Genomic DNA, 72,089 nt, shown 5'->3' with positions numbered 1-72,089 from the left:
TGTTTGTTTGTTTTCAACAGTAACCATTGTCTATTGCAATAGATACCAGTGGTAAATATTCCAGAGATACTTGTTGTTTGGTACTTGGAATTATGTGTATGGGTCAAGGACAACACCTATTGTGGTTTGAATGTGACATCACACACAGAATAATTAAACACACCCATTAAATGCAATTGTTACTGTAGCATGAGAGATAATTTTACATTCTCCTGTGTTGTATTTCAGGAAAGAATCAGAACACCTGTTGCATTCCTGAGGGTCTTTTCCAGGAAAGACTGCTTTTAATTCACTTTGGAAAATTTCTCCTCCAAACACTTTCATTACACTTATTACAAGGACAATGGTGATCGATGGATGGGTTAATATTACTTGAAGGTACATAGTTTAATAAATAGAAAATATATTTTCACCACATTATTTAGTCAGTAACGTTGTACTAAGAAATATGGTGCAACAAGAAGGATCACAGATGGATTCCCCCCCTCATGCATAGCAGAGTTGAAAATATTGATCTTTACAAGGTCATGCTAAACATAAGACAATATGAAAAACTTCGTATTGATCAAAAAGACTTCTATGACACTCAAATATGAAGGTACTCATTCAATTTCATATTTTATTTTAAAATTGATTTTGTATTATTGCACACACTAATCAGTCAAATAATATGATTTAATATCCTGTTAATTAATCAGACATGCTTACTGCATATATGGCATGTGATGCATTAATAATCATTCAACCATATTTATTTAACAACCTTATTTAATGTTAAAGAGCTGTAAACAATATTTTAAACTGATACGCTGAATCTTGATATGGGATCTGAATGTCTATGAAGAATATATATTTGTTGGAGAAAGTTTCTGTGATTTGTTGGTATACTCACCCTCCCACAGATCTACCGTCTGAAACATGTCGGTTTTGATGACGCCGTATCTCTCCGCAGCATTGAGGAACTGTGACACTTGCTCCATCTGTTTGAAAGCCATACTGGAGCTCTGGATCTTCTTTATGGGCTTTTCCTTACACAGACTATTGATGAGCTCACACAAAACCTGAGAACGGGCAAAGAAAACAAGATTACACTCTACATTACACTCTACATTTCCCATGAATGTGATCATAATTATGAAAGACATTATAACAACACTGAGTGACCAGGTTACTCATCCAGATAACTAATGTGGTTTGATTATGTATCACTCAAGATGAATTTGATTTTGGCGTGTCCTATCAATCCTTGTGTAAACTTTAGTGTCTCTTTTTCAATCCCTGTTCATTTTACCTCTTGAATAACCTAGATTGTTCCCTTTCGAAGAGGAGCTCAACACTGTGTCTAGGATCAACGCTATGGGGAACACATCAGCGTGACCAGTGTCTGAAGTACGTGTAAACACACAATGATTTAATTGGCTGGCGACAGCCCGTTATGTCATAAGCGCCCATAGTACACGTCATCAACCTTTTTGTCTTCAGGAGATGCTTGTTTGCTACCGGTGGAACGCGTTCGACTCCTTGAGGAAGCTGGATGTGCTCATTATGATGCATTCGAGAAACTGCTGACGGAATTTTTCCCTCTTTTCCACCTAGCTTTTAAATCACTTATGAATGTTATCTGTTCTAACTGAACTAGATTATTTTTATTACTATAAAAAATCTAAATTATGGTGGGGGCGGTGCCAGGGTGGGCAAGTGATGTATTTGGTGTGTGGCTTATCACCGGTAACAGAGCAAGCCTATTCCCTTTAAAAAAACAAAAAACAAAAAAACCCAGGGTTTGAGCTGTCTCCCCCAGACTTCAGCGGTCTTTGAGTAAAGTTTGGCAAGCTGCCCTTTTGAGCCTTAGGGCTGAGGGAGGTGTTTCCTCCCAGACCAGTTTGAGTATTAAAGTAGGGATCCATGCCTCCTTCTTAAAGCCCCAGTTATCCTTACACTTAATCTTTGAATAAAGTAGTGCGAGCAAATCTACCTGGATTCTGGGAAGAATGACTGGAAGGGTGTGAGGACTCCTGTTATTTGCTTAGGGTAACTGAACAGAGCTGCAGCTCCACTGCGGCTGCCTGGGGATTAGTTCATTACAAGAATCTGTGTGATTAAGTGATTGCTATTCTTGTATTACAGCCTTTTCTGTGAGTAGTGGAATTCCAGGGTCTCTTGTGTACGTCTTTTTAGGACACAGCCTGGGTTTGACGCTCTGACTCTGGCTAATAGTCAAGCTATGCTATGCCCACTCTGTTTGTGCATACTCTCACCTAGTGACGCAGGCATCCCCACGGCATGGCGGAGGGGGTATTTTTTCCCCATAGCGTTTATCCAAGAGGCAGTGTTGAGTTCTACTTCGAAATGGAACGTCTCAGGTTATGATTGTAATCATGGTTCCCTGAGAACGGGGAACAAGACACTATATGGGGACCGCCTCAGCGTGACTGGTCTCTGAAGCAACTGTCAAATCACAGCAATCGTATTGGCCCGCGACAAAAAGGCAGTAACCAGCTCACACTGAATAAAGAGACGGGCATCATAGTGCTTTCCAAACCCTTACAAGCGAGGGGAGTTACTCTGCTCGACCCTGGACCTACAGAGTGCTGTCCTACAGAGAAGTACCTCTAACTCTTCTACAGGATGACCCTCTTGAACGAGGGAGCACCTAACAGCCTAATAAACACTGATCTACCAGGGAGGTCTCATGATAGTCCTTCAATCTTCTGACCAGACTCCGGAAGCGGAGTAGTCTACAGAACTACTTGATAGCAAATCGATTTCTATTAGAGATAGCCACCAGAGGTCTGCTTGTCTTGGGATACTCATTCACATTGCCAACACAAGCAATGTACACAGCTTAGCGCCTTTTACCCTTTAAGAAAGGGGAGCATAGATGTCATGCAACCAGACTATCGAGGAGGCCCCTTAATGTAGGGCCTACTACTCCAGAATAACACGACATGAGCTCTAGGCAAGTGTTTGAGCTCTAAGGGAGCGTACTCAACGCCATCCTGGATAGGAGGCTTCAGGGCTCTGGGAGCGAAGTGTTCTTATATCAGCTTCACCCGAGATAAAAACTCAAGGGTGGAGACCTGAACAATTAATTGACTCCAGCTTCAAGACGGGTTGCTTTCTGAGCTTAGCTCTGGAGGAGTAGAGGCCTCAGCAGGAAGAAATTCCTTGGAAGAGGCCTAACCACTCAACCCCATGAATTGATGGTCAAAATCAAGGAGCTTTCACAGGAGAGTCTATTCTAAAGGCCAAAGGTTAGATGATGCTACTACCAAAGCTCTAGAGAGCGGCGGCTTCAGCACAGTGCTTGTCACTCTCTAAGCGAGAGAAAGCCTGACAACGCCCAGGTGACAACCACAGAGGAGGCTTTCAGAAGAAATAGCCAGCAATACCTGGCTATTTGTCTTTGCCAAACACTGCTAAGGAACTAGAGGAGTCAGCTCAAACTAAGCAGTTAGACGAGGCCACAGGGTCTGCAACTCGCATTATTAGCGTAATGCAGAAGGTGTGGCCCGGCAGGGCGACTCTCACAGTGAGAGGAGGCGTACCAGGATCACTAGCTGCCAGTCTTGGGCTGGAGATGCTCTCCTTTAGAAGTAGTCTACTCTGAGCTACGGCAGGCTAGGAGGCGGAGATGCTACAGCAAAAACCACCCTATCTAAGAGACGCATTCCTAAAGTACTAAGCCTAGGATATCAGGGCAGCCCAAAAAACTGAGGGCCGATCACACATGCATTCATGACCTTCCTGGAGCTCAGTGGAGCGGTGGCTTCAGCATAACAACTCTCTTGCCAACTTCACTCACCACAGGGAAATCATCAAGGTGGCCTTACCACCACTTGAAAACATCATCTACTCGGAACTCAGTGGACTGGGGGCTTCAACATACTGATTCTCTAAATTTATGTGTAGCCTACACAGAAGAAAGCTCTGTCTAGGCTCTGCCCCGGACCGGTACGGTTTGTGTCGAGCCATTTATTAGTCTGGCTGTTTGAGATTAAATATAGTTGCAATAAACTCTATAATAATAACAATAAGAATAAGAACTGATGACAGCACGGCTTGATCTTTGGTTGACCAATCAGTGGAAATGTCAAGGATAATACATTTTTTTTTCCTGATCTTTGTTATTAGAAATTAGATTTTATTTCCATTATTTGTCTAAGAAATCAAATACACTGCTGAACAAAACCAATAATTTGTATTCACAAATATTTTTCCTATATTTTCCTGATGACAATTTGATGATTGTTTTATGTACTACAAACACTTGTGCATTAAGTCATCATATATTTATGGTTTTATGTAAAAAAAAAAAAAGATTAAAAAAAAAGATTAAAAAAAAAAAGATCAAAGAATAAGGCAGAAAATAGGCTATTTCTTTTTCTATAAGTACACGGACTAGAGGTCCGAAACAAAAGTTTGTACACATTTTTAAGAAAAAAAAGAAAAAAAAAAGATCAAAGAATAAGGAAGAAAATAGGCTATTTTTTTTTCCTTTCTTAAAAATGTGTACAAACTTTTGCTTTCATGATTGCCAAAATTACCTGAGAATAACAGGCATGCCTTACTTACACATCCATCTTTGAGCCAGGTCTGGAAACCCAGTTTTCCTGCCTCTGGCTTTCCCACCGCAGGCCCACACTGGGTCATAATCCACTCCACCAAACGCGCCTCCAGTTCAGTGTCATACTTCTGCTCAATTTTATCCTGCACTTGGCGGCTCATCCCATAAGATGGACCCTTGTTTGCCATAGTTGAAGCTCCCTGCTTAGATGAGAAGAGGAGACTGTCAATAGTGTAGGACCTGACGTATGTTCAGTGTGTACTAATCTTTGGAGTAACTACCAAATCATGACACATTTAATATATGCTATTCCATGTCACTTTTATTATAATTTTGTATTGTTTTTTGCTCCAGTGTAGTGTTGTAGTTTGTCTGAAAATGACCTTTATCAAATTTTATTAGACATTTTCAATCGTTTGTTTGTTCAATAGCTTCTTAGCTTGTTTTATGGACAAAATATAAAACAGGAACAAGTTTGTGGTTTGTGCCATTTACCTCCCCAGAAAATCCTCTTCTCCTAAAACTTTAATTACATTTCAATTTAAAATTAATTTCATCTAAAACATCAGCAGCATAAAGTGGAAAAAGACAATGGTGCAGTTAAAAGCAGCCACAAAGCCATCAAATGAACTTACAAATCATGCGTAGCCTATAGATGTTGTGCAGCGTAAACAGTCCAACATGTTTCCAACGGCAAACAGTTCAGCTCAATTTTTATGTTGTCAAATGGATTTCTTGAGCTAAACTGTTATACAAAAAGCAACCATAAAGGCACAGGTTCACATGTTCACGTAGTCCTTGAGTGAATGGGGGCTCTTGGAAGAATTATCACTGGAGTCAGATAAGCAGCCATAATGTTTATGACAGGATTAGATGAACATGTTCCTCCAGAGCGTTTGTTTAGAAACACCATTAATTCTGACATTTCTCAGCAAAGCACACACACACACACACACACACACAGAGCAGCAGTCACCTGTGCTGCCATTCTGCGGTTTAGGACACCACCTGTGAAGTTCCAACCTTAAATAATGAGTTTCAAGACATTCACCCTATGAGCATTACAGCAAAAATGTGCACTTTCTTAATGTTTTTATTTTAATGAAATATGACTCACTATAAGTAACTTTGCAACTATTTGTCAATTAACTTTATTAGTATTATTAGACTGTCTGATTAATATCTGCTAACACTTTATTGTGATGCTCCTCCAACAGACATTCTACTGACTATAAGTAACTTTGCAACTACTGTACATGTCAATATATTCTACCAACCCGAACCCTAACCAAACAGTCTACTAATACTCTAATGAAAGTTAGTTGACGTAGTTGCAATAGTTAGTAGAATGTCTAAAGTGGGACATTGAAATAAAGTGAAACCAAATGACTTTCTAGATAACAATTCATTTAAAAAAATGGGTCAGAAAAGTGTAGTTCTGAGTAGTTCTAACACTTGCTTCAATATTTTCTAATGCAATGACATTTACACTTTTGTAAGTGTCACGAAAGTGTCCATTTACTTTTGTTTTTTATAATTATAATTTAGGTAAGCTTAATTATGTCTTCTTTTCTCACCCCAGTCTGAGTGGCCAAGTATTGGTCTGGATAAAAGATCATAGGACATTTATAAAAATAGACTGGCTCTGCATTAGTTGTTAGCGAAGAAAGATATGTGGTTGATAATCGTTACACACTTTAAAATTCAGGTAAATTCACACTTTAAAAGGTCATAACAAAGAAGCTAATGCAACATATCAAAAGTTCAAATAATACTGAAACACTGAAATTAACTTAGTAATAAGCTAGTTTATCAGGTCTGAACATTTTTTCTTTTTTTAACTGTCGTACGTAGATTGTGCATGAGATGTATTGGTTTACTTCATGTCATTCACAAGGCACAATAATCAGCAAAATAACTGACTGAAAGGTCTTTGATAGCATATGAAAAACATACTTACTCTAGTAAAAATGAAGATGACCTTGTCCTTGGTGCAGTCACCAGTCAACCTGGAGCAATGGATTTAGTGTGAGAGTGTCTAGATACAAGAGTTCAGCAGTCGTCCCTGCTGCTGTTTCAGGAGTAAATGTCTTTACCATTAGAGAAATAAAAAAACAAGGCATTCAGTGAGGGGGCAGAGAAAAGGAAATTGCCACCTTAAAAGGACATAGTCTTTTTCTCAAACCCTCCTCTCCACTCAGCACTTACGGTTTATAGTTCGGCCCTTTGTTAAAGCAAAGCCTTATTTGGGAAGAGGCCTGGGTGAGGACAGGATCCAAGCCAAGAGTCTTTAGTTTGGTCAGAGACCAGAATTCTCCAAATACCACATCACTGCATCAGCAGAGAGGAAAAGAGAGGCTGTGCTAATGCCTGCTGGAAGGTAGGGGACGAAGCTAGGGAACTAAGTAGAGGGCTTCAAGTTTAGACAGGGACATAAATGGAATAGTTTGACAGATGTTCTGTGTAGTTTTTATACATCAGAGAAATCTGTCAGCAGTTTGGTATATTTGTTCTGGGATGTAGATGTAAAAGCACTGGCCGTAAGGAAATAAGAGCAGTATGAGTGCTTTGGCTGAGATTATGCAAAATGATTTACTGACACTTTGGAAGCAACCATCAACAAGGCCTTCTATGTACAAAATACTCCCTAGTGTGCCTTCAATATTACAGCATCTAATGAGAATGTTATAGCTAATGCTGAAAACATGCAATGCTATATTGATATTTTTTACTGACCATTCAATCTACCTTTATTTTTTAAATCAACAATTTAATATCATTTAAAATTTGCCACATGTTTGTTCTTAAAATAAATAAATAAATAAATAAATAAAAAAAACTCAGCTTTACTTCTGGGTTATTTTTTGATTTGTAATGATAGAATGATAAAACTGGTATCATCTGAATAATCAGACTCTCTTTATCCCCATTTACTTCTACTGGACCCACAAACACTGCATAAAATGGGACAGTGTATTAGTTGATATGACTTTGAAATGTTGGGTTTCCATGTTTTATAGGGACTTTCCATAAACATAATGGAGCACTTTCTGCATTGTTACAATTCCAAAAAACTTCACAGAGTGATTAATAATTGTTTTGCTCAAAGGGAACCAAAAATGTCCCAACTAGGTTGAAAAATCTGATATTGCTATCCTTGTGATGATAGGACCACACACACACACACACACACACACACACACACACAGTAATGTTGTTACATCTACAGTGAATATAAAAAGTCTATACACCCTGTTAAAAAATGCTGGTTTTTGTGATGTAAAAAATGAGACAAAGATTAGTCATATCAGAACTTTTGCACCTTCAATGTAAAATTGAAAACCAAAATGACATATTTCAGAAAAACCTTAAAATCGAGCATGACCTAATCATCAAGCTCATGTGAAATAGTACACAGCTGTCTTCACCTGATGTGACTCTGGTTAACTCCAAATAAATCTCAGCAGTTCTTTTTTTTTCTGACATCTTGGTTGCATGCTACTACAAGAACAACGGACCACAAAGAGCTTACAAATCATCAATGGGATCTCATTGGTAAAAGGTATCGCATGCGCTTAGGTTAGTGTTACAAAAACATTTCAAAGCATTAGATATACCAGGGAACACAGTGAAGACAATCATTAACAAGTAGAGAAAGTAGGGCACAACTGTGACACAGGGTGTCTCTCCCAAACTGATGAGATAACAAAGTGAGACTTCCGCTTACGCCTGCATGGAGTGAGCAGCAAAGAAGGGAGCTCCTCCAATAAGTAAGTGATCATTGCCCCGGCACACATCTTCACATCTTCCCTGTGAGTCCAGAGTTTGCATGGACTTTGTGTGGCATTCAACCCAGTGAAGGCAAAGCTACAAGCTGCCGGGATAAACTATAGTTTGTTCTATCCACCCAAACTGGCAATCACCGTAGTTGGAATCAGGTACAAGTTCAAACACATGCAAGTAATTTATAGAGAAGAAAACGTCTCGGTTACTATCGTAACCTCGGTTCCCTTTCGAGAGGTCTCTCGTAATACGTAAGGCTAGCTTACGCTATGGGAAAACTCCTTTTCTCGAGAATATTGAAGCCAAATTTTTAAAACGCAGTGCAGCTGCACAGCAAGGCAAGGCAAGGCAAGGCAAGTTTATTTATATAGCACATTTCATACACAGTGGCAATTCAAAGTGCTTTACATAGAAGAAATTAAAATAATAAAAAGAAATAAGAATAATTAAAACAGTTTAGAAAAATAAAAAATAAAATACAGTACAGTACAAACAGTCGGACGAACATTGGCACAGTGCTCATTCATTAAATGCATAGCTAAACAGATGTGTTTTGAGTCTGGATTTGAATGTGACTACTGTAGGAGCACATCTGATCTCCTCTGGAAGCTGGTTCCAGCTGCGGCTGGCATAATAGCTAAAAGCGGACTCGCCATGCTTAGAGTGAACCCTTGGTATTTCTAGCTGATATGATCCTAGTGATCTGAGTGATCTGTTGGGTTTATATTCAGTGAGCATATCTGCAATGTATTGAGGTCCAAGGCCATTAAATGATTTATATACCAGTAATAATACTTTAAAATCAATCCTAAATTTAACTGGGAGCCAGTGTAAAGACCTGAGGACTGGTGTGATATGTTCATATTTTCTGGTTCTGCTCAGAATCCTGGCGGCAGCGTTCTGTGTGAGCTGCAACTGTCTTATGGTCTTTTTGGGAAGGCCAGTGAGGAGTCCATTACAATAATCCACCCTGCTGGTGATGAAAGCATGAACAAGTTTCTCTAAGTCTTGTCTGGAAACAAAGTATCTAATTCTTGCAATATTTTTTAGATGATAGTATGCTGATTTAGTTATTGCTTTGACATGACTACTGAAACTAAGGTCTGACTCTAGTGTCACACCAAGATTCCTGACTTGATGTTTAGTTGTTTGACCCCTAGAGTGAAGGTATGCGTTCACCTTGAGAACTTCATCTTTGTTTCCAAATGCAATGACTTCAGTTTTGTCTTTGTTTAACTGAAGAAAGTTTTGACACATCCAACTGTTGACTTCGTCAATGCATTGGCACAGGGAGTCAATGGGGCTGTAATCGTTAGGCGATAGGGCTAAGTAGAGCTGTGTGTCGTCTGCATAGCTGTGGTAAGCAATTTGGTTCTTTCTCATTATTTGGCTCATTGGGAGCATATACAGGTTGAACAGGAGTGGCGCAAGAATTGAGCCTTGAGGAACAGATATCTTTAATAGGTATTCCACTTGACCAAGCCCAAGACGAGGCCATACCTCTCATGGAATGAGCTCTGACGCCTAAGGGGCAATGAAGGCCCTTAGACTCATAAGCCAGCGCAATAGCATCAACTATCCAGCGTGATAATCTCTGCTTTGATACGGCGAGCCCCTTGGTGCGGCCATAGCCCGAAGCGGCTCAAATGGGGCATACTTCATTGCTTCCAGGACCGTGCAGAGGTCCCAGATAGGCACAGAGGGGGGTCGTGGAGAGTTTAGCCTCCTTGCGCATGATGAGGTCATTTCTTCCTAGTGATTGTCCGGCCACAAGAGGGTGAGATGCTGTTATGGCCGCCACATATACTTTGAGCATGGAGGGGGTGCGACCCGCGTCCAAGAGCTCTTGTTAAAAGGCGAGTACACTTGGCACTTCGCACGAGTAGGGGTCCAGGCTCCATGCTGCACACCAGCCAGGGAACACCGCACATTTCTGAGCGTCTGAGGTGCCTTGCTTCAGTGATGGTTTTTAGCACCCTATCCGGGAGACACCCGGATACCCGTTGAGGGGCCATACATGAAGGGCCCACAAGTCGGGACGGGGATGCCAGATTTTCCCATTTGCCTGCGTGAGGAGATCTCTCCTCAGTGGTATTGGCCATGGGGCTGTTTCCAGCAGTTGTGCCAACTCTGAGAATCATAACTGGGTCTTCCAGAGAGGGATTATTAGCAGCACTGCACACTTGCTTTCCCTGATCCGTTCAATGACCTGTGGTAGCATTGCGACCGGAGGAAATGCATATAGTGGACGGCGCAGCCAGTCGTGGGCTTGCGCGTCCTTGCTCTTTGAGAAAAATGTTAGGCAATGAGCATTGTCTTCTGAGGCGAAGAGGTCGACCTCTGCCTCGCTGAAGATGCTCCATATCAGCTGAACCATCTGCGGGTGAAGAGACTATTCCCCTGGGGGAACATTGTCTCTGGATAGCATAGCCGCACCCTGGTTCAGAACGCCTGGCACTGAGCGCAGGTTGTGCTGAGCCCATAGAATGAGACTCCTGGCCATGGCGTGCAGGTTGTATGACCTGAGACCGCCCTGGCGATTTATGTAGGACAACACTGCCATGTTGTCCATTCGGACCAGGACATGGTGGCCTTTTAGATATGGAAGAAAAGCTTTCAGTGATTGAGCAATCACTCTCATCTCTAGACAGTTTATATGTAGGCGCTTCTCCGGGCTTGACCATAGGCCAGAGACGGGCCTGCCCTCATAAAGGGCACCCCAACCTAGGTTGGAGGCGTCTGTCGAGATCGCTTTTCTCCTTGAAACCACACTCATACTCACGCCTGACTGATACCAGTTGGCTGCTTTCCAGGGAGCCAGGGCTTTGATACAGCCGTGGTTCGCTCTGATTTGTAAGTGGCCAAATCGCCACGTGTGAGCCGGTACTCTGGGTTTCAGCCAGCACTGAAGAGGACACGTGCAGTAGTCCAAGCTGGAGTACTGGTGATGCTGAGGCCATGAGACCCAACATCCTCTGAAATCCCTTGAGAGGCGCGCAAGCGCCTGCTTTGAAAGATGCCGCTAGGCATTGAATGGTGAGTGCGCGCTCTGATGTAAGGTGTGCTTTAATTTGTATTGAGTCTATCACTGTACCAGGGAAAGAGATACTCTGGGTGGGAGACAGTGTGCTCTTGGAAGCATTGATTCTCAGACCCAGGCATTTTAAATGGCTATGGAGCCAGGAACTGTGAGTTATCAACACTCGCACTCCCCGCTGTCGGGGGGGGGGGGGAGAGTGCTGCGTCCATGCACTTTGTAAATGTACGAGGTGCCAGTGATAGGCCGAACAGTAGTACTGTGTACTGGTAAGCCTGCCCCCTCGAAGGCGAATCTCAGGAATGGTCTGTGATGGGGCGATATTTGGATGTGAAAATAAGCATCTTTCAGATCCAATGAGAAAAAACAATGCGAGCAAACTGTAGTGAGTAGCCTCAATTTATTATGTTCAACACCCATACTAATATACTGGGGATGGCCTCCCAGGCCTTGGCCCGCATAGCTAGGGGTTGAATGAAAACTGTGGACGGGCCGCTCTGTGACAGGCACCCGGCCGCCCAGCCATCTTGTAGTGCTGTGTGAACAGCGCATATGTGCAGGGGCGCTGCATTACAGTGGGCACACCTTTCATCACATTTCCAGCGTGAGCTGGAGGGAGAACTGAAACTGTGGGAACAGTTTTCATGTGTAGGGGTGCGTACTTAATAGTGGGCACACAGCCTACATTTATTACATCTCCCGCACGAGCTGGGGGGAGAATTGGTACTGTGGTGGCAGTGCTTGTGTGCAGGGGTGCGTACAACATTTATGTGTGCAGGGGTGCGTGCACATGACCTACATTTATTGCATACCCAGTGTGAACTGGAGGAGAGGTTAATACTGTGGGAACAGCGCTTGTGTGTAGGGGTGCGTACTTTGTTGTGGGCATGTTACCTACATATGACAGAAATGAGCTCTTTAATGTGTCGCTGTAAAAACGGTTTGATTGCAGGTGTGTGTGTTTTATAACAGACCCATTTACTGCAACATTGGTAGACCACTGTAGAGTGGTCTGGCCTCGGGGGGACTCAAACTCTCTGTCTTTCTTCCTAAGGCTAGAAAGGCTTACGAGGCTCGGGGTCCAACACAATCTTGGGTCGGGGTCCCCATCTCTCAGGGAACTGCTGGCGCTTTGCAAAGCGAGAGCGGTGACGGACTTCAGCCGCTGGGCGGAGCTGGGAGACCGGAAGCACTGATTTTACCTGCTGAGGTGGTGGTGCCTTCTTTTGGCGGCTTGAAGCAGAGCTGGAGCGTTTCGGGAGAAAGTAACGCATAGCTTGCGACGCTTTCTGAGCCTCAGTGTAGCGCTCCGCAAACCCTTTGAGTGCTGGGCCGAACAGACCGGTGGTGAAGATAGGGGAGTCCAGAAAAGCTGTCCTATCTGTGTCCTTCATGTCAGTCAAATTAAGCCATAGGTGCCGCTCAAGCACCGTCAAGCTGGCCATGCTTCGTCCAATCGTCTGGGCTGTCAACTTTGTGGCTCGCAGGGCCAGGTCTTTGGCGCTGCGCAGATCCCTGAAAGCTTCCGGTTCAGGTCCAGACTCGTCCAAAGAGCGGAGAAGTTTGGCCTGAAAAACTTGAAGGACAGCCATGGTGTGAAGCGCCGAAGCAGCTTGGCCAGCGGCAGCGTATGCCTTGCTGAGCACGCGGAGAAGCTCTGCATCGATGCTTGTTCTCGCGCTGGCTTGTGATGACAGAGCGGAGCCTGAAAAAAAAGAAAGAACCCTTTCTTTTTTTTGATTGGCTGATAAGTGGCAGGCTCAACTAAGAACTCCAGGGGAGATGCGCTTGATTCCTGCCGGTTCCATAGTGAGAGCGGCGCGGCCAGAGAAATTTTGGGCGCTGCGGCATATTAAATATATTATAAATAGTTTTTCCGTGTGAGAAATACAATGTGTGGCGGGAGTGCATGAAAAAGACCGAAATGAGTGACTGTCACGCTCAATGCGTGACACTTGAGAGCCCTCTATATAGTGGCTGAGAAACGGAGCATTTCCGTTGTGTTGTTGGTTTTCTGTTGTGTTGTGCACTACTGGGCCACCATAAGCGAAGCTTGGAATTTGATTGATCACTTTATTAAATTATACAAGGATAATTAAAACATTTAGTCAACACAGTAATTTTTACACAAGATCTTAAAAAACACAAACAAAATAAACAAATCCACCAGTAAAATAAATAACCAAAAGAGAGAGATGGGAGCCCTTTGTGATTTTCACCACACTCAATACACGCACACTTCTGAAAGCAATATAAATTGTTATGCACAGAACTCCGTGTGGACACACCAAATAACTTCTTGTAAAATAAAACAAAACAGAACAATTGTTATGTATTCATCACAAGAAAGTGTATTCCTCTTAGTAAACTTTTAATAACGATTATCAACCAACAGGATAACATGCACACACATGCACAGCATTCTCTCTAACTCTTCTTCCCTTTACTTCACACGTGAATCTAACTCAAGAAGCTTGAGTGCCATCTAGTGGTGCATTAATGTAAGGACATCACATATTCATCTCCAAGTTAAAGGAATTCTTTCTGTTGCCAACAACTGACATGAAATAGAAATAAAGAACATCAAATCAGTAATGTATCAACAATTTCACATATATATGAAGTATACACTAAGCAACACATCAAATGAATGCAACGGAACATTTGAACAAAACAATATGAACAAAACTAATCAACCATTGTTCAGTACTTTTATGTTCATGTGAGTTCATAAGTGTGTTAACTATAATCCATAGAAAACCTGAGATGCATCTACTGTATGCATCCTGTTGTTTTCGAGTGATGAAACAGTGATGCCGCTGTGAACTTTGTTTCCATTACTATACACTGAAAAAAGGTAAAATATTAAAGGGGACCTATTATGGTCCCTTTTACAAGATGTAATGTCAGTTTCTGTCAGACTAATAGACATTTAGACAACTTGGCTCACATCTTTGACATTTCTCCTGTGGACAAGTATCAGAACCACTGCATTTCCAGACAATGAAACATGAGATGAATCAAGTTTTCAGCATTGGTGGTGGTCAGTCCATTATCCAGTGCATTAGTCGGCACGGGTGCGAGACACGATGCATGCCACTTCTATCCATCATCCAAGAGGTAGGTGTAAGGGCCAACTTTTTCCTAACCTCAACTGGATGAGTGAATTTTGGATGGGCTTTTGGTACATGTATTGACTTTAAGTGCACTTTATCCCTTTTTTGGAAAGAAGAATGACACACTCGATGCTTGTGGTCAAAGCGAGATTTCACAACACGCTTCTGCAGTTGTTTAGGCTCATGACCAGAATGTGAGGGTTTCAGGACATTGAGGCGGGTACACATTTTCCTTCCATGAAGTAATTTGAAAGGGGAACACCTGTCACAGCATGAGGTGCAGCATGATAGATATGAAGGAAGTCCGTCACTGTTGCTTTCCATGGTGCTGATTGAAGAATTGCTGACTGAATTGTACTTTTAAGAACTCTGTTTAAGTGTTCAATAGCTCCATTTGCAGCAGGATAATTTACTGATGTGTGAATGTGCTTAATGTCTCTCTCTTTCAGGAACACAGTGAACTCTGGTGAAGTGAACTGAGGCCCATTATCAGTCACCGGAGTGAAGTGAACTGAGGCCCATTATCACTACCCAGAGTGGTCGGGTTGCCGTATCTATTGAAGACAGAAGTAAGAAATGCAGTCACCTGTTTTGTTGCAACAGATGCAGTAAAGGCTATCTCGGGCCATTTACTACAATAGTCAGTGAGTGTCAGAGCATATTGACAGTCCAAAACAGCAGTCTCAAAAGGGCCCACAAAGTCTATCACCAGTTTTTCCCAAGGTGCAGAGAGCTAAGGAACAGACTGGAGTGGCACAGCAGAGGGTTTCACAGTTTTATCCAAAGAAAGGCATAACTGACAGGCAGTCATTTTTTCTTCTACAAGTGTGTCCATTTTGGGCCACCAATACATTTTACGCAGGCGTTGCTTTGTTCTCACAATCCCCTGATGGCCTTCATTTGCAATGCGGACCACAGCATCCGGTGAAGCAGGTGCATCGATTATTGCAGAGAGATGTTCCTGATCCAGTGACGCCACCATGTGTCCTAAAAACTTCAAGCTATGCTTTCTAAATTGACACTTTTGAAATGCAGATGGAGCAGATGCCAAGCCATAAGGTACCCTGTAGAACCTGAAGAGGCCCTTGTTTGTAATGAATGCAGTGAGGTCCCGGCTGTCGTCATGAAGAGGTAACTGATGATATGCTCTTTCCAAGTCTATAGTTGCACCTTCCAGTGATGTCATCTCCTCCATGTGTGGCAACAGGTAGCTGTCTACTATATCTGCCTTGTTGGGCCCTTGCAGACCCACACATGCCGATCCCCCTCCGCTTTCTTTTGGACCACAACAATCGGAGAAACCCATGGAGAGTTAAAATCTTTCAACTACACCTGCATGCAAGAGTCGTTCCAGTTCTGTGGAAACAGCATCTCTCACAGAGAAAGGTAAGTGATGCAATTTGTGTCTGACAGGAGGTACGGAGTCAGAAATGTTTACCTTTTGTGTAAATTTTTTAACACAGCCCAATGCAGTACGCTGTGATGGAGGGGATGAGGAGTGCTCACACCATTGTTTTGGCAGAATGGACACTGATGAACCAGAGTCCACTGTGAGTTGAAGAGACACTGGTGTAGCATTTATGGTCACATCGCACATCAAACGTGCTGAGTTGATACAGATACAGACCTCTGGTAATTGAATGGAATACACTGAACGAGTAGGAGCAGAACGGCAGACACGTGCAAATATCCAGTCTTATTGCAATTCTTACATTTAGCAGAAGTAGCGGGGCAGCGGAAGCATGTCCGAGCTGATGAAGCAGAAGCAGAGGGTTTTGATGAGGTACGTGCTTTGAATTTGGCCTTAGGATGCACATCTGTTGTCCGGTCGCAGGAGTTGCATGTACGGCTTGTACTGGAGCATATTGCTTATAGCAAAAGATTTTTCCTGTGCATCAGCGGCCTCTAGCTGTATGGCAATGTAATTGCAGTCTCCAGTGTCAATTTAGATTCCACTAACAATCTTTTGTGAATGCGAGGGTTAGCAATGTTCTCTACTAACTGGTCATGCAGCATATCATCATTGTCATTACAGTTTTTTTCAGTCGCTAACAAGCGTTTGTCCAACCAGTTGTCACATTTTCAAAACTCTAAACACAATTAGCACAGCATCGGTCTTTTGTGGCCATACCATTCACACATTTCTTGTCGTTTTCACACAATATGCAGTCAGTGAACACATTTCCATAATGCTTACATTTTCTTAACAGACAAGCTATACCTCCCAACAAAATTATGGATTGTTTTTGTAGTATTTACAAATGTTAACACACAACATCCCACAATAGCAAAAACAATATTCCAAACCTTAGATACAGTATGGACTGCATTTATTTATTTACCATTTACATGAAACTTTTACCATTTTTGTAAATTTCATGATTTTAGCAAAATGTGATTTTGATTGCTAGCAAAATGTGTTGCTTTTGAACAATGTCATGAAGAAACAAGCTTTTCGAGTCCATATGCATCTTCCTGGAGTAATGATGCTGAAAATTCAGCTTTTCATCACAGAAATAAATTACATTTTAAACAATTTATTACATGACATACATATTTTTAAACAGAAATCAGTTATTTCAAATTGTACTAATATTTTACAATATGAAAGTTTATAAAAACCTCTGCTTCTGCAATGATATTAGGCGGCGAGCTACATAGGCCTACCGTGCACCCCCCCCCACCTCCCAACAAAACCATACTTTTTTGAAAGGTCTGGATGTGTAGAATATGAATCTGAATGTTAACATTGAAAATTTTGGGTTGCACTACCTGTTTTAGCCCTGTGAATAGGGAAACCCTAAAAAACGAGCTTTTAGGTGATCCAATACACACTCAAACTTAACATATGGAGACTTAGGTCAAATATGCTGCTTATTGGTAGGTGTCTAAAATTAACATAGGTAAGGCTTTATGTTGATATAATGAGCCCATTTCATGTATAGGCCATGACCTAGATTCGCCTATCATGCACCCCAACCCCGTCCCCTGACAAAATCATGCTTTTCTGAAAGGTCTGGATGTGTAGAATATGAATCTGAATGTTAACATTGACATTTTTGGGATACACTACCTGTTTTAGCCCTGTGAATAGGGAAACCCTAAAAAACGATTTTAAGCGATTTTAACATGTCGAGATTGGCCTAGTCAATCAGAACAGCTTTTAGGTGACTCAATACTCTTACTACACTAAATTGATAATTACTTTAAATAGTTGTTTTTAATTATTTTTTATTTAATATAGTTAAGGCCTTGTATGGATATAATCGATCAAGGACCTTTTCCATAGCATCAGTTAATATGCTAATGTGCTAACATTCCAACATGTAAAAGCTGACTACGAAATTATTCACAGCTCCTCCTCACCCTCCCCATCTTTATTTTAATATAATTGACTCCTCTTACTACACTACATTGATAGTTACTTTAAATAGTTGTTTTTAATTATTTTTAATTTAATATAGTCAAGGCCTTGTATGGATATTATCGATCAAGGACCATTTCCAAACCTGTCTGGGTTGTTCATCCAATGACAAAATAAGATATTTTTTGAATTTTCATTAACAGTTTCCTCTGTGTCAGACAGGTATATAAAGACTGTCCTGAAAGACTGTTCTTACTCACACAGACAGATCCTCCAAGTCTGCATCCTCTGCCTATACAGCAAGAAATTTGTTTCACTGAATTGCTCGATGTTTGATATTTTAGTTTACAATTTAATATAATTGACCCCTCTTACTACACTACATTGATGCTTACTTTAAATATTTGTTTTTAATTATTTTAAATGACATTTGATAGATTGATAGATATATACTTTATTCATCCATAAGGGAAATTTTAGACGTCCAGTAGCTTATACATACACACACACACACACACACATATCTCACACACATAGATAATCTAGTCGGTTATGTAGTTGGTTTCTTCAACATAGTTGAACTGCTCAGTTATGTCTGAGTCAAGACATGAGTCAGTGGGCCTAGTGACTGCAGGTCCTTCAAGGCATAGGGGATGTCATGGGACAAAACCAAAGTCCAGATGCATTGTGCATGTCCCTGGTCTTGTATATGGACCACTCGTGCAATTATGGGCAAACGCAGATTCTGATGCAAGATTAGCCAGAATGAAAGAAATACGTGACAAGAGATTAGCTGAACCACTGGAATCTGCTCACAGAATGACTGTAACATGTGAACTTATACCAGACACCATTACAGAAGGTGATGGATATCACAGAGAATGCTACCAAAGATTCACCATGAATCTCAAAAGACTCGACCAGAAGCCTGAACTATAAGCAGCAAGTTCATGCTGTCAAGACATGCTGTCTGGAACAGCTGCAGAAACCAAGCATCATGAGCTTCGTCCAGCTGAGATGTTGAAGAGTGAAAAGTTGGTGAGGAGAACAATTGAGGCAGTGGAGAGCTTCCTTATTAGATGGAATTACAATGTTCATGCTTACAAGATCCTGGGCAGAGGGTGGCCATCTCAACTCATCAGCTTTTGCAAAGCTTTCCAGAATCTCCTCATGTAGATAATGGCCAGTCTCCTGGATCATGTCTTTGGAACCAAGTTCATATGCACACTGCACTAGGTTTGTAATGTCACTTTGTGAGTTGTACACAATGTATGTCGAGAAACAGCCTTTTTTGTTTAGCTTGCAGAATGGCACCTTTTCCTTGTATTGTCCATGTGTTTCTAGCTTAGCTTTGAGCTTTTCCCCACGAAATTTGGGATTGGGGAAGTTTGCATTCCAGATGAGCTATGTAGATTTTGGTCAGACCAGTCAATTTCATCATTTTGTTGCTGCCGATGATTTCCTTGTCAATTACTCGAGATACAGCACCAAATGCCTCACCATGAGCTTCTACTAGTTGGATTTGTTTGGCCTTGTTTTCTGTGCTTGCACTTCTCCATTTTTTTTGTGTGTGTATACTGGACTCTACAGGATTTGTGGTATTTAGCTTCTGTAGCAAATCCTTTCCTCTAATTCTGAGAAGCAAATTTTTGTTCTGCAACTTTGAGGACTGTTCTCCACCCATCACACTCAAACTTTCTTAACCCCTCAGTCGTCCATATCCCTTTATTTTTGACCTTCTTCCGTGTAATTGAGTTGCAGAATATACAGTCAGGTGTGAAGAGCACCTTGTCACCAGTTGAGGCCCTATGACTTTGCCTTGAACTTGCTGCTAATAGTTCAGGCTTCTGGTCGAGTCTTTTGAGATTCATGGTGAATCTTTGGTAGCATTCTCTGTGATATCCATCACCTTCTGTAATGGTGTCTGGTATAAGTTCACATGTTACAGTCATTCTGTGAGCAGATTCCAGTGGTTCAGCTAATCTCTTGTCACGTATTTCTTTCATTTTGGCTAATCTTGCATCAGAATCTGCGTTTGCCCATAATTGCACAAGTGGTCCATATACAAGACCAGGGACATGCACAATGCATCTGGACTTTGGTTTTGTCCCATGACATCCCCTATGCCTTGAAGGACCTGCAGTCACTAGGCCCACTGACTCATGTCTTGACTCAGACATAACTGAGCAGTTCAACTATGTTGAAGAAACCAACTACATAACCGACTAGATTATCTAAGTGTGTGAGATATGTGTGTGTGTGTGTGTGTATGTATAAGCTACTGGACATCTAAAATTTCCCTTGGGATGAATAAAGTATATATCTATCAATCTATCAAATGTCATTTAAAATAATTAAAAACAAATATTTAAAGTAAGCATCAATGTAGTGTAGTAAGAGGGGTCAATTATATTAAATTGTAAACTAAAATATCAAACATCGAGCAATTCAGTGAAACAAATTTCTTGCTGTATAGGCAGAGGATGCAGACTTGGAGGATCTGTCTGTGTGAGTAAGAACAGTCTTTCAGGACAGTCTTTATATACCTGTCTGACACAGAGGAAACTGTTAATGAAAATTCAAAAAATATCTTATTTTGTCATTGGATGAACAACCCAGACAGGTTTGGAAATGGTCCTTGATCGATTATATCCATACAAGGCCTTAACTATATTAAATAAAAAATAATTAAAAACAACTATTTAAAGTAATTATCAATTTAGTGTAGTAAGAGTATTGGGTCACCTAAAAGCTGTTCTTATTGACTAGGCCAATCTCGACATGTTAAAATCGCTTAAAATCGTTTTTTAGGGTTTCCCTATTCACAGGGCTAAAACAGGTAGTGTATCCCAAAAATGTCAATGTTAACATTCAGATTCATATTCTATACATCCAGACCTTTCAGAAAAGCATGATTTTGTCAGGGAACGGGGTTGGGGTGCATGATAGGCGAATCTAGGTCGTGGCCTATACATGAAATGGGCTCATTATATCAACATAAAGCCTTACCTATGTTAATTTTAGACACCTACCAATAAGCAGCATGGTAGATATTTGACCTAAGTCACCATATGTTAAGTTTGAGTGTGTATTGGATCACCTAAAAGCTGTTCTGATTGACTAGGACTATCTCGATGTGTTAAAATTGCTTAAAATCGTTTTTTAGGGTTTCCCTATTCACAGGGCTAAAACAGGTAGTGCAACCCAAAATTTTCAATGTTAACATTCAGATTCATATTCTACACATCCAGACCTTTCAAAAAAGTATGGTTTTGTTGGGAGGTGGGGGGGGGTGCACGGTAGGCCTATGTAGCTCGCCGCCTATATCAGTTCAAAAACAATATATCAGTGAGAGAGTCAAGGAGCTACGACGACAATATGTCCAGGTAGTGTACTGTATATTCAATTCAATGTCCAGTTCTATAAGCTTTGCACTTTGCAAGTAGGTAACCTACACAGTACAGTATAGTATACAGTAATGACATGATTTACATAAACTTTGTTTTGAGAGTTATGGAATTGGAGGCCAACCAGGCCCCTCATGAATTCATATACATAGATGAGGCAGGATTCAATCTGGCCAAAAGGCGTCGACCTGGACGAAATGTAATGTGGAGGTGGAAGGTTTATGACCATCAGCCACATGACCAGATGTCCCTCCTTGAAGCCATGGCTGCTGGCTCCAAGGGTGGATCCGACATACCAAGCGGTTTTATCCCAGGTGCGTCGCCTTGGATGATATCAGATGTGATCTTGATGAAAACATGTGGCCTAACCCTGAAGATCGCAGAGATTAGATACAGTAATTTTGTGTTTTTTTTTCTTTCTTTTTTCTGTTCTATCAAACCGTGTTTCTACTGTACCTCCTGTAGTAAACAGTAAAGGAATAAAAACTGATTTGCTTTTTACTGGAATGCTTATGAAACCCAGTACTGTACATGTGGACATACAGTTCCCAACCAAGAAATTTAGTGTAAAACGGTGAATTGCACGTTTTATGGGCATACATTGTCGGCCCACTTTCAACATGCAGTCTCGCACAAATTCCCTCGTCACTAAACGGCTTGCTCCGCTTAGCTATTTCTTGAGCTACCACGTAGCGAGCCTGTGTTACAGCTTCACCGGTTTTAGCCAAATTTGTGAAAACTGACTGCTGTGCAGTGTAGCCTCTTTTAAGTTGTTCAAGCTTACTGGTGCACTCCTTGCCACTGAATTTATCGTAGGTTTTATGTTTGGTATCATAATGGCGTTTTATATAGAAGTCCTTGCGCATTGCAATTACCTGCCTGCAGATCAGGCAAACGACTTTATCTGACCGGGAGGTTCGACAAAGTAATTGTTTGTCCATTTATCTTGAAACTGCCTTTTCTCCTCGCTGACATAACGTTTTTTTCTCGAGGGGCCCGGCTCCCGCTCTGGCTCTCGCTCCACCATCTCCATCTTCACTCAACCACTGTTCCGTTGATGGCCTTCTGGGAGTGAGGTCAAGTGCGATCGGTCGGACCACACCTGTAATTACTGCTTATGCCTATAGATGCCGCTAAACGGAGATTCATTCTTTCAAAGCAATGTACAGTTTTAACAGTTTTACAGATGTTATCAGATGTTATCGCGGGCCGCCAGAAAGGGCCGCACTTTGAGAACCTATGATTTAGACTGTGTAGAACAGATTTCCAAAGGGCCTATTTACACCTGGTCATTTGTGCGTTTTTACTGATCGGATAGCTATCCATTTTGTTAAAACTGTTCCATTTACTCCTGGCAACATAACCATGTCTCTGCAAAATGAATATATATATAATCTTCAATTCCTGCACTATATGCTAATTTAACTGAGTTCACCTCAATGAAAGCAAGATATGAGCTTCATTTAATTTATCATCAGCTATTTTCAAAATAAAGTAGTGTCACTACTTCTAATGAAGACACCTGTGTTTTAACTTCAGGATGTGATCTTTCAGTTTCATTTGCAGCAGTTTGCAGTTTTCATCTGGAATGCGAATGGCCTCTCTTTGGGAGCAGGATTTGCGTCTGACCTGGGTCATGTCCTAGTGCCCCTCTGTCTCCTTGTAGTTTCCTATTACTTATAGACTATCCACACTCTAATAATAGCCAGTGCAAAAGAAGATTATGATCCATTCCTTTATTACATTCTAAAATAATATAGAACACTTCTAATAACAGAGAAAATGTGTCATCCGTATATGGTTAATGCAGCTGATGCTCGTCTGATAAACATCTGATGATGTTCTCTGCTTTGGCCCCAAGCACTTTATACATACACATATGAAGATTAAAGCAAATCAATAAAAGAATATATGATAAAATGTCAACAACCTGGAAGTTATAAGTGCCACAGAAAGCTATTAAAGTAACCTTTATTCATTAAGCCATATACTCTGTTGCAATGGTAGCATTCATGCTGATTTTGTAATTTCTATGACAATTTCACATAAAGAATTCCAGATTAACATCTTTTTAAAATTGTTTTAATCTCGATGGAAGGCATTACAATGAAGATCGTTTACAGGTCTTTTCTCATTACTCAGAGAATGGATAGATCAGGTATCCACTGAAAGTGTTATAGCCCTGGGTGTCTCCACAAAGCTGTCTGCCTGAGAGCAGCTCAACATAGACTTGACAGCCACGTCTAAGCTGGAGAAGAACAGTCTGAGTACTACTATCCTCTGAATCCTCACGGTTATCCTCCCAGGAGGAGGCAATCAGCTGACCGTTCTTCATCAACTGCAGCTTTTGGTAGAGCCGCTCTCCTGCATCGCCAGCTTTGGAATAAGCCGTGAAGGAGAAGAAGAAGAGACCAGCATGGGGGGCTGTGAATGTACCTGTGAAGAATCAGGTTCAGCTTGAATACTTGTATTGTTGGCTTACTCAGACTTATGTTGAGAAGCTGTTTCTATAAGGATGAATTTAACAAGATGCACTGCATATGGTCATAACATAAATCTAAACAGGAGTTTAGTTTGACCTATACCAAAGAGTATAGAAGCCAAAGCGGCGAAACTCAATAGAACGCTCCATAGCAACAGTTGCCCCCATGACGTGACGGCGCGGCCGCCATTATGGACTGAAAACTGAAGGAAAACGCCGAAAAATAATGTGAGTCAATGGCACTGAACCAACTTAACATAACAAAAACTTAACATAACTTAATTTTTTTCTGGCCGTCATATCTAAATATGAAAACAATTTAAAATACATTAATGAGGATGACCGACGTTAAATGACAGAAAATGTTACGTCTATGTGTTGGTTATGCATGGCCTAATTACCCTATTAATATTACCTTATTTGTGTGTGCATTTGTGTATGAGAAGTTAACTGGCGCTAACGATTTCAGCAGCTTTCAGTCCATAATGGCGGACGCGCCTCCGCAGCGCCATCTACAGACTGTTACCCATAACACAACAGAGTTTCGCCTCTTGGGCTTCTATACTCTTTGCCTATACTAAGCATAATTTAAATGAGATGTTGGGTTAATCATATGCACATGTAATTATACTGGGAACACTTCATGCCACAGCTCAATGAAATAATTTGAATACTAGCATTTGTTTTTGGCCCAGTGACCTTTGTTACATTTGAATCTAAGGCTACGTCTACATTAATCCGGATACATTTGAAAACAGAGTTTTCGTTTAAAAATGCTCTCCGTCCACACTGGCTTTTTCAGGCTTTTCAGTGTGGATGAGAAACTTCTGGAAAATGCTAAATTCACCTTACTGCAAATGCGTAAAACCTCACAAAAGCTCACTGAGATGAAACAGATGGAAAAATAAATAATAAAGTTATCACGCAATTCTAATGACAGGATAATTTTGTGAAATTTCCTGACAACAGTGTGAAAGTGAATAGCACACAACAGGCATAATATCGGTATACGCATGAATCAGAGGTGGACAAAGTACACAACTTCCTTACTTGAGTGAAAGTACAGATACTACTGGTCAAATATTACTCCGTTACAAGTAAAAGTTGTAAAGACCGATTCTTACTTAAGTAAAAGTACAGAAGTACTCGTTTTTAAAAGTACTTAAGAATCAAAAGTAAAAAGTAAATGTCAATGCATTGTTTTATTATTGTTGCATTGTTGAATGTAATACTTACAGTACCTTATGCCTCTGAATCTATGCCTGCCTGCCCTCATATCAATATCACATTTATTTCTAGAACACAGTTCCAGTAGTGGGATTGAATATGAGATTGAATAAGTGCACTCAATAACGTCTACAATGGTTTCGGACACCCAAATGGCTGTTCCCTCAAATAGTGCCCTTGGCTTAGTTTTTTGGCTTTGACGTCAACCCGACTTTCATTTCCAACCAAAATCCAACGTCTGTCCAACGTCGGGTTCTGGCGTAAATCTGACGTTGGGTTTTGACGTAAATCTGACGTCGGGTTCTGGTGTCAACCCGACTTTCATTTCCAACCAAAATCCAACGTCTGTCCAACGTCGGGTTCTGGCGTAAATCTGACGTTGGGTTTTGACGTAAATCTGACGTCGGGTTCTGGTGTCAACCCGACTTTCATTTCCAAACCAAAATCATCCCCTGACTGACGTTACTATTTTCTACTCAAGGACCTTGACAGAAATGTAGTGGAGTAAAAAGTATGATATTTGTCTTTCAAATGTAGTGAAGTTAAAGTAAAAAGTTTCCAGAAAAGATAATACTCAAGTAAAGTACAGATACTCAAAAAGTGTACTTAAGTACAGTACTCAAGTAAATGTACTTTGTTACTGTCCACCTCTGGCATGAATATATATTGGTACAATATGCGTTGCATGACCGAACTTACGTCATCATTATTAAATATCTCCATTTTGACAGTCCACACTACAACGCGAAAACGGCGTTGTGGTGAGCAGGACGATGGCGAGGGTCGTGGGAGAAGGTTGCGAGGCCGTTGGCGTGATTACTAATGAGCGACATATCTCTCACGGAGGAGCGGAAGCAGAAAAGGAGGAGCGACGGCAGTGAAGGACGAGAGAGGACCAGGCCTGGACTATTTTATTTGATGTTTTGGTAACACTTTACAATATAGGTGCACTAATAAGCATTAATTCATGCTTAACTAATGCACAGATAATCATGTGTTAATGTATGACTCATGAAGAACTAAACCATTAATTAATGATTACTGCATCAGCAACTAATAAAGATTCTAAATGGTTAATAGATTAAGTAATATATGAATTGTTATTAATTAAATGTGTCATAATGTATTCATTCCTTAATAACATATTTTATTAACTAATAGTGTAAATTAATGCGTTAATTACCACAATGGGTTGAAGTCATGTACTTCAACTTCGAATTGTCTGCTTTAATTAATTAATTAAATTTAATTTAATTAATTAAATTTAATTAAATTTAATTAAATTTAATTAAATTTAATTAAATTTAATTAAATTTAATTAAATTTAATTAAATTTAATTATTTAATTAATTAAACTGGATAAGATTAAAATCAATGATGAATAAGGGTGGTCCTGAAAGGGCTGTTTCCTTTGATCTTAGAAAAAAAAGTGAAGTAGATTGAATACATTATTTCTCCATTCTGGATGTATTATGTGTTGAATTATTTAAAGAAGAAGAAGAAAGTTATGAGCGCTGCAGTATAGTGTCTGTAGAAATTGTATGTGCTTAAAGTCTAGTGTGACCGTGGCATTATTTTTTCCTTATTTCCTCTCTCTAGCCGAGTTCAAGTCAATTGGTATTGTTTCATGTCCCGGCTCTCAGTTATCCCAGTTATCCTGTACCTGTAGCATTTCAATTCTTCTCTCGATTCACACTACTTGCCTAATCTCACCCCTTCACCGGTTCAGAGACCGCCTCATCAGCTTTTGACCTGTTGGACTGCCTTGTTTAATTAAAATTGTATTCAGTAAACATTCAGAACTGCCTTTGACTCCTCCAATAGTTTTTTTGACATTAGGTTTATGACACAGCCCTAATATGTAAAGTTGTAATGTTGCACGGTGTATTTCGGCCTGCTTACCCAATGCAGAATTGTACCCATTTCCCTGATTGAGTGAGACAGACTGGTAAGAGATGGACATGTTGCTGGTGAAAGGCCCAAGACATCCACTCATTGGTAGCATTGCAGCAGTGAAGGCTATCTTAGATCCAGCTTGAGGATGGGACAGAAAGCAAAGAAAATTCTGCAAACATTTGCATAATGTTTTATCTCAGATAAGTAAATGTGAGGTGACAATTGTGATGACTACCTGTGACTTCCTCTATTTGGCTGTTTAGTTGAGACAGTCCTTCCCATAAGCCAACCAAACGCATGAAGGTGGCCTCCTCCAGCTCAAACAGTGGCTTCGCAACACAACAGCAACCCTGCTGTCTCCTGAATGCACATTCACAGTCCCATCCACCACAGGGCAGAGTCCCTGTCCAACTCACTGAATGGAAGGGAAAAGTAACAAAAGTAAGTAGAAGTGAAACAAAGCCCTGCAAAAGCTGTAATTATATGAACCTGAGAATAATACATGGTCAGATTATTCACCAGCAGTTTCACGCAGGAGGTCAAAGGCCGTGGCAGCCTCTGACCTTGAGCAGAGACAGAGAATCATCAAAATACATGGACCAGCAAGTGTCTTCATCCTCAGAATCCCCAGAATCCAACTGTCCTTTAAAATAAAACTGATTTACATATTTAAAAAAACAAAAACAAAAAACAAATATATATATTAATATGGGATTCAAATCTAATTTAAACCCTTGAAATGTGAACGAAAACCTTCATTATTTTAAACATAACAAAACAAAGAAACTTAAAAATAAAGAATGAATATTATGCCCCAGGTCTCTACTAGAGTGTTCCCCAAACCTGTTCCTGGAGACACACCACTAGTACACATTTTGGCTGTGTTCCCTGTCTACCTTTGGAGACTGCTTACAGTCAACCTGAATCACATGATGACCAATCACATTACCCCTTCGATATCATTGATTTGCTTCCAGAGTTGTACAGATTTGAAGTCTCTTTAAATGGTCAGGTTCACCCAAAAGTGAAAATTATCCCATGATTTTCTCACCCTCAAGCCATCCTAGGTGTAAATTACTTTCTTCTTTCAGACGAATACAATCGGAGTTACATTAAAAAATACCCTGGCTCTTCCAAGCTTTATAATGGGAGTGAATGGTACCATGGTGGAGTAATCCATACACAGGCGCATTAACAGGGGAGGGGCCTACTGGCTGTACGAAAATTATATTTTTAAATAATTATTTGTATACATTGGAGCTTGCGGCAGTGACACCCGTAAATTTCCAGGACTCTCAAATGCATTTTCAGCAAAGCCCTGCTGTGTGAACCGAACCGGACTGGACAAGTGGAGCTATTACTAACTAATATAGACACAAGCTTAACTAATCAGTTAGTAATATCGAATTTAGGACTAAGATAGTTCCTTATTAGGTAATCAATAACCTTTTCCGTTATTGTCTGACTTGTTGTGTTTTCTGATTTGTTATTTTGTTTTCGGAATTTTTATTGAGTTTTAGTCTTTCCATTGCGTTTATAAATTTGTTGTTTTGTTTTCAGAATTGTGGTTTGTTTTGCACTTCTCAGCCACTGTACGGCGTTCACTTGCAGAGCGCACGTTTCCGGATGGCATGTAAGTCTGGAGTAATGAGTTTAGGTAAAAGGAGAGCAGAAGCAGTGGTTGTTCTGTAGGCAAACGTCAGTGACTTGAATTTGATGCGAGCGGCAACTGGCAACCAGTGCAGTTTAGTGAAGAGAGGATTGACATGTCTCTTCGGCTCGATAAAGACCACTCTGGCTGCGGCATCTGGACCAGTTGCAGAGGTTTGACAGAGCAAGCTGGAAGACCAGCCAGGAGAGCGTTACAATAGTCCAGTCTGGATAGAACTAGATATTATGCACAACAGATGAATATTACAGTTAATGAACTGAACTGAATCAACACTGAAGTGACTTGAGCTGAATATTGACACTATTGGCTTGTTGGCCTATTGACACTTTTTACAGAAAAAAAAATACTCCACTGTGTTGAGCCTTCGTCCTCCATCGTGCCATTAATAAGTCATGTGATCGCAGTTGGTGTCCACCTGAGCTGACGTCCCTTTTTTAATGACGTACGACTCGCATTTACTGGGGAATATTTGTCTGTTTACATGGCAGACGCAAATGCACATGTCTGATTCATATCTGATTTATTTCCACATATGAGTGAGGCCTGAAACCGATCGGAGAAAATCGGAATCCATGTGCTTTTTTCCTGCTTGCACGTTCACCGGTCATATCCGATCTGTGCCACATGAGGAAAACATCGGAATTGGGTCACTTGAACCATGCAGTGTAAATGTTTGTGTCTGTGCTTGTTTGTGTTTGTGCCCTTGAGACATGCTGGATGTGCAATGCTAAATGTTTGTTACCGTTGCCCTCATAAACTCTCCATCTCAGTCACCGTCCGACACACCGTCCGACACGAGTCAGGTAAGCAGGTCGCGACCTACATTTGCACACATAGTTTCTATGTATTAGACGCAATAGTGTTAGGAGTGGTGCTAATTATGTATGTTTTACATTTACATTTACATTTACTCATTTAGCAGACGCTTTTATCCAAAGCCACTTACAAATGAGAACAATAGAAGCAGTTAAACTAACAGTAGGACAACAATATGCAAGTGCTATGACCCTTCCCAGTTTAATCTAATGCAGTAAATGTAAATATATATATATATATATATATATATATATATATATATATATATATATATATTTTTTTTTTTTTTTTTAGTTAGTTAGTATAGTTTAGTTATGCGTCTTGTACGCTGAAGATGTTTCTTTCTACATTTTCCGTTGGTAGTTCAGTTCCTTAACTTTAGAAAGAGGGTTTTCTTGTTTTATTCAGTTTTTGATTAAAGCACCACTCTCTCGCTCCTTCCTCTCCACCAGATTGTTTATGGATTTTGCTCGTCCTTGTAACGTTGTACATATTGTAAATATTAATTACTTCATTACTTTACCTTATTACTACTTCGCTTTATTGCAGTTGAAGAATTAAATCTTTCAACTAAGTTGTTGGTTTGTTGTCCGTTCCTTTTCTTTTGCAAGTCTTGACACACACATGCAAATCTTTTGTTATGTCTAATAATATTCCTAGACAAATAACATCTAATTAACGAGGGACGTAACAATTAGTATACTTTTTCTCACTCAATCCCCATGCATGCAGATGAGTGTGATGTTTAAGTCATTTAATTAAACCCGTTAAACTCATTAAATGAAAAAAAATATAGTTTTTCTCTCTGGGCAACAACATCTCAACTTTGCGTTACAAGGTCATCAGCAAATGAGTGTGGCATGTAGAGAACTGTGTTTAGAGTTTTGCAAAAAGTTTGTTTTTCAATTGCAAACTGAGTGTAAAGCATATAATGTGCTTGCAGTTTTGCAGACTTGGTCTGAAGATTCGATATATGAGTGAATGGTTTCACTGAGTGAGCCTCAAGTTCCACTTTTAGTGAGTAAGCAATTTGAAAAAAACTGTAAAGCTAACAGGGGAAATGGATTATTATTATTTTTTTTCAATTAAGTTTTTCAGAAATTCTTATGCTGACAGTATAATTTGTATTAAAATAAAAATGCAAAATATAAGTATTATCACCAAAAGCACTCATATTATTTTCAGTTTATATATTTTAATTAATTATATAATAAACGTGTGAGCCCTAATATACAGTATAAACATATAAGCCAGTGTAGAAATTAAGTAACAGGGAGATCAATGGAGTCAAATAGACAGAAGCTAAAATACGACACTGAAAAACTACAGTGCCAGCTAAGAATAAACATGACAACCAAAAGCATAAATACACCCAAACATAAACCAGGCGTTTGTGAATTATTTATATAAAACTACTACTAAAGTGTCTAAAGGTAGTAACTAGTTACTAATGTATCTAACTATATACAGGTGAGCCTGTAACTGCCTCAACACTATGTTTTTCAAAAGTTGTATGTAAAAAAAACAAAAAAAACATACAAATGAGTTTTCTGCTTACTTATGTTTTTAAATATAATTTATTTTAATACTTACTGCTATGAAGAAACAGATGAGGTGCAGAAGAATGGAGTCAGTCACAGAGTAGAATTGTAAGTGGACCGTTCTTTGCAGATTTATGCAGTGGGTGGAGTTGCTCTGAGTTGCTCTCCCTCTGAAGCATCTGATAAGGCTAAAAAGGTAAAGAAAGGATATGGGACACCACAATGCCTTTCATTTGTTCCACTTGAACATGAATACATGAAAAGGATATTTTGTAACTGATACCCACAATATATTTCTTACCAGGATACTCTGGTCTCTTTCAACTCCTCATGGACTACATATAATATCATGGTGTGTGATTGTTCACCAGTCATTTTAGGAACAAATGAAGAATGTGGCAAAATCTGAAGTCCAAATCTAGAGGTGGGTGCAGGATTTGGTTTCCTGATTCTCAGAACAGGGTGTAGACTAGAGAAAGATGTGAATCTAAGATCATTGTTTACAGTGTTGTCTCATATGTGCCTGTATTTTAATATTATCCCAAATCTTGAGCACGAATTTACTGTGATTGTTATTTAAGATTAAAGTGATATATTGGCAAATAATCACTTATTTTAAAGCCGAGGGAGGGCTATTGAAGTTTATTATGAAACTTGTGTTTGTGTGTCTGCCACAAAGAAAAAATATCCTGAAGGTATAAAAGGCTAAAAGCAATTCTTCCATGATGCGACTAACAAAAAACTGCAGCCATGTCTCTGGCAAACTGCCAGGCACACAAACATGAAATGTCCCAGGCCTGGACCTCTCTCCCTTTCCACTGTCGTCACTCGTCCCTTTATCCTTCCATCCTTCCGGAGATCCTCCATGGACTTGAGACAGGTGTGTCGCTTGGGTGTCTCTCATCAGGCTTCATTCCACCGGCCTTGCTCGGTTCCCACGGATCACATCTTGGATAAGTTTCCTACATTGTAGTTTTACAAATAATGAAATCAATACAGACAATGATGTGCAAATGCAGATGTTTTGCATGTGTAAAGCATATACGGTAAAGGTGAAGTGTCCAAGTTTTGTCAAGAAAAAACAAATGGTATCAGTCTCAATCCCTTGCAGGGCCAAGAAATTGAAGTTTTACGAAAAAGAAGTTTATCCAAGTGTGCTATTAGTATACTTCTTTTAAACTAAAAATAAAAAAGTATATTTCAGTCTACGTTTTATGTTCTTCTCAGAAACATACTTAAAATTGCAGTGTGTATACTTGACATATACTGACAGAAAAGTATATTTGGCCTTATACTTGTATCTATCTTTTGATTGAGATGTACTAATAATAAGTGTAAGTAAGTAATACGTAAGTATAATAAAGTATTCTAAGTATATACTTGGCTTGTAGTTGTGTTTACTCTTTTGATTTAGTAACCTATTAATTACTTTTTTCACATAGTTTAACATACTGTGTTATAAACTTAGAAAAAAAGATTGTAAAAAAAAAAGAAAAAAGATTGCTTACACAATAAACATCAAACTGCATATAAGATCAAAACATTACCGAATGAAATGTCGACCCAGGAAGAGGAAACAACCGTGATAAGGGGTATTACAGTTTTTTTTGTTTTTTGTTTTATTGCTTACACACAACTCTACACAAAAAAAAAACACAAAACATACACACAACATGCAAAACATCAGACATCTCTTGCAAAAGCTAACACATTCAAAACTATTTTAACTCTTCTAAAAATTATGTTTTTGCATAGTAACTCTACACACAAACATCAAATTATTAGCCACATACACGACAAACTACATGCAGGTGTGAAACATATAAAACACTGTTATCTTGTGTCTTTTGCTTGTTCTGTGTGCAGTGGAGTTACAGGAGTTTGTCACACGTGTGCACAAATACACTGTATATACAGGATGTATGCGTATTCAGTATATATGTTTGGTTCTGGCCACAAAACCTCATCAACATCACAAGCAATGTTCTCTTTGGCTAAACAACGGGGTAAGTAGCGTCTTGAGTGGCGTATCCAGCCCTGGCATGTCATCAGAGGCCTCCTCCATCACTTGGAGAAGCATTGGTGGTGTTGGCGATTGTATACCTTCCAACGCCACGCCGAAAAGAACATTTCTATTGGGTTTAAAAATGGAGAATATGGTGGCAGGTTGAGCATCAAAAGTCACAGTTGGTCATTGAACCAACTGAGGACCAGAGCAGTCTGGTGGAAACTTACGTTGCCCCAGATGTCAACAAACCTTGACTGCTCTGGTCTATTCCTCTGGTCATTGGGAATGAGGATATTGTGCAGGGTATCAAGAAAAGTGATAATGTGGGCAGTACTGTAAAGACCAAGAGTGGCATGATGAGGAAAACCATTGCGACTAATGGCTGCATACATTGTGATGTTTCCACCACGCTGTCTAGTCTTCCCCTATGTCTTGTTAAATCTGACCTCGACAGCATAGATGAAATCATGATGTTCAGTAGAAGCTTCTAATTCCATAACTCTCTGAAACAGACAAGACAAAACATTGTAAAGTTTGAACACACATAGAGCAGTCATCAAGGACAATATAGCTTACTTGTACATATTCATAGCAAATCTGTTTCACGCTGTCAGAATTTCGTTAAAATGGTACTCTGTAGAGCTGCTTCATTCGAATCTGATTGCATTTTAAGGAGATCGCTTATTGTGGATAAACTCACCCTATTTATGTTACTGAATGTTGTGATGATGTGTTGTTGTAAATGTATGCTGTTATTGGCTATGACCATATTCACTATGTGTTGTTCCTGCCCTGCTGTGAACAACCGTCTTCGTCCTCTGATACAGGGTCGTCTAGCAATTCTGCAAAAACATGAAGTGAATGGGTTAGGATGCCAGGTTTCTTTCAGTATGCAATGACAAGTTTCTGTAGTGCTGTAAGTACAGTACCGTGTTATAGAGCAGTGGTTCTCAAACTTTTTTCGTCGTGCCCCCCTTTAAACCTTAAAAAAAAAAGAAAAACACCTGCAATAGTTCCACTTTGTAATGTCAGTGTTTCATATAACATTAAGAGAGAATATGTCATAAGTCTAGTCTGTGTTTCTGTCTTGTTTCATGTTTAGCAGCTCCCAGTTATGGTTATTAGTCTTCCCAGGTGCTTCCTATTAGCCACACCCCCTTGTTATCTTGTTTAGCTTGTTTGCCCTTTCATTAAGCCTGTGTGTCTAGTTCAGTCTTTGTCAATCCTTAAAGTTTGCTTGCTGGTTGTTCTGTTCCTGCGCCTTGTTTGCTGAGTCTGAGTTTACGTTTGTATAGTCTGAGTTTGTGTAATAAAGGAATACTGCAAATGGATCCTACTTCCTTGTCTGCTTCAACCACCCGTGACAGAATCATAATACAGAACTGAACTTTGCCCGGCCTCCCTGAAGCTCAAACCATGGTTGACCAAAGTGGCCTGGATCTCATTTGTAATTGTTCTCAACATAATTAATCATAGGTTCTCAACATACGTTCTCAATGTAATTGTGCACAGCATCAGGAAGATTAGGCCTTTCCTAACTAAGCATGCAACACAACTTCTCGTCCAGGCCCTGGTCATTTCTAGGCTTGATTACTGCAATGCTCTTCTGGCTGGACTTCTAACCTGCAACTAAACCTCTACAAATGATTCAGAACACTGCAGCTCGTCTTGTCTTCAATGAGCCCAAAAGGTTCACGTCATAATAATCCTCCCTTATCAGGCTTATGCTCCTCTGAAAAATGCATGAACTTCGTATTTTGAGCACTTCTTGCGTTGTTTTTGCCTCTTCACAACGACTCGCTTAATTTAGTCCTAAATTGTAAGTAGCTTTGGACAAAAGCATCTGATAAATGACTAAATGTAAATGTTCTCCTCTGTCCTCTTCCTTGTCGCTCCCCTTGTCCTCATCCCCCTCTTACTATCACTCTTCTTCCTCTAACTCTTTCTCCAAAATTGGCCTCCATTTTTGTCCAAACCAAGAAAGCCATCCTAAAGCCTATACTGTATAGTGCTTAAGCTCTGATTTCTAAGTGTAGTGTGAGGGGTGACGTAAATGCCACCCATTGGCTGTGTGTGGAGGGCCAAATCAGGAAGAGGGTATATAATAGGCTGCGCCTGTTGCGTGAAGCGATCGATTTCCGCCCTGTTCTTTGGCTCGACATGCTGCAAGGGAAAGGAATGTGCAAGTGATTCGTTTTATCTGTGTTTGTACTGGTACAAACTGGGAGGTAGCATGCTAACCATTGGGACCGAATAAAACCATATAGGTTGGGGTTGGCTGGTTATTAATTCAGGTGAGTGGCGTTTATGATATATATATGCTTATAATGTGATTGCAGTGTTGGGCATTTAATGGCTTCTGTGTACCAGTTGCAGTTCACTTATGCAGGTAAAATCATCTTATTCTCTGTAGGAATGGATAATCTGCTTCTGTTATGATCTGATTTTAGATATTTTTATTTTAACTAATTTCTGTCATAACAATTCTCGGGAGATTAGTATGTTAAAGGAACACTCCACCATTTAGGGCTTATTCCACCATCTTTCCTACATTTAGACAGGTGGGCAAATGCATTTTTGTCTCAGTGCATGCATTGTTTTAGTTTGACAGGGTCGGCACTAGCTTAGCTTAGCTTAATGGATGGAATCCTTTGTTGCCAGCTAGCATGTCCTGAGTAAAAGTGATTAAAAAAAACTAAACCCCCCCCCCACCTAATTACTTCTTGTGGCCTGCGTATTCACAACAAGTACAAATAGCGATGCAGATTAACACTAGGCGATTTCCTAGGCAGATATTGACTTGGGACTATATTATGGGGAAGCACAGGCGAAGCACGGCTACTTGGGCGCAGAGATATCACGCAACACATGAAATCCCATGACTTCCGTCAACATACCAACATATACTTAAATAGTAGCTGACTATTTTTCCTACAGTACATGAATGGCAATGAACATGGCTAATTTTGTGAGAGACGAAGAGGGTGACTTCTCAGACAGTCAAGAGCCAGAGCCAGAACCATACCAGAGTTTTCAGAAGATGAGCTGTGTGCTTTGGAAATAGAATGACAGGAGGAGGAGGTTGCGATCGCTCAGTACGTGAGTACCTGAGTACGTGAGGATGAGAGCCAACACAAACTGGTGGTGTGAATGTGGGGGAATATGCCAATCTATCCTGACTGAAATAGTGTCTGTGCTGTGGAGAGTGGAATGGACCAAATGGACAACTGTCCACAGAGTAAGTGATTATTTTAAACATGACGCATGTATAGATCGACCAATATTATACCAGTATTCACATTCACATATTATACCACATATTCACATTTCATGTGTTGCGTGATATCTCTGCGCCCAAGTAGCAGTGCTTCGCCTAAGTAGCTGTGCTTCGCCTGTGCTTCCCCCTAATATAGTCCCAAGTCAATATCTGCCTAGGAAAACGCCTAGTGTTGATCTGCATCGCTATTTGTACTCGTTGTGAATATGCAGGCCACAAGAAGTAATTAGGTGGGGGGTTTTTTATCACTTTTACTCAGGCCATGGCTAGCTGGCAACAAAGGATTCCATTCATTGTGCTAAGCTAAGCTAGCGCCGACCCTGTCAAACTAAAACAACGCATTTGCCCACCTATCTAAATGTAGGAAAGAAGGTGAATATGCCCTATTTCAAAAAACGTTGGAGTGTTCCTTTAATAGAGACTGGCATGACAATGGATATGGTAATGTTAAAAGTACAATATGTAAGATTTTTGCATTAAAATATCCCAAAATCACAAGGCTAGTGTTATATATTTTGTTAGGTTGATTACTTACAATATCCCAAATGTTTCCAACTATTTTTAAATCGTGAGGAAATTGCGATTCTAACCAAGGAAACGGGGCGTTAGAGCAGGGGAGAGCTGGGAGTCGCCAGTCAATTGCGTCATATCCGCGTTACCCTCAGTTTCCGCTCGTACTGTGCGGAGTCCTGGACAAATGCGGAAGTTGTAGTTATAGCGTCTATCAAGCAACAAACGTTAGCTTGTTTTGTGCAGTCGTTATGGAACACAATTATTCTTTACCGATTCCAGCTGGTTCTGTCGACAAAGACAAGTCCCATAAACGTAAACGTCAACGTACGGGTATTATTTAGGTTTGTGTTTAGTTTATTGACATTGTTTATCACGTCTGGTGTTTATGGCCATGTAAATAAATATAGCATGTGTTATACATAAAGACTAATCAGTATTTTGGCAAATAATGTGGGTATGTTTGAATGTACTTTTACAACAATTGTTAAGAACACGTAAAACTGTGCAGCGTTATCACAACAATGAATTTGACAAATACAGTAACATCTATGATAACCAATTTAGTATTAAACTAACAAAATTCAAATTCAAGGAAGGAAGAGGACAGGGTCGGCTTGCAGAGCTGTGGGCGTATTTATTTATAAATGAAAGATAAACAACAACAAATAGTCACGCACACTGTAGCAGCAAAGTCCAAAGTCCAATGTAACAGCGATCGTGTCCTCGCGCTTTCCGCACTCGCGCTCTCAGCCCACTGATCTCCGCGTGTCTCTCTCCATGAATGAGGTTTCCCCGTCCCTTATATGCGATCTCTCCACGCCAATCACTTAAACAAGACACAGGTGTTTGTCATTTGCACTTGACCCACTTACGCCGCACCTGTCTCCCGATCCTCTCTCCCGTCACAGACTTTCCTTGCCACATAAACCTTACTTTCCTTGCGGTTAATTCATTTTAATTAAGTAAAAGCATGTCATTAAACGCAACATTTATAAAAATAGAACTTTACCTCATCCATGAACATGATTTTTCGATTCCCGTCTGACTAACTGATTTACATCCACGGTGGAGTTGAAAACGACAGTTCCCTTCATTCCACGCTCCTTCACATGGTCTACGCCATTGTTGATGTTTGGAATGTAGCGCCCTCTAGCGGCAGAAAATCTTGCATATTGTACCTTTAATGAACTTGGTCTTGGCTGAATAGATCTGCTATGCTGCTGCTGCTGCAGAGCAAGTACCGAGACTTGCTAATGCCAATACATTCACAGACATTGCTGTGAGCCTGTAAGACATGCTGCTGCTGCACATGTAACATGAATTAACCTCCCAACAAAGCAGGAGACAAGAGAAAAGGACAGAGCCCTCTTCAACACAAACATCTAAATAGATAATTTGCAGGTTGTACACCAATTGTACTTTATTGTACACCAATAAAGCTGTTGTGCAACAGCTGAAAAGAATATTATTGCTATACATTATAAAGCAATGTTTCACCCCACACCGCTCCACAGGGTAATGGGAGAAATATACAATATACCACACATGTGCTGATGAGTGAGAAAACAAGTGCTGCACAATGATGACATAGACAGGAAGGGATAGAACCAAAACCCCACAAAAACAAGCAGATCTATCGCCAAGAAATACGTACTGTTTTTAATTTTTTTTAATTTTTTATGCTTTGTATTTTTATCCCGCTGTAACCTCTAGATCCTTCTAGAACATTCCCATAATCTGCTGCAATCAAATATTGCCCTTACCTTTAAATTAAAGATGTAAGATGTCGATTCAGGGTCCTCGGCAGTGCCTCTAACCAGTTCAATCTTGGATTCGAATGCACTGGGCGTTTGCCAATATTAATATTTCATTACAAAAATCATGAAATATTGATAGGGAAAAATTACTCTTAGACTTGTTTAAAAAGTTCTACGAATCACCACAACATAATTTCATTTATTTAAAAAAGATTCATAATAATACACAGACAAAAAGTTCCAAAGGCAAAAATAACATAAACACGTATAACAAGTCTTCACCCGAATTGCGGCCCCTAAAAAACCTCCTCAAGGCTTTTTATACTAACCCTGCTATAGCCCGCCTTCTAACTATGGGTTGTCATTATAGTACAGCCAATTCCCTTATAAGGTAAACTTTGGAATTATCCTAGCCCTTTATTAACATTTACAATATGTATTTCCTTTTCACACCTATTTTACATACACAAAAGCTTTATTTGGTAAGTTTTACTATCACAGCCCTTTTGACCTTTCTCAAGTTTCACACATGTTCTATGTCTGAGGCAAACGATGTTCACAGTCCCCCTTTAAAAATACATGTGGCCCTAACAACCTAAACATTTTGCGACCACACACACACACACGTATCCACACACACAACACTTCTCACAATGACCCTTAAGTTTGCAGGTCAAGCTCAAATTATGCTTTGAGTAATTCGAGCTTGTCCTGCAAATTCAGCACATCCTCATTTGAGCCATCTATTTAATTTTCAACCATAAAACTGTTCACAATGTGTATGATTTTCTTATTTACAGTTTTTTTTTTTCAATTGCTAAGAAGCGTTTGACTTTTTCTAAACTCTAAATTAGCCAAAGTTAATTTTCTGCCCCAAACCACATTTTCTTAAATGAATACAAACTCTACATTTCAAAACGCAAAAAACTTCAATCAAAACACTGCAAACCCGTTTCAAAATCGGATCATTCAGTCAAAACTTGTTTTCTATCCAACATGAACACATAGTTACAGAATTGCTGCAGTAAAGATTTTATTAGCAGTATGAAATTGCTGTCAGTGACCAACAAATCAAAACAAAGACAAACATACATGGCCTTTGGTTTAAAGTGTGCAAAAATAAAACAAAATGACAAGAAAAAAAAGGTTCTAATCTATTCAATCTTCAGCATTTGGCCACATGTTCTCATCTACATCACATCGTATGTTGTCTCTCGCTATACACCTTGGATTAAAACGCTTGGCATGCCTTATCCACCCCTGACAGTCTTCAACTGAGATGTCTCTGCATCCATGGCATCCAGGAGGGACATTTGGTCATGTGGGCGATGATCATATACTTTCCACCTCCAAGCAGAAAAAAATCCTCAATGGGGTTGAGGAAAGGAGAGTGTGGAGGAAGAAAAAGGGAAATCACTCTTGGATGTGCTGCAAACCAGTTTGTGATTGCATGTGAATGCTGGAATGCTACATTGTCCCATGTAATCACAAATGTCCTCATGTTTCCTCCCAGGCACCAGTTGTTGGTGGAGGTCATCTAAAAACTAAAGAAGGCACTCTGTGTTGTAGGGACCAATCTGGCTTTTCTGTGGGACCAAACCAGCACTTGAGATTGCAGCACACATTGTGATATTTGCTCCTCTCTGACCCGGCACATCAACGGTGGCCCTTTTCCCAATGACATTTCTTCCTCATCTACGTGTTTTTGCCAGGATAAACCCTGCCTCATCTACATAAATGAATTTGTGCAGTGTCTGATTAGCTTCCAACTCCATAATTCCACAAGGTGTGGAATAGTCACTGTAGAATCAGACATGGTGTATAGACACCATACCTTGACGTATTGGTGCCAATCACTGTTTCTCTCAAAGGGAACCATGTACAACAGTTTCATTCGAATTCTGTTTTTGGTCAGAGTCCGAGCAATGGTAGCCAGGCTGATACTTTCCACGTTCTGGAATACCAGGTTGTCCACTATAATTCTGGTCTGAATTTCTCTCTCTGAATTTGTCTTCACTGAGAAGCTTTCTTCTTCCCCCAGAGCGAGGAAGTCGTTGTGTCCTCTAGAGGAACAAAAATACAACATATTTGTATTTGTAACTGCTGGTGGCCAACTAGTCCTCTCCCTGCTCTTATTCTTAAGCCTGTTTTATACTTCTGCGTCAGACCTACGCCGAAGCCTCTACGTTTTCATTTATACTTCTGCGTCGTTGTCCGCGTTGACGCGCAATTACACTTGCAGAGGGAGCATGTGAAACCCGAGGGAGGGGTTCTAGCAGACCAATCACAGTGCTTGTGACCGCGTAGAGTTGACGCGTTGTTACATTTTTGGAGAGGTGCACGTCAGGGTACGCCGAAGGGTACGCGTGCTACACACAGCCTACGACGTAGCTACGGCATGAGTTTGACACAGAAGTATAAAACTGGCTTTACTCTTCAACTAGTCCTCTCCCTTGACCATCTAGTCCTCTCCCTCGACCATCTAGTCCTCTCCCTCGACCATCTAGTCCTCTGCCTCGACCATCTAGTCCTCTCCCTCGTGCAGACATTTTCTTTCTTTTTTGCTCCTCTGTGTTGTTGTGTTGCTTTCAACAAAACCAATCCAAAGACTGCCCTTTCATTGTGTATGTCCATGTAATGGAAAGTCTTCAACACCTGGCTATGTCTGAGATTGGAATCAACTATTTCTTACTCTAATTATCAGTAATTTAAAAATGCTTATCAGCTGTTTGAATATATTTTTTAAATATTTGTTTCAATACTTTTGAGCTGATATTGTTGCAGAAGTAGAGGCTTTATACTGTATCTATGGTTTGGAAGAATAGGTCTTCATTTCTGGCATGCTGCGTTTAAGCATTTGTAAAAAAAAGACTATAAAGATCCATGATTTTGGTATTACAGTTTATTTCAATTGCTTACACATTAAAATGAAAACTTTCCCACAATTAGCAAAACCTTACACTCACGGAGCAAAACACGGCCTAGATTTGCACGATTGTAAGCACATGGTCAGCTTCATACTTTTTGCAAAACATTACACATAGTGATTTGCAAAACACAAAACACACTTGTATACATTTGACACAGAAATGTATCATGATGTAATTTCCTTGCAATTTCAAAGCAAAGGCTTTCAAATGAACACACCCAGGGTTAGTTCACCCAAAAATGAAAATTCTGTCAGTAATTACTCACCCTCATGTTGTTCCAACCCCGTAAGACCTTCGTTCATCTTCAGAACACAAATTAAGATATTTTTTGATTATATCTGAGAGCTGGATCACTCCTCCATAGGCTTCTAAAGACGTTATAACTTGCTGGCCCAGAATGCATTAAAGACATCGTTAATATAGTCCAAGTGACTACAGTGGTTCAATCTTACAGTTTTTTTCAATTGTTTACACACAATTTTGAAAACCGGGTTCTTTTTTTCTAAATATAATCACAATTATCCAAACACCACACTCAATTTGCATAATTCCTAGATTGTTTGCAAAATGACACACTTCAGTCAAAACATACACACTTCAGTCAAAACATACACACATATTTGTGAAAATGCTATTAGTTTTCATTTAACCAACACAGTCCTCAATGATCAGACACTATTGCAGCCGGTTTCACACAGCTGTGATAAATAAAAAACACATTTGTAAAAAAACTAATTTTAGGAAATAGCATGTGCTAGATTTCTGGCCAGACATTGGTATGTAAGGGATAATTTAGATGAAAAAAAAAATAGTGACAAACCCACAACATTCTTCATGATTAGTTTTTTAGATGAACTTGAAATGGCAAATGACTTGAATGATTTTTATTGCAGATTTGATATTCATGATTTTACAGCTGAACAGGAACTGGTTTATAAAGAAATCAGTAGTATGAAGTGTGTGGATATAGATATTTCTATGGACGATGTTAAGTCTTACTTTAGACATGTGAATCCCCATAAAGCTAGTGGGCCTGATGGTATTAGCAGCAGGACTTTAAGGGTGTGCGCAGATCAGCTGGCACAGCCCTTTCAAAGGCTGTTCCAGCTGTCAATAGACACTGGTGTAGTTCCTTCTCTATGGAAAAAATCTTTGATCATGCCCCTACCCAAAAATAATAAACCTAGGGAACTTAATGACCTGCGCCCTGTTGCCCTAACATCTACGGCAATGAAATGTTTTGAGAAAATAATTCTGAAACAGCTTTTATGTGAGGTCACACCATCCTTAGACCCAAACCAGTTTGCATATCGTGTGGAGAGAGGGGTTGAAGATGCACTGCTGACAAATAACATATATGAGCACCTTGAACAGCCAAAGAGTCTTGTCAAGATTGTGTTCATAGATTTCAGCAGTGCCTTCAACACAATCCAACCCCACCTGATGGTAAAAAAATTGGTTCACCTTGGGGTTAACCCAAGATTAGTTTTGTGGATTTTTGACGAACCGTAGTCATCAAGTCAAATTCAACTCATGTGTCTCATCGTTAAAAGCCATAAATACAGGGGCACCACAAGGGTGCGTTCTGTCCCCTATTCTGTACACCTTATACACCAACAGCTGCCAAGCAACCATCTCAAACCACACATTTTTTAAATATGCTGATGATACAGCATTAGTGGGTTTTGTACAGTCCAATACTGCATCCTTAGAGAGCTTTGAGAGGGAGGTGCAGGGTTTTATTAATTGGTGTACAGATAATTTCCTTGTGGTTAATGTGAAGAAAACAAAGGAGATGACCATAGATTTTAATAAAAAGGGAATTATAGTTCCACCCTCAAATATAAATGGTGTAGTGGTAGAGCGGGTCACAACATACACATATTTGGGTGTTGAAATAGATAATAAATTGACTTTTAATGAATGTGCACAAAATAAGTCCAAAAGGTTACAGAAGAGGATTTTTTTTCTAAGGAAACTTAACCATTTTAGAATAGACAGCTGTATTCTTCAGATGTTTCACAAAGCTCTCTTGCAGAGTGTCTTATCATTTGGCCTTATTTGTGCCTTTGGTAACATGTATATTAAGGACCAGAATAAACTGCAACGAATAATCAAAACAGTCAGTAAGATCATTGGAGTTGATCAGGTATCTGTAGCCCAATTGTACAATGACCTTAGTCTTAAAAAGACAGAACAAATTCTAAATGATTCTACCCACCCTCTTCATCAGAATTTCTTAAGAAGCAATAGGTCAAGTGGCAGACTACTCCAAAGGAAAATTAGGACCACAAGGTACAGCAATTCTTTTGTGCCTACAGCAATTAGACTGTACAACAAGCAGCTAGCACTCAGCTAGTTTATTTATCCATACATGCTTGTCATGTTTCTTTTCAATGTTTATTGTTTTGTCTGTCTTGTCCTTGTTTTTCTTAGGTTTTAATGTTTAAATGTTTTTAATGCTTTTGTATTTAATGTTTTGTATTTATGTTTTTTATTGTTATGTAGCAGGCTATTTAACAATGGAGTGTGTAATGGTGACCACATGAATTTCCTACTTGTGGATAATAAAGTTTACCTTGACCTTGACCAAGTTTGAGATATAGGGAGAATGTACACAAATAGGCCTACTATAAACTTACCAAGCACTGCACAACACTGATGCTGCAGACTGAATATTTCAAGTATTTATTTCAATACTTCCAGTATTTCTTACCATAATCAGTTACAGTAATCAACCAACAATGAAATCAATGAAACAAATAAAATCTGTAGACAAATAAACAGTACTGCATGAAGTACATACACTTTGACTCTGAAGAAAAACTACTGTAAAAGCAACAAGAATACTGTAACTATTCATCATCTCTCCGTCTGGCTGGATCAGGCCATAAGATTTCATCCACATCACAGGCTATGTCTTCATTGGCAAGGCACCGTTGGAAGAATCACCTTGTGTGACGAATCCACCCCTGCACAGAAGCTGCTTCGATATGATCACAGGCCTGCTCCATGGCCTGAATGAGGGGCAAACGGTCATAGGGCCGCAGGTCGTATACCTTCCACCACCATGCTGAAAAAAACTCTTCTATTGGATTCAGGAAGGGGGAAGGTATGGGGGAAGGTATAAGATTTCAAATTCAGGGTGCTCATGGAACCAATTCTGGACCAGAGCAGCCCGATGGAATGAGACATGGTCCCAAACGACAATGTACCACATCTGGTCCACTTGGTTTAATGCTGTGACAATCTTGTGCAATCTGTCAAGAAATGCAAATATTAGATTTGCATTATAGGGTCCCAGATTTGCATGGTGGTGGAGGACCCCATTTTGTGTAATAGCAGCGCAAAGGGTGATGTTACCTCCTTCTCCTCTTCCTCTATCTCCTTCTCCTCTTCCTCTACCTGGGCCTCCTCCTCTACCTCCTTCTCCTCTTCCTCTACCTGGGCCTCCTCCTCTACCTCCTTCTCCTCTTCCTCTACCTGGGTCTCCTCCTCTACCTCCTTCATCTCCTCTTTGAGCTCCCCCTCTCATTCTCACTCTTCTTCTTCTTCTTCTTCTTCTTCTAGCTCCTTCCATCTTTGTTGAAGACAGGTGAACTCACCTGCTGTCTTTTATAGCACACCTGAGTGCTGCGTTTTCAAATTAACACATGTGTGCTTCCACACCTGGTGGATGTGATTATCCATTTCGTTCATTAGTGTGGTCATTGGCAATCCGGGGCTTTGTAATGACAAGGAAGTAACCTTACAATCCTTATCTGTGTCTAAGGTTTTACAAATCACTGTGTGTAATGTTGTGCAAATCTGTGGAGGTATTTTGCTCACTGGAGTAGAATTTTGCAAATTGTGTGGACATTTTTATTTTGATAAAATCAAATCCTGAGGGGAGGGGGCCGGGGGGAGATGGTGGTTTAGCCGGTACCTGCTCAAACCTCCCATAAAAGAAGTTGAGTGTATCAGAAAGATGATTATCGCCGTCAGGTATGGGGGTGGGTTTCTTTTTGTAATTTGTCATGTTTTGAAGTTTTTTCCAGATAAAACGTGTATCATTAGTGGTGATTTGTTCTTCTAGTTTAGTAGCATAGTTGGATTTGGCTCTTCTTATTGCAGATCTCAGTTTGTATTTGGAAGCCATATATTGTTCTTTGTTTCCTGATAGATGAGCTGCATTTTTCTCCTTTCTTAACTGTTTAATGTCTTTGTTAAACCACGGTTTGTTGTTATTGTAGTATTTGATTTTTTTGATTGGTATGCACAGGTCCACACAGTAATTGACGTATGACGTTATTGCGTCGGTGACGTCATGGAGATCGCCTGCAGCATGGAAAACTTCCCAGTCTGTGCACGCGAAACAACCACAAAGTTTTTCGATGGCCTCAGGGGACCAGCACCGGATGAATTTTGATGGTGACTTAGAGGATTTAACTTTTTGTCTGTATTGTGGAATTAGCAGCAGCATTGCGTGGTCGGACCTGCCCAGCGGAGCCCTCGGGAAAGCACGGTAAGCCTCTTTGATGGTAATATAGCAGTGGTCCAGCGTGTTGGTCCCTCTGCTAGGGCAGGCTACCTGCTGATGGTAGCCGGGGAGCTCAGTCGACAGATTAGTCTGGTTAAAGTCCCTGAGGACAATGACTGCTGCGTCCGAGTGTATATAGTGTGTAAACCATTGTAAAAAACTGTAAGTTTATAAAGCGACGAGAATACTTTTTGTGCGCAAAAAACAAACAAAAATAACGACTTTATTCCACTATTCATTTCCTTCTCTCTGGGCCTCGAGTTTTTTCACTTAGTGTTTTAGCGCAGCGCGTCAGTGTTGCACGTCACCACGTAGGCTCACTTTTGGCCGACGCTAGTGCTTAATTGTAGACACACCAATCAGGTTTATGCACTATAAAAGGCAACAGGTAAGTTCACCTGTCTTCAACAAAAATGGACGGTGTCAGAGAAAGAGGGAGAGTGCGGATGAGAAGGGGAATCCGGAGAGAACAAGGTGGAGGAAGAGGAAAAGGAAGAGGAATAGGGAGAGAAAGAGGGAGAGGTAGAGGGATGACAACCAAATCCATGTAACGAAATTCGTTTTCGTTTTTGGAAACAATTGTGGACCATGTAATAAACCATGGACTAATACTGAGGGAGGTGAATTCGTCACTCCAAAAGATTCTTCTTCTTCTGGGTGGATGGGTGGGTGGATGGGTGGATTGGTGGATGGATGGGTGGATGGATGGGTGGATGGGTGGGTGGATGGATGGGTGGATGGGTGGGTGGATGGGTGGGTGGATGGATGGATGGATGGGTGGATGGATGGGTGGATGGATGGGTGGATGGATGGGTGGGTGGATGGATGGGTGGATGGGTGGGTGGATGGGTGGATTGGTGGATGGATGGGTGGATGGATGGGTGGATGGGTGGGTGGATGGATGGATGGATGGGTGGATGGGTGGATGGGTGGGTGGATGGGTGGGTGGGTGGGTGGATGGGTGGGTGGGTGGGTGGGTGGATGGGTGGGTGGATGGGTGGGTGGGTGGGTGGATGGGTGTCCAGTACTGTGAGGGTTCTTGTCCTCCCTCTCTCTTCTTTCCTCATGTGTCTTCATTGATCCATGTTTCAAACAAAATCATTCTGACTGATTAAAAAAAAATACTACTGTAATAGAGACTGAAAATAGGACATCTGGGTCAGCTTTCAGCTGAAATTGCAATAATTTGTAATAATTATTATTTAATTTCATTGTAAATGTTCTGCTAATATATCATGATCTGCATGTTCTGCAGTTTTGAAAGCAGTGTTTTAGCATTGGAAAAATGTGCTGCAAATATATCGTTTTGCAATATGAATGACAAAAGTGTTCATGGATTTTGGGAAATGTGGTCATTGAATCAATTTTGTGTCAAAGCATGGTAAAAAAAAATATCCACAGTTTGGTCCAAATAGACTTCTGTTTCATTGAATGTGTTTAGAGTTTTGAACATGTGGCTTCAGTATTGAACAATGCTTGTGAGTAATAATAATAAAAATAATAAAAAAACCTGTAATAATACTATGAAACCAGTTAGCAATAATAATATAGCCATCATAATTTATCCACTTAAAAAACAATTCAATAAATATGCCATTAAGCCTGAATCTGTATTACTAAAGAATATATCCTAATTATAAATATGCCATAAAGCCTGTAATGGTTTACTTTTAGAACTAAATGCAAATGCAAATTCAATGATGTTTCAATGTGAACTGAATCGATGTGTGTTGCTTTTGGGGTAAGAGAAGGTCAAGTGAATGTGTCAGAGCAAAAGAACCATAATGTTTATTTCAACACAAAAGTAGTATTTTTGAATATGTTCTTTGCATTTAAACAATTTTAATCTATTACCCTGACCTCATGTTTTGTTTTTGAACACTTAGAGAAGCTTAATTTAAACATACAGTGTTTCACAGAGAGAGAGAAACATAATATTTGTTAAGAGGGCAGAGGAAATGTGTTTGAAATCACAATATATACTATTCTTGCACTACTGGAATCAAAAAGAGCATGCAACAAGATAAATTAAGCAATTGTTGCACACTTAGTTCTGTATTTTATACATTAAAAAAAGTAAAATACAGTATAAATCGTGTAGTACGTAATTTTGAAAACAGCATTAATTCTCCATATATTAATCAGTTGCATAGAGCAGGAACCCGGTGAAAGTGTTGTAGTGGTTGTTATCGTCACACAGAAAGCAGCCGGCTGGAAGAGCAACATCCACCCGGTCTCCTGCATTCAGCTGCACTGCTAGCACAGCGCTCACACTGTCCTCCTGGTCTTGATTGTTCTTCTCAGTCGGTGATGCGAGTGTGCGTCCGTTCAGCCGGAGTCGAGCACAAGCAGCTAGTGTGGCTCCGGCAGCACCAGCATCACTATAAACAGTTAGTGCCAGGCTGTAGACACCAGAACGTGGAGCTACAAAAACACCAGTGTTGGTGCTGTAGCCATCTCCCAAGTTTATAAATACACTGCCATACTTCACCACAGAGTCTTCGCGATTCGGGCCGACACATAGGCGTGTATCAGTAAGAGCCACAGAGAAGGCACTCCGACTGGCTGTCCAAACATGAGAAAAGGGAAAGTGATTCAGAAAATGTATCATTATGACACTTTCTGAAGAATAACACAGTGCTAAGTGGAGAGTAGAACAGTGTTAACCTTTTAGGCAGGTTCATGTTTTAGGGTTTACGTTTGAGGTAATTAAATGTACATTCACTCAATATGTGTCATGTTTTCTGTTGGCTGTGTAAGAGACACATCCACTTGGCTCCATAAAAGCAACTATAGATCTACTTCAATTTTGTTAAAAGATATAACGACTTTGAATTAAGTGCAGACTATACTAAGTATAGGCAAACAAGAATGCTACAAATGGCTCACCCCGAATATTGTTTAAGACTGCATGAGCTCTCTCCAATCCCCTCTGTAGCTCATTTAAGCTCATGTTGAAAAACGTCTCCATCTTCCACATCTGATTCTTCATCAGGCAGCATCCACAGGACGCCACATCAGTCGGACACACTTCAGAGAGGCAAAGAAACAAGCATCATCATATCATCATTCCCTAGTGCCTGAATATTTGTCTAAGGTTTGTATGTGACCTTTCTATTTGTATGGGTTTTTTAAGTCACCATTCTCATTGGGGTCAACTTCACTGGGCTCTCCCGGACCATTCCATGAAAAAATTCTGTCTTGTGTAAGTACACATCCCAAGAAGCTTAAGATTACAATGGCTAAAACATGTAAAAGAAAGTTACATACATCCAGGCAATCCTGTGCATAATTATATGCCATTGTATATACAGGTGAAGGACTAAAAGTTTAATTTAATTTAATTTATAGTCAGTCTCACCCTTCATTTCTGCTGATGTCTCTTGACTGTAGTCTCGCAGGAAGATGTGTTGACATCAACTTGAGTATACTAGTATACAACTCCTGGTTATAAAGGCTACACCTCTGGTCTTTCAATAGCAATGGGCAGGGCCTTTTGTTTGTCTCTCTCTCTCTCTCTGTCTGTGTGTGTGTGTGTGTGTGTGTGTGTGTGTGTGTGTGTGTGTGTGTGTGTGTGTGTTTCCTATGCAATACAGTGCTGAATATGGGACAAAGATTGTTTTTCAGCTAAAGCACATTATGTTATTCCCATGGCTGTTTTCTCTAGGGTACCACTTACACAAGTTTATCATTCTTCATCTTGGAGCTGAGTATATCAAACAGCATACTGTATGTTGAATTGTAACAACAACAGCATGCCTAAATGAACACTGGCAGTGTGAAATAATGGATTTTGACTTCTCATCTAAGGTAAATGACAAATGATATTTTACCAAGGCACCTGAATAACAAATGTAACAGGCACATTGAAAGAAAATTCAAGTTAGACTCTTCCTCAATATTGCAAATAATCAGGGGCACTGTTCATCAAGACATGGAGTAAGACATATTTTAACAGAGATCTTGCAGAACCTGTAATAATTTAAAATTACAGCAGCATTCTGAATCTGAAAAATGGTCTGATTTGCTTTCAAATAAACATGAAACTGGCACCGGTCTGATATCATCACCGAGGGTGGCAGCGAGTCTCTGTAACTACAAGTACTCTGGCTCTGCTAACGCAGGGCCTGAAGCCTCGGGACAAAGTGCTTCATGTATTTTATTTTTGTTCCACCCCAAAGGAAAAGCTTCACAGAATAGGTAATATGAAGATAAAACCAATGACAGTTTTGAACCATTCACCAAATATGACATGATTTCAAACATTCCCTTGAGGCCTGAACACCTATGGAAGTAAAATAATGTCAAATGTTTTTGAAATAAAAAAACCTGTTGAATTGCACTTGAAAAAAAAAAATTACTTGAAAAAAATTGAATGCATTGTATTTTTAGGGCTTGCATTATTATGGGCTGAAATTCAACATGGTTGAATATTTAAGCTGTGAATATTTCAATTAAAAACATTTCAAACACATTTTCATTATTAAAAATTCAATAATCCATATTCACCTTTCATATTTCACTTCCAAAATATTCAAACTGTTTAAAAATATAACCTATAATATTCAACAGGCAATCTTCGGTCCATTTTATTTCGCTTTGCAAATTCGCTTCCACAAATTCAGTGGTTCAAATTCGACAGTAAATTCAACATTGACATCCAGGAATTGCAGGAAAAGCAGTAGATTGCCGAGCATACTCTCCATCTGCTGTTAGTCGACCTCACGAACAGTGTTGTTGACAAAGACCAGCAACAGTAAGAGCAAGCCATTCATTCATAAAATGAAAAATTATTATCTGTGTCAATATATATGCGTAAAAGATGATACACACCCAAAAGCTGTGTTTATGTTTCATTCAATAACTTAATTGTTACTTTCCCTGTGTAGCCTACATGCAGTGTTGGGGTAGTTACTCAAAAAAAGTAATTAGTCACTAGTTACTAGTTACTTCTGTAAATTGTAATGAGATTACTAGTTACTGCATTTGAAAAGTAACTTCACTACTTATTACTTTACTTTCCCATTTCTTAATTTACCCTGTAGATACGGACAAACATCATAGCCCTATCATCACTTAGCCTGTCCGCATAGTTTTTATAAATGTAGCCAGGGCCTGAAATGAACACCCGACCACACGCCAAATGCGGGTGAATTCTGCAATTGGCGGGTAACACTGTCAATCTACCTGCCACATTGGCAGGTAGCCAATGAGAATCGACCCTTCGCGGGGAGTTTGATTGACGGCGATCTGGCCAATCATAATCCGCCGAATCCGCCTTTTTTGTCCGACAAAGCAGTCAGGAGAGTTCAACGTTGGATGATTTGAACTTGAAAAACGGAGTGTACTGAGTAGGCCTACTGACATCTTTCCGCAGTTAAAACTACATTCCTTCTTATGTTCATTCATGTTTATTTGATGCTATAAATTAACTAGAAGGAAGAGATGATCGGTTCACGAGCAGCTTTAACTGAGGCACCACAGCGATCTGTCAAGACACATTACAGAGCCAAAAAACGGTATTGTCTAAATTTCTTTAAAAATGACCAAATTTTAACGTTGAGACTTTGTTTAATATCAAAAGTAACCTGGACTGTCTTGTCTGTCAGCGTGTTGTCAGTGTCTCTGCTGCGCGATGTGTTTTTCATTGCATGAGATCATGGTTTGACGTGAGCGCGGTGTAGCTTGTCGGACATAGCAACAGTAACTAAAGGGGCCGGGTCTTTGCGTTGTTTTTTTGTTTGTTTTTTGCAACTGTTGTTCTTTGACATTTAAACGAAGTCAGCCATTTCGTTGGATTTTAGCTAAAAATGTGGCGGCACATTACTGGAATACAGAAAGCATCTGTGAAAGCAGCGCAGTTTGAGTGTTTCGGAACGTAGCCTATATGTGATCGGAGAGAACGATGAGGCCCTTCTCTGACTACGTTTGAATAATATGTGAGTTAAGTATTAAACTGTTGGCGAGATGAGATGAGATAATGCAACGCTGACATAAGCTACATTACAATGAGAGTTGCACAGATGTTGGGAGTTGGGAACCGGTGAGAAAATGCCTACCCGGTAACTTTACCAGTAATAACAATATTAATTTAGTTCTGCTTAACGGTTCCTGAACGCTGTAACTAACAGCTGCCCAGCCATCAACACAGCCGCGTGTGATTTACATACGAGCTGCACTAGGTCTATATCTGTATTCTAAGAGTCATTATTACTTGTAAGGATCTCGTTAATAACTTGACAGCACTTAAATGTGTATTCTTACAAGTTAAAGAACAAATGTTTGTGCAATTCCTTTTTTTTCACCTTTTATGAGGCCAAAAAAAAAAAAAAAAAAAAAAAACTGGCTGGTAAAAAGTCACTGTGGCGGGTGGTCAAAAAAGTTAACTTCAGGCCCTGAATGTAGCCTATACAAAATGGCATGTAAAACCATTTGAAAGAACAATATCCATGTCTGCACAAAGAAATATGCCTCACTGTAAAATCCACAAACAACTGGATAAAGGACAAATGTCCGCGGTGGTAGACACATAATCAGGGCTGGACTGGCAAATCGGCCCTGGCATTTTGGCCATAATAATAATAGCACTTTAATAGACATGTATTGTAAAACAAATGCACTGAAAAATAAAGGAAACTTTCACAATTAGTTTTGTACTAATTTCTATACTTGAAAGAGATATAAGCACATGATCTTTTATTTTGACGGAAACTGCATCAAGCTTTTATTTTGGCGGAAAACATGGTTTACAAACGCATCTCATTAAATTTATAGTAAATTACGGTAATGGTCAACTATGCAGATGTGGAAGTAATGCGTTAATTACTGGGTAATGGGTTCCTACACTCATGACATAGCCTAAGTGTTTTGAAAGTAACTGTTAGTTCTGCTTACCGCAGGCTCTACACTTTCTCATCTCTGTCCTGATCCTCCTCACTATCCTCATCATCAGCCACGGGAGCTGATGAAGGTCATGCTGCTGCAGAAAACATTTTGACACATTTTACAGCGTCTGCTTGAAGGGCCTGTGTCTATTTTTCACGCTATTTCTCTGCACATTCCTTGCGACAAAAAAAACAGAAAAAGAAAAAAAGTTACCCAAAAAAGTATTATTGTTACTGTAATCCGTTACTTTGTAACTCGTTACCCCCAACACTGCCTACATGTTATCAGCTTTCTCTATGAACGGGATTATAATCTGTTTCCCTCAATACCTCATACTCAAGGATTCCCCTTCCGTCGGGACAAAACGCTTAATGTAGCTTTATGGACTAATACAGTGATATGAAAGACCAAACTCGCACCTTATTGGGAATTGGGAATGGCTTGTGTTTGAAATGTTTTTAATTGAAATATTCACAGCTTAAATATTCGACCATGTTGAATTTCAGCCCATAAAAATTCAAGCCCTAAAAATACAATGCATTAAAATGCAAGCAGGGTTAATGCAATGCCTATTTTTTTTTTCAAGAAGTGCAATTCAACAGGCTTTTTTATTTCAAAAACATTTGACATTATTTTACTTCCATAAACACCCCTCATGTTTTGGAAATAATCCTCTAAGCCTAAAGGGGGCCGCACACTGGACGAGAAGCACAGCGATGTAACGCGTCTAGGACTACATTTACATTTATGCATTTGGCAGACGCTTTTATCCAAAGCGACTTACATTGCATTTCAAGGTACACATTTACATCTTTATCAGTTCTTGCTGGGAATCAAACCCATGACTTTGGCATTGCAAGCACCAACACTCTACTGTTTGAGCTACAGGAAAGCATGTATCTGCATAAAACTGGTAAACTAAGGAGTGCTGCACATGCAATAGTTCCTTTATGTGTGTCATGGCTCTGTGGCTCAATGGATAGAACTTTGGACTTCTAGGATGCGAATGGGGAAATTCCCTGATTGTGGTTTTGAGTTGCACCAGAATTGTGAATGACCTCTTTTGCTCAGATGCCTCTATGCATTTGCAACAATGTTCGCCACCTACCTAGCAAAAATAATGCTTTCCATGTCTCCTAGCTGAAACAGTGTTTAGATGTATCGTAACTGGAGGTTCCCAAAACATTTAAGACACGAGTACTGAGAGTTGCGATCCAAAATGAAATGGTTTGAGATATTCCCTTGTCCTTGAACAGAAGCCTGCACACCTTTCGGGTTTTGGAAATAATCCTCTAACTTCAAAGGGACCTATTCATGATGTAATCAGATATTCTCCTGGTGTGCTACCTCTTTTAGACTTTGTATACAAAATCATCAAACTAGGGCCAGTACCTGGTGCTGTGGCTTAGTTGCTCAAAGCGCCTATCTAGTAAACAAGAGATCCTGGGTTCGAATCCCAGCAGTGCCTAATCTGTGTCTTCTAGGAGTAGTCATTCAAACGTTTCAGGTGTAAACGTCTCGGAAGGAAAGACAATCTGGACTTCTTGGTTGCAAATGAAGGGTTTAAAAAGGTTGTTGGTTTTTGGGTCCCACCAGAGTCACGAATGGTGTCCCTTTTGTTACATCTAGGGTTGGGGAGTCAGTAACAAAGTAACAAAAACAACAATTTTTTTTAACTTAAATTAAATAAAGAAAATTAACCCTTGGAGAGAGTACCAGGATAATCCAACCTCCTGTCCCAGAAATCACACAACCACAAATTCAAAATAATATCTTTGTATTTGAAAAATATAAAGAATAGCAAATCACAAGAAGGATAACAAAAACAAAGTTTAATAATAATAATAAAAAGAAAACAAAAGAATAATAATATCTTCGGGGCAGAGCTAGGCCAAAATAACAAACAAAACTTTAACTAACCCAGAAATCTTAGTAAATTACCTAGAACAAGATAATCCGAAGAAAATAAATAACATCAATCTTCCCTCTCTCCCTGTCTATCCATAAACAGGAGAGAATGAAGAATACAAACAAAGATGGCACCCTCCCCCTACCTTCCTCAAATCAGGATAATTAAAGATGACACACTTAACATGAAATAAGAAGGAAATCAAATATAATACAGGTTCAGTTCTCTTTTCAACTTAAGAACACTTACAACACATCCTGAGCTCACTTACTCAGGAACAAATCAACAAATGTATAAGCAGGCAAATAAATAAACAATGCGATCTGGGCCGACAGGAGGAGGAATTAATCCTGGCATCAACAGTCTCTCTCTGCTCTCAACAGATCCACTCCGGTTATATCCTTGCTCCTCCCCTTCACCCTCCAATCACATCAGGCATCCAAAGATTGAGTACAGCTGGTTCGAGTACCTGTCGTAATAATGAAAAGACAGAGAGACAGAGCAAGGAGAGCAAAGAACAAAACCCAAATACACATTCACACCTATATGACACAACGTATACATCCTCAGACGTAACACCCCCATCACAAAATTTTTGCACCAGTAAGAATGCAAAAACGATTTCACCTCTCAAGTCAATCATCAGCTCCCTGCACTCGGGACAGCGCATCGGCCACTACATTGTCCGAACCCTTCCAATGTTTAATCTAAAGGTTGTACTCCTGCAAAACAAGTGACCAACACATCAAACACTGGTTACTGTTAGACATTTGTGACAAAAACACTAATGATCGGTGTACACTTTAATCGGGCTGCAGTGACCTCCCAAATACACTTCAAAGTGTCGCAATTCCAGCACCAAGGCCAGCGCCTCCTTCTCGATAGTGCTGTAATTGTACTGACACTTGGAAAATTTCTTAGAGAAATAACACACAGGATGCTCAATTCCAGAGTCATCCTCTTGTATCAACACTCCACCAGCTCCAAAAGCACTTGCGTCCACATTCAGCTGAAAAGGTCGTGTGAAATCAGGAGCAGAAAGAACTGGCGCGTTACACAATAAATCCTTTACTGCATTGAAAGCATGATCACACCTTTCACTCCATTCAAACTTCCTTGAATTGCTAAGAAGATCGGTCAGAGAGGACACCACCGTTGCGAAATTATAACAAAATCCACGGTAGTATCCTGCCATTCCCAAAAACCTCCTAAGTTCTCTTTTCGTTACAGGAGTAGGAAAATCACAAATTGCACTCACTTTGGCCACCACAGGCTTCACGTGCCCCTGACCTACCATTTTACCCAGGTATGTAATCACTGCCTTTGCAAATTCACACTTTGAAAGATTCAAAGTTAAAGAAGCTTCAGCCAGACAGTTGAAAACTAGGTCCAATTGGTTCACATGTTCCTCCCAGCTGTTCGAATAAATTACCAGATCATCTAGATATGCTTCGCAATTTGGCACTCCTGACAAAACTTTCTGCATCAGCCGCTGGAAAGTCGCTGGGGCATTCCGCATACTGAAAGCCATCACATTATATTGCAGAAAGCTGTCAGGAGTGACAAACGCAGATATTTCGCTAGCTCGGCCAGTCAAAGGGACTTGCCAACACCCCTTGAGCAGATCTAGTTTGGTGACATACCTAGCAGAACCAATTCGATCGACACAGTCTTCAATTCGGGGTAAAGGAAAAGAATCTGCCTTGGTCACACTATTAACCTTACGATAATCCGTACAAAAATGGAAAGAGTCTGGTTTCTGAACCAACAGACATGGAGAACTCCATGGGCTTTGACTATGGCCAGCCAACCCATTTTTCAACAAATATTCAATCTCATCTTTCATCGCTGCTCGTTTCAGTGGATTCAGTGGATACGGGTGTTGTTTGATGGGCAAAGAAGTACCCACGTCGATATCATGGCACAACACTGTAGTTCTCCCAGGAACATTAGAAAAGAGAGAGGAGTATTTTCGTATTACACACACCACATCATCTCTTTGGTAGGGTAACAAATGTTCAAGATGAGAATCTATTACTCAAAACAACTGAATTTTCCAGACGTACACCCAAAACCTTGAAAGTCACCTGCCACATCATCCTCATGATTCTGCTCAGAATTTACAAGGTAGGGGCCGCAAGCAATGATGATGAGGGAGACTGTGTCACGTCTCGCACATGATAGGCCTTAAGCATATCGATATGACAAACCCGACTCTTACGTCTTCGATCTGGTGTGCTCACAACATAATCCGTCTCGCTCAACTTTTTTTCTATCACATAAGGACTAAAGAATTTCGCTTGAAACAAAGACTCAGGGATAGGAAGTAGAACGAGAACGGACTCTCCAACACAAAAGTTACGCGATAAACATTTCTGATCGAAGCGCTTCTTCATTTTAGACTGCACGCCAGCCAAATGAGTTTTAGCGAAAGTACACGCCTGGTGTAAGCGTTCACGAAAAGAACTTACATACTCGAGCACTGATACAGGTGAACTAGATTTTCTTAGCAACTGCTCACTCAAGAGCTTTAATGGCCCGCGAACAGTGTGCGACAACGGCAACCCGTCTGCCCAATCTTTTCCCATCTCCACACAGAAGGCACGAAGCATAGACTTCAACGTCTGGTGGAACCTTTCAAGAGCTCCCTGCAACTCCGGATGGTATGCACTAGACATTTTATAGGTTACTCCCAACTCAGCGAGTGTCTGTGCAAATACTTTCGAGGTGAAGTTTGACCCCTGGTTAGACTGAATTGTTCGAGGAAGACCAAAAGTAGTACAAAACTTCACCAACTCTTTTACGATTAGAGGAGCTTTTATCGAGCGCAGCGGAATAGCCTCAGTGTAACGCGTTGCACAGCACATAACTGTCAGAATATACTGATACCCGATTTTCGATTTGGGCAGTGGACCCACACAGTCGATTATCAACCTTTCAAACGGTTCAGCCAGCACAGGAATGGGACACAAAGGTGCTAAAGGAATCTTTTGATTCGGCTTCCCTGCACGTTGACATACATCACACGAACGACAGAAATCCGATACCGCAGATTTTAATCCCGGCCAGAAATAATACTTGGAATACTCGACCCACAGGTAAAGAAACTCACTCCGATGTCGAAGTTTCTGAACTGGCCTTTATTTCAGACTCCACAACTACAGGATCTTTTCTAGGTTCAACATCAGTACCAAGAAAAGTGTCTGAAAGGTCAATTACATCATTAAACTTCCTCAATTGCGACCTTGTTACCACACAAGCAGGAAACACTGAAGGAAACTGAACAGACAGATCAGGCTGAAAGCTGGCGACAGGTCGGTTAGTCACCACAGGGCGAGGGAAAACGTTCATTCCCCAGGATTATACTAACCCCGTCCACAGGAATTTTGGGGCGCACACCCAGCTCAACAGCTCCTGTAACCAGATCAGACTTTAAATAAACACTATGAAGTGGAACATGCACACATCCCATATCGATACCTCGTACAAGCACATTTCTACCTGTATATGACTGATCTGAAAAGGGCAAAACACCCTCACACACAAAGGACTGAGCAGACTCTGTATCTCGCAAAATTAAAACTGGTTTCGTTTCAGAATCATTACTAAATGATATCGTACCAGGCAGAATAAACGGTCCATATGTAGACTCGGATTCAGAGACAGATTGAGCAAAAGCCACATGTTTAGTTTTAACAGTCATTTTCTGCTTCCAGGCCTTACAATCAGAAATTAAATGGCCAGGATTTAAACAAAAAAACAAACCCTGTTCTCAGTTGTCCGCCCCGAAGTAAACTGACGGGCTGGTTTTGCACTTTTCACTGGCCTAGACATTTGAGGAAAAACACAAGACTCTTCCCTCGCGAGATTACCTATGGGATGATTAGTTCTCTCAGGGCGTGTTCGGTGTGTCAAAACAAATTCATCCGCTAAAACCGCGGCATCAAAAAGAGAATTGACCTTTTGTTAATTAAAATATATTAGAACAGTCTCCGGCATACAATTCTTAAACTCCTCTAATAACAATAACTCCTGGAGTTGCTCAAAATTTACAACTCGACTCGCTAAACACCACTTTTCAAAAAGTACTCTTCTCTCGTGCAAATTCTACACAGGTTTGCTTGAAAGACTTTGAATGAGACCTAAATTTTTGACGATATGCCTCAGGGACTAATTCATATGCCCTTAACACTGCGTGAGCATTGTCTATCTATCTATCTATCTATCTTCAAACTGTTTCTATCTTCAAACTTTATCTGTCTATATATCTATCCTTAATAACTAATCAATCTTTCTTTCTTTTTTACTTATCCATCTTTCTTTCAAACTAATATTTCTTTCTTTCTAAATAATCTATCTTTCTTTCAAACTAATCCATCTTTCTTTCTTTCTAACTAATCTGTCTTTCTTATATATCTTTATTTCTAACGAATCCATCTTTCTTTTTTTTCTTTCTTTCTTTCTTTCTTTCTAACTAATCCATCTTTCTTTCTAACTAATCTATCTTTCTTTCTTTCTTTCTTTCTAACTAATCCATCTTTCTTTCTAACTAATCTATCTTTCTTTCTAACTAATCCATCTTTCTTTCTTTCTTTCTTTCTTTCTAATATATCTTTCTTTCTAATAATATTAGAAAGAAAGATATATTAGAAAGAAAGATATATTAGAAAGAAAGAAAGAAAGGATATCTTTATTTCTAACTAATCCATCTTTCTTTCTTTCTAACTAATCCATCTTTCTATCTTTGTAACTAATCTATCTTTCTTTCTAACTAATCCATCTCTTTCTTTCTTTCTTTCTAATATATCTTTCTTTCTTTCTTTCTTTCTTTCTAACTAATCCATCTTTCTATCTTTGTAACTAATCTATCTTTCTTTCTAACTAATCCATCTCTTTCTTTCTTTCTTTCTTTCTTTCTTTCTTTCTTTCTTTCTTTCTTTCTAATATATCTTTCTTTCTTTTTCTTTCTTTCTTTCTAACTAATCCATCTTTCTATCTTTCTAACTAATCCATCTTTAATTTTTTTAAATGTTTCAGAGCACAGAGGGGGTGGGGGTGGAAAGGGATGAAAACATAACTTTCATGATGTTACAGAATATTTTGATTTTAATCTACTAAATGAACCGTTTTTAAGATGCTTCCTAAATGTTTTTACAGTACAGAGTAGGGTGTAGTATGTGAAGAAAACATTTTTTGTTTAGCTGTAATTTTTCCATGTCCATGTTCTTTGAAAATAAAAAATAAAAAAAATCTTACAAAACTTGCTTGGCTTTGATGTATACTATACTATTATATATTATATTATATACTAAAAGCTGTGTGCTTGTATTATAAATATATAAATTGATTAAAATCAATGCAGGTTATATACATTTATTCTTTGAAATGTGGGGTTTTATTTGTAAAAGTGGAGATAGAACCTTATAATTCTAAACAGAATCAGAGCTCTCAGAATTATAAGGTTCTATCTCCATTTGGGCCATCTTAAAAAATCCCATTTCCAAATGTGCCAGGATTTTGATATTCTATCCTCAAAGTACCTGTAGGGTGATGGTCTTGTTGAGCTATAATAGTAGATTATACTACATAACAGTTTTGCCAGCTGGGATGTAAAAACTTTGATGCTCAATATCTCAGAACTATCCTAAACGGAGATAGAACCTTATAATTCTAAGTTCACGGCTGCCACTTTAACAATCTCATAATCAAGCGACTGATCTACAGGCAATGGCGCACATACTTCTTGGGCTTTCCCTGATAAGTTGCACTGCAATAATAACGCCCACATATTCTTAGGCCATCTTAATTTCACCGCTATACGTTCAAAGGCAATGAAATACGAGTCGACTTCCGCCTCCCTAAAAGGAGGAACAAGCTTTACATATCTACTTGCGTCAAAGTCAGAGCGCTCAGCCGAACGCGACTGACTTACCGACGTTGTCGCATCCGAAAGAAGTTCAGCACGAGGAACTGGCATTGGTTTACTTGCAATCTGATCTCTTTGTAAATCCAATTGACGCAATGTAACTACACGATCTGTTTCTGCTTGAACAACACGCAGTTTAATTAACTCTGCCTCGCATTCTTGTTTATTGATCAAAAGGTCTAACTCTTTCAGTTTAACAGCCAATTTACTTCCATCATGTGATTCAAAATCAGAAGCATCTGTTTTGAGAAAAACCTCAGAAGGCTCCGTAATTTCAGACTCCTCCTCAACAGGTGCCACTGATTGATCAGGCAAAATACCAGCAGAAACCAACTGGTCAAAAAGATGTTCTTTAATAACCTGTTTAGTTGACTCTTTCGGTACGCTAATGAAAAAAAAAAAAAAAAAAAATCAGCTATAAGAATTAAATCTTTCTTCCTACAGCGATCATAAACCTCTATGGTAGGATTAAGAGAGAATTTTATCAAATCAAAATCCATATCTTAACGCCTCTGCCCCTCCCACAAAAAATTCAAAGACTTCCAAGCAAAGACTTAGAGAAATGAGCACTCACCACAACAAGGAGTTGAACCGCAAATGTCATACCGGATTCTATAACAAGACACATCTCCAAGTTATGAAATCAATTAACACAATTGTCAAATAGATGAGCCCCCATTTGTTACATAATTACCCATCTAAAAAAAAAAAAAAAAAAAAAAAAAAAAAATCTAATTAAATAAAGCAAATTAACCCTTGGAGAGAGTACCAGGATAATCCAACCTCCTGTCCCAGAAATCACACAACCACAAATTCAAAATAATATCTTTGTATTTGAAAAATATAAAGAATAGCAAATCACAAGAAGGATAACAAAAACAAAGTTTAATAATAATAATAATAAAAAGAAAACAAAAGAATAATATCTTCGGGGGAGAGCTAGGCCAAAATAACAAACAAAACTTAAACTAACTAACCCAGAAATCTTAGTAAATTACCTAGAACAAGATAATCCGAAGAAAATAAATAACATCGATCTTCCTTCTCTCCCTGTCTATCCATAAACAGGAGAAAATGAAGAATACAAACAAAGATGGCATCCTCCCCCTACCTTCCCCAAATCAGGGTAATTAAAGATAACATACTTAACATGAAATAAGAAAGAAATCAAACATAATACAGGTTCAGTTCTCTTTTCAACTTAAGAACACTTACAACACATCCTGAGCTCACTTACTCAGGAACAAATCAACAAATGTATAAGCAGGCAAATAAATCAACAATGCGATCTGGGCCGACAGGAGGAGGAATTAAAGGTTCTCTAAGCGATGCCGGGGGCCTGTACCATGAAGCCGGATTAGGTGGCTAGCCAGCTATGTTTCAGCTTAGTTTCCGCCAACCCTGGGTTTTAGGTACTATGAATGTAGCTCGGCTTTAATCGGTGTTCGTTGCCATGGTATCTTACACTGCACGGCTAACCTGCTCCGGGGCAGGTTATGTTCTGGATTCAAGATCTCAGACTGAAGTTTGACCAATCAGCTGAGAGCAAAGAAACATATAGGTGACGTAACTTATTCCAAGTGTCTGTTGCAATGACTTCACCTTTTCTTCCAAATCCTGTGACATCTCAGCGCAAATTGTTTGACGAGCACTTCGTAGAGAAAGAGTTTTTAGCCAGACAAAATCCCCTTGCCTTAACTGATAGTTACTTGTATGAAAGATACAGATTTCCCGCGGAAGGAATGTCTTATCTTTGCGAACTTCTTGAGCCGCACATAAAGAATTTAACACGTCGAATTCATGCACTTACTGTACCGTTACTGTTTTGCAAGTGGTAGTGCTACATTCTTGCACGGTGACGCACAGAAGCTAGGGGAAAACATATGTTTGTCGAACCATTCGCAAGGTGGTCCTCGCTCTGCAGGAGTACATGAAACGTTTCATTAATAGTGTTCCCCGGACATTTATCGACCATGTCCATAAAAGAGGGCTTTTATAAAATTGCCAGTAAGATATATTGATAGGGTGACATCACATGAACACTTTTTTTAAATAAAAAAAGAGCAAATTTCACAAATGTACTATACAATATAATACATGTTAAGAATTATTTTGAATCTTTTTTATTATTCTTCTGTTAATCTTATGATAGGATTCCCAAGTCATTGCAACATGTATGCATGCAGTCTATTGCTCCAATCTCCACTGCTATAGGGAACATGAGGCAGATTATGTTAATAGGAAGTCCTATCACAGTGAAGGATTAAAATTTAAGAATATGTTTTTAGATCTGCTGATCCTATTTCCCTACATAACATCACATAAAAAACTAAGGTAAATTACACTGTATTGGGCATTCAAGGTGAACATGATGGCATCAATTTACTGATCAGAAGTCAGCTGTAAGTCAGCTGTCTAAACATTGTAATAGTCAGGGGTTAGTTGAACTGTGTGTGAATGTTACATAGTCTTGGGTAACGTGACCATTTTTTACCATTATCTCAGTCAGGGGCAATTGCCTCTATTGTCTTTAGATGATTAGATTTAGTGGTCATCCCTAACTAAGGCTGTGTGCATGGTCAGCACCATTAAGGACAGCCCACTGAAATGCCTATAAGAAACCATGTAAAGTTAAGTTAGTCAGATTATGTTGGACGAATCCGCAGCCGCGCTCAATAAAGAATACTTCTGTTTGAACGTGATCCCAACGTCTCCTGGTCTCTGCTTTGAAGAAAGAAAAACTTTACAACAACAGCCATAATGTTCAGGTAGAGATGATGTGAATATGTGAGATGATTATTTTCTGTGAGATGAATCTTTAAATTAATAGTAACTTTAACAGATATAACAATGATCTACTAAACATTTCATCTGCAGACGACTTGTGGTCATGAACATATGATCAAGGTTGGATGCCAAATGGCCTGGCTCCAGTGCTTCCATGCTTTCCATGAGTCTGTGTTGTGTCAGCACTTTGAGGAAAGCAAGTTAAATTTGGTACAGTACAAAACACTGTTATTTGAACTGAGCTAGAAAAACCTACACAATAACCCCATCATGACCCTCATATAGGGCCACAGCACCGCTTCAATGTGGCCCTCAGTAAAACCAGAGTGAAGATAGAGATGACCTTTGGCCTCCTAAAGGCACATTTCAACGGTGTTCGGCACTTCAGAGTCACCAGAGCGGGCATCACAGATAGTGGCTGCATGTGCCATTCTGCACAATATAGCCAACAGTAGAAAGGAGCGAGAAACACCACAAAACCAGCTTCTCCCCGATGAAACTGACCCGATCACACTTGACCACCCAGCTGGTGCAGATGTAGAAGCAATCACCATACAATATTACACTTAATAAAAGCACATTGAAACTGCAGATAGGTCTCAAACTGTTTTATTGGTTTTGTGGGATGGGAGGGAGAAAGAGAGCAAGAAAAAGTTGCATTAATAAATATTCATACTAAAGTGTTACTTGGTTAAATAAGTTATACTAATATATATATATACATACTGAGATCAGTTTTATCCAGCTGTTTGATTTTGTTTGGAGCCTTCTCAGCTCACAGTCAGCTCCTTTAGTGTGCAGTCTAGTTCGAGTCTCCTTTAGTGTGCAGTCTAGTTCAAGACTCCTTTAGTGTGCAGTCTAGTTCAAGTCTCCTTTAGTGTGCAGTCTAGTTCGAGTCTCCTTTAGTGTGCAGTCTAGTTCAAGACTCCTTTAGTGTGTAGTCTAGTTCAAGTCTCCTTTAGTGTGCAGTCTAGTTCGAGTCTCCTTTAGTGTGCAGTCTAGTTCAAGACTCCTTTAGTGTGTAGTCTAGTTCAAGTCTCCTTTAGTGTGCAGTCTAGTTCGAGTCTCCTTTAGTGTGCAGTCTAGTTCAAGACTCCTTTAGTGTGTAGTCTAGTTCAAGACTCCTTTTGTACAGGGCCCTGACTGAGTCTGTTTCCACCTGAAACATAATTCCACCACAAACATGATCATTACAAGTTTTCTGGAGGCGCATCAAATCACAAAAAGTTCCTTGACTTCCTACAAACACAGGACTGACTGTAATTTATGTCAAGGGTTTTAAATCCTTACACATTTCTGCTGAAGCCCATTGAGGTAGAGGCCTCAGTTTCTGGGGCAGGTTGTGAAAAATCCTACAATAAAAGAGATGTGTAAGGGCCAGTCCCTTTTTTATGCCACACATTCAAATGTTTGCCATAATAAAAAGCCCAGTGCATTCACATCAGTAACTGTCTGAGAACACACAGACAGAGTGTCTTCATCATTTCATCCACCCTAATAAATAAAAATAGGCCAATGTAAAGCATAACTGTTGTAAAGCAGGTTATGTTTGGTGTTCTGTCTGCTGCACACTGACCTCTGTGTGGGAGACTGTGTATGTGTGCTGGCTTCAACAGGGACACTGTATTTCCCTCTACTGCAGAAGATACAGTCAGCCATATTTAAAACTTCAAAAAGTAGTAATGTATTGCACACGTACCCAGTGTTACTTGCTTTAGAGGAGCCAGCACCAGGGTCAGATTGTACAGCACCTGTAATCCCATCCATAATCGGCCGTCCCTTATTGCCTACTCAGAGCCAACTCCTCCGCCAGTGTATTCTGGTTTTCTGAATTTAATTCTTTATTTCTGTTTGCTGCAAACAAGTGTTTGTAATAAAATGTTCACAAAAGTAATAAAAGGTTGTGGTAAATACTCACCATTTTGAATTATATTTTTATATTTTGTTTTTAGGCTATCTGCTGCCAAGAACATTTGGAGTTGGGGTTGCATCTAAAAATCATTGAATATTAATCTTTCTTAGTACATGCATATTTTTATATATTATAAAAATAGGCTATAGGCTATATTACACGTATAGGCAACACATACATAATTTTACATAATGTATTTGTTTAACTTACACATTAACAATCAGCAATCTTTCTCCAACAGTCTTCTCTTGCTTTGGCAGCAGAGACAGTATTGTTTCGAGCTTGAAATACATTTTAATTGTAATACAAATACAATTCATCGTAATTATGAATGATTATCTCTTGCTCCTCCGCGGAAAAATCGCGACCCGCGATTGGTTGTTCAGTGTCGACGTCACTCTTTTATGTGCACGCGCGCGTGTAGTAATCATAGCTTGAGGATCAAAGCCTGAGTTGACAGAGAAAGTTGATGAGCTGCATCATGGTACCAATAAAGCCTGATTGCATCGGTTTGGTTTTGTCAACTCAAAACTAATCCTGTAACCCCGAGTTTGTTCAGCTACCTTCATGGTACAGGCCCCGGGAGACGTTACTTCTTGTTGACATTCGAACTGTTGTCAAACAAAACGGAGGCTGGCTAGACCCTCCCTCCTCTTCATCCCGTCTCCTCCCTCCTCCTCATCCCGTCTCCTCCCTCCTCCCTCCTCCCCTTCCTTCCTTTCCCGCATAAAGGAAAGTCAAAATAGTCACTACAAAGTTAAGTTTTACTGATACTTCATTCAATGTGTAATGTCGCCAAGTTAGATAAATGCTTTTATATATTGCAGAACAGAATACAGAAAAAGAGAAACATTAGCCTATCTTAAAATCGTTTCGCAACCTGAGGTTATAACTATATGTTAGCTCCCATACAAGGACGCAATGATAGCAAGATAACGTTAGCTTCGCGTTTCCCAGTGAGCATAAACAACGGCGGCGTCGTAAACAAATTTAGTCAAAGTTGTCAATAGCCTATATATGAGCATTCAAATTCATAACAAACTGTGGGTGAAAACAACCGTTAACTTACCCAATTGTCGCCCTATTGTGAATTTGCTTGATCATTTACAATAGAGATTGATCGCTGCTAGAAACATACATGCAAGTATTCACCAATGTTAACGCTGACTGCATAAATCTAGCTAATTACATCCTTGTGTTGGTTTGGCGAACATGAACGTCAGTTTAGAAAGAAAAGTGGATTTACCTGTTCTGCAAAAACAGAGCAAATGAATGTCGGATAGTAGCTAATCCCTTCTGCCGGCGGAGTTCTCGCCACCTTTCAAAGGTTTTTCCGATGTAAATTCGGGACTTCGCGCGTTCCTTATCCTTGTCCCTCTTCTTTGCAAGTTGTTCTGTTCATCGGAACGTCGTCTCTTTGGTCGTGTGTCGGCCATAATTCAAACTTCCCTCTTCATGTTTCTCTCTCCTCCACACCCACCTCATGTGCACGCGCACTAACCCCGCAAACGCGCAAACCCCACCCTCCAACACTTCTTGTCGGTTATTGGCTGGAACACTGTTTGTTATGTTTCGTGGTGCGGGTTTTCAGTTTGTTTTTGTTGCCATTTGTGGAGCCTGTGGTGTCTAAAGAGACCGCGTTTTTTTACAGTGTGTTCAGGGGCCAGGCAGCTAGCGGATAGTGAGGAGATGTTTGCTGTATGTGACAAAAAATGTTTTGGCCTAAAAAACGCGTGACATGACTTAGAGCACCTTTAATCCTGGCATCAACAGTCTCTCTCTGCTCTCAACAGATCCACTCCGGGTTATATCCTTGCTCCTCCCCTTCACCCTCCAATCACATCAGGCATCCATAGACTGAGTACAGCTGGTTCGAGTACCTGTCGTAATAATGAAAAGACAGAGAGACAGAGTAAGGAAAGCAAAGAACAAAACCCAAATACACATTCACACCTATATGACACACCGTATACATCCTCAGAAGTAACACTTTGCATAGACGTCTTTGCCAGACTGACATTTGCTTCAACTTTTTCAGAAGCCAACACAGCACTTGTTTCTTGTTTTCCTTATTGGGCACACCCAAGTCAGATCATTGATTACGTTACTAATCAGTCAATTATTTGATTCACCTGTTTTAAATGAGAGAGATAATAAAAATAAAATACTGTATAGCTGCAAGCAGCAATTATTGGGGTTCAAGCATTTAAGACTGTCATGCCAACTATGCTGTTGGGCTATACGTTGAACCGAAATGTAGGCCTGAAACCATGAAATATCCATGATGGAGAATGCGCAAATGATATAAATCTACAGTACCAGTGCACCATAATTCTTTGAAAAAAATTATGGTTTTAAAAATTTGTTTATCAGCCAATGCTGGATAATGATGAAGATTAGATTAAAAAGTTTTTTGTCCCTCTTGTGGACAACAGTGGTATTTAAGGCTTCATCTTCAGGTTAAATGTTTGATAGAATGTACTGTGAGCCCTCTGAGCATCAGAAATCCTTGAAACCTGCCATGTTTCTTCAAAATCAGTTGTTCTCCATATCTACACAGTTTTGTGAAGTTTCTACTTTGTGCACACAATATATAGACATGTTACTCACAATGGGCCATACCAGAAATATATAAAAAATTGTATCTGCTAAACGGTTTCATCGATCGAAATTCTTTTGACATTTTTTTGTCATGAGGGTCCCTAGATGATACATGTGAAGTTTCGAGCAATTTGGACAAACGGCCTAAAGTAGAGTTTTCACATAATCACAAATATTTAACAAATTATTTGACAGCAGTAGTTCTTGAGGCAAAGTTGTCCAGAATGAGGAGATCTATCAAATGATATGCATATTGTGTGGATGTGTGAAACACCACATGATTACAGAGACATAAAAGTCGTTAGCGCCATCTAGTGGCTGATTTCTTTCAAAATTCTTACAGACCTCTAGGGTCATGAGTCGAACATGCCCACCATGTTTTGTTCCGATCAACCTTTGTTAACCTTGTCTAATAGGTGCTCAAATTTCACTGGCTAATGGCGGCCATGTTTTTCGAGATACGCCAATGTCCTCATAGAATGGCATGGCACCCTGGACAAAGACACTGCATGCCCATTTTCAAGTCAATCGGACTAACGGTAGCATAGTTATAAGCTGTATTATGCCTTTTTTTGTATTATAGCGCCACCAAGTGGTGAATTGCTGCGGATTTTTTTGTGACCACAAAATGAGCTCCTACATGAGTATACCAGGTTTGGTGAAAATATCTCAATGCTTTCAAGAGTTAAAGCCATTTTAGTGAAAGTGGCCCCGCCTACTTCAAGCGTTTTGGCGTCCCATGGCGAGTGTGAATCACCGATCGTAATTCTTTTGACAACATTTTGCCATGTGGGTCCCTTGCCTGACAAGTTTCAAGTGAATTTGCCAAACGGACTATGAGGAGTTCGAAAAAGTAGATTTGTTCGGAAAATTCAAAATGGCGGGAAAATTTGCATTCCGGAAAATAAATTGGAATTTAAATTTAGTTTGATATAAGGTTTCCAATGATATAAGACACTTGAGTCTACGATAAATGGTATTGGAGTTATCAGAGGTTTTGCGTTGTTAATCGCTGTAGCTATTGGCCAATCGGGGTAATATTTTGTGAGGTTCTGCTCAAATTGAGACCTACCACCTGGCCAGGTTTCAAGTCTCTAGGCCTTACGGTTTGGTCTGCCCAATCAGTTTTTCGGTGTAATAATAATAATAATAATAAAAATCCTAACAATTACAATAGGTGTTCAGCACTTCGTGCTTGAAACCCTAATAGAAATCCTAACAATTACAATAGGTGTTCAGCACTTCGTGCTTGAACCCCTAATAATAAAAAAAAAAACTATGTGGTGCAGATGTGCTTCAAGAATGCTTTGCAAGCCCCTGGCCCCTATTGATAAAGACAAGCCTATGAATATTTTCTGGATTTTGCCCTTTCATATCAGAAGAAAGCTCAGGAAACATTTTAGGCAAGGCAAGTTTATTTGTATAGCACATTTCATACACAATGGCAATTCAAAGTGCTTTACATAGAAGAAATTAAAATAATATAAATAAATAAGAATAATTAAAACGGTTTAGAAAAATAAAATAAAATACAGTACAGTACAAACAGTCGGACGAACATTGGCACAGTGCTCATTCATTAAATGCATAGCTAAACAGATGTGTTTTGAGTCTGGATTTGAAAGTCACTACTGTAGGAGCACATCTGATCTCCTCTGAAAGCTGGTTCCAGCTGCGGCTGGCATAATAGCTAAAAGCGGACTCACCATGCTTAGAGTGAACCCTTGGTATTTCTAGCTGATATGATCCTAGTGATCTGAGTGATCTGCTGGGTTTATATTCAGTGAGCACATCTGCAATGTATTGAGGTCCTAGGCCATTGAATGATTTATATACCAGTAATAATACTTTAAAATCAATCCTAAATTTAACTGGGAGCCAGTGTAAAGACCTGAGGACTGGTGTGATATGTTCATATTTTCTGGTTCTGCTCAGAATCCTGGCGGCAGCGTTCTGTATGAGCTGCAACTGTCTTATGGTCTTTTTGGGAAGGCCAGTGAGGAGTCCATTACAATAATCCACCCTGCTGGTGATGAAAGCATGCACAAGTTTCTCTAAGTCTTGTCTGGAAACAAAGCATCTTATTCTTGCAATATTTTTCAGATGATAGTATGCTGATTTAGTTATTGCTTTGACATGACTACTGAAACTAAGGTCTGACTCTAGTGTCACACCAAGATTCCTGACTTGATGTTTAGTTGTTTGACCCCTAGAGTGAAGGTATGCGTTCACCTTGAGAACTTCATCTTTGTTTCAAAACGCAATGACTTCAGTTTTGTCTTCGTTTAACTGAAGAAATTTTTGACACATCCAACTGTTGACTTCGTCAATGCATTGGCACAGGGAATCAATGGGGCTGTAGTCATTAGGCGATAGGGCTAAGTAGAGCTGTGTGTCGTCTGCATAGCTGTGGTAAGCAATTTGGTTCTTTCTCATTATTTGGCTCATTGGGAGCATATACAGGTTGAACAGGAGTGGCGCAAGAATTGAGCCTTGAGGGACTCCGCATGTCATGGATGTCCACTCAGACTTATGGTCTCCTATACTCACATAATAACCTCTCCCATCTAAGTATGACCTGAACCATTTTAGGACTATCCCAGAAAGCCCCACCCAGTTTTCCAGCCTGTCAAGAAGAGGTCGAGTAGTACCAGCACCGATATGGCCTGTATCAGTATTTAAGCGAATATCGTTTATTATCTTTATGAGCGCTGTCTCTGTGCTGTGGTGCGGTCGGAAACCAGATTGAAAATTGTCAAAGGATCCATTCAAGCTCAGGAATTTGTTCAGCTGATTGAAGACAACTTTTTCAATGATCTTGCCTATGAAAAGAAGATTTGAGATCGGCCTATAGTTGCTTAATATGGTCTTATCCAGATTGTTCTTTTTCAGGAGGGGCTTGACAACGGCAGTTTTCAGGGAGTTTGGAAAACTCCCAGAGAGAAGTGAGGCATTTACCACTTCTAGAAGATCTGCTTCTTAACTGTTTAACACACTTTTGAAAAAAGATGTGGGAAGTGTGTCAAGAGCCTGGTTGATGTTTTAAGGTGCTGTACGGTTTCTTCCAAAATTTTGCCATCAATTTCTTTGAAATCAGACATAGTGACTACTTTCTCAGGTGGTCTGATCTGTCTGACCTCAGTGCAACTCAAGGATGTGCTGATCACCTTTCTGATATTATTGATTTTCTCAGAGAAGAAAGAAGCAAACTCACTGCACTTGCTGTCTGAGAGCATTTCACTGGGAATCTGGCTTGGGGGGTTTGTCAGTATCTCTACAGTAGCAAAAAGAATGCGTGTGTTGTTTAAATTGCTGTTTATAATATTTGACAAGAAAGTCTGTCTGGCTTTGCCTAGTTCCATATTGAAAGCATGAAGGCTGTCTTTGTAGATGTTATAATGGACTACAAGTTTTGTCTTCCGCCACATGCGCTCTGCTTTTCTGCATTGTCTTTTCATATTTTGCACTGCTGTTGAGTTTCTCCAAGGTGCTCTTTGTCTGCCACTCTTCTTCCTGATTTTAACAGGAGCAATATCATCAATTACACTTTTAACTTTTGAGTTACAAGAATCAAGGAGAAAATCAACAGAGTCTGCAGATATGCTTGGTGTTAAGGATATAGCCTTCATAAATAGTACACTAGTGTTCTCATTTAAGCATCTCTTCTTGACAGACACAGATCTAGCTTCAGTGGCAGGAGAGATCAATATATCAAAGAAAATACAGAAATGATCAGACAGCGCTACATCCTTAATAACAATCAGTGAAATGTTTAGACCCTTACTGGTAAGTAAATCTAGAGTGTGTCTGTGATTGTGTGTGGGTCCATGTACATGCTGAGTCAGATCAAAAGTTTTTAAAACAGTATTGATTTCTTTTGCCATATTGTTTTCTGCACTATCTATGTGGATGTTAAAATCTCCAGCAATGGCAAAACAGTCAAACTCTGAGGTAATTGTTGATAACAGTTCTGTAAAGTCCTCAGCAAAGGCTGTAGAGTATTTTGGAGGCCTGTAAATAATGATAAGTAAAATGCGTGGAGCACCTTTTAACACAATACCCAGATATTCGAAAGAAGGGTAATTCCCAAATGATATTTGCTTACATTGATAGATATCTTTAAAAAGAGCAGCTAGACCCCCACCTCTCTTAACAGC

At 39.8% G+C, this 72,089-nt stretch overlaps 3 protein-coding genes across 8 annotated transcripts in view; all 3 read right to left on the bottom strand.

The window, feature by feature from the left end:
• Positions 1-6,844, bottom strand: part of tagln (transgelin) — a 7,523-nt gene extending 679 nt beyond the window's left edge. Inside the window, exons 1-4 of one of the 6 annotated variants that reach the window (XM_084127463.1) lie at positions 6,528-6,667; positions 5,544-5,575; positions 4,576-4,770; positions 893-1,061 (exon numbers count right to left, since the gene is read on the bottom strand). In XM_084127463.1, the coding sequence (XP_083983589.1) occupies positions 893-1,061; positions 4,576-4,770; positions 5,544-5,555 (376 nt within the window). In that variant the 5' untranslated portion in view covers positions 5,556-5,575; positions 6,528-6,667. Of the gene's footprint in view, positions 1-892; positions 1,062-4,575; positions 4,771-5,543; positions 5,591-6,527 lie in introns of all 6 variants that reach the window. The other 5 variants (XM_084127465.1, XM_084127464.1, XM_084127466.1 and 2 more) reach the window with 5 other exon arrangements.
• Positions 6,845-22,998: 16,154 nt separating this feature from the next.
• On the bottom strand, positions 22,999-31,067 carry cbln18 (cerebellin 18). Its single transcript, XM_084127476.1, has 5 exons — positions 30,961-31,067; positions 27,399-27,522; positions 27,115-27,294; positions 26,886-27,017; positions 22,999-23,710 (listed from the first exon to the last, which is right to left on the bottom strand). The coding sequence occupies exons 2-5, from the start codon at positions 27,493-27,495 to the stop codon at positions 23,409-23,411; spliced, it is 711 nt and encodes a 236-aa protein (XP_083983602.1). The 5' UTR covers positions 27,496-27,522; positions 30,961-31,067; the 3' UTR covers positions 22,999-23,408.
• A 16,611-nt stretch (positions 31,068-47,678) lies between these two features.
• On the bottom strand, positions 47,679-49,357 carry cbln20 (cerebellin 20). Its single transcript, XM_084127046.1, has 4 exons — positions 49,274-49,357; positions 49,053-49,154; positions 48,802-48,942; positions 47,679-48,477 (listed from the first exon to the last, which is right to left on the bottom strand). Exons 1-4 carry the CDS (start codon positions 49,278-49,280, stop codon positions 48,050-48,052), a joined length of 678 nt encoding a protein of 225 aa, XP_083983172.1. The 5' UTR covers positions 49,281-49,357; the 3' UTR covers positions 47,679-48,049.
• Between the last annotated feature and the right edge of the window lie 22,732 nt (positions 49,358-72,089).

This window comes from Abramis brama (genome assembly GCF_963993115.1).
Source record: "Abramis brama genome assembly, chromosome: 10".
Taxonomy (NCBI): Eukaryota; Metazoa; Chordata; class Actinopteri; order Cypriniformes; family Leuciscidae; genus Abramis; species Abramis brama.
The sequence above is the reverse complement of the archived record's forward strand: the minus strand, read 5'-3'. Positions and strand labels throughout refer to the sequence as shown.

What these genes read in the sequence shown, in the direction of transcription:
- cbln18 (XM_084127476.1), bottom strand. Translation starts at nt 27,495, where the DNA reads ATGAAGACACTTGCTGGTCCATGTATTTTGATGATTCTCTGTCTCTGC. An exon ending in CCTCCTGCGTGAAACTGCTG is followed by an intron (nt 27,295 to 27,398) that starts GTGAATAATCTG and finishes CCTTCCATTCAG; the next exon opens with TGAGTTGGACAGGGACTCTG. An exon ending in TGGGTACAATTCTGCATTGG is followed by an intron (nt 23,711 to 26,885) that starts GTAAGCAGGCCG and finishes GATTCTTCACAG; the next exon opens with GTACATTCACAGCCCCCCAT.
- cbln20 (XM_084127046.1), bottom strand. An exon ending in AGTTGACCCCAATGAGAATG is followed by an intron (nt 48,943 to 49,052) that starts GTGACTTAAAAA and finishes GCCTCTCTGAAG; the next exon opens with TGTGTCCGACTGATGTGGCG. An exon ending in AGTCTTAAACAATATTCGGG is followed by an intron (nt 48,478 to 48,801) that starts GTGAGCCATTTG and finishes ATGTTTGGACAG; the next exon opens with CCAGTCGGAGTGCCTTCTCT.